Source organism: Aegilops tauschii, chromosome 2 (genome assembly GCF_002575655.3).
Source record: "Aegilops tauschii subsp. strangulata cultivar AL8/78 chromosome 2, Aet v6.0, whole genome shotgun sequence".
Classification (NCBI taxonomy): domain Eukaryota; kingdom Viridiplantae; phylum Streptophyta; class Magnoliopsida; order Poales; family Poaceae; genus Aegilops; species Aegilops tauschii.
Window position 1 is genome coordinate 209,043,473 of NC_053036.3, and position 71,006 is coordinate 209,114,478.

The 71,006-nt window shown below is 45.7% G+C and overlaps 3 protein-coding genes and 1 non-coding gene across 6 annotated transcripts; 3 read left to right on the top strand and 1 right to left on the bottom strand.

The window, feature by feature from the left end:
- Nucleotides 1-5,273: 5,273 nt before the first annotated feature.
- LOC109744394 (pre-mRNA-splicing factor ATP-dependent RNA helicase DEAH7) lies at nt 5,274-13,755 on the top strand. Its single transcript, XM_020303507.4, has 16 exons — nt 5,274-5,951; nt 6,541-6,717; nt 6,889-7,104; nt 7,259-7,329; nt 7,437-7,662; nt 7,751-7,930; nt 8,065-8,180; nt 8,287-8,384; nt 8,512-8,611; nt 9,053-9,230; nt 10,089-10,318; nt 10,400-10,579; nt 10,958-11,206; nt 11,478-11,539; nt 11,659-11,811; nt 11,898-13,755. The coding sequence occupies exons 1-16, from the start codon at nt 5,573-5,575 to the stop codon at nt 13,492-13,494; spliced, it is 4,212 nt and encodes a 1,403-aa protein (XP_020159096.1). The 5' UTR covers nt 5,274-5,572; the 3' UTR covers nt 13,495-13,755.
- A 1,131-nt stretch (nt 13,756-14,886) lies between these two features.
- Nucleotides 14,887-14,958, bottom strand: TRNAH-GUG (transfer RNA histidin (anticodon GUG)). Its single transcript has one exon. It is a non-coding gene; the product is annotated as a tRNA-His (tRNA).
- Nucleotides 14,959-15,021: 63 nt separating this feature from the next.
- On the top strand, nt 15,022-20,461 carry LOC109744395 (protein MAIN-LIKE 1). Its single transcript, XM_020303509.4, has 6 exons — nt 15,022-15,176; nt 17,948-18,037; nt 18,113-18,766; nt 18,903-19,064; nt 19,148-19,528; nt 19,614-20,461. The coding sequence occupies exons 2-6, from the start codon at nt 17,954-17,956 to the stop codon at nt 20,175-20,177; spliced, it is 1,845 nt and encodes a 614-aa protein (XP_020159098.1). The 5' UTR covers nt 15,022-15,176; nt 17,948-17,953; the 3' UTR covers nt 20,178-20,461.
- An 88-nt stretch (nt 20,462-20,549) lies between these two features.
- On the top strand, nt 20,550-25,531 carry LOC109744396 (protein MAIN-LIKE 1). Of its 3 annotated transcripts, none has more exons than XM_020303510.4 (6): nt 20,550-21,082; nt 22,393-22,446; nt 22,535-23,194; nt 24,064-24,225; nt 24,323-24,700; nt 24,784-25,442. In XM_020303510.4, the coding sequence occupies exons 2-6, from the start codon at nt 22,402-22,404 to the stop codon at nt 25,297-25,299; spliced, it is 1,761 nt and encodes a 586-aa protein (XP_020159099.1). In that variant the 5' UTR covers nt 20,550-21,082; nt 22,393-22,401; the 3' UTR covers nt 25,300-25,442. The 3 variants fall into 3 exon arrangements, with proteins under 3 accessions (XP_020159099.1, XP_020159100.1, XP_040254561.1); XM_020303511.4 differs by having other exon boundaries at nt 20,578-21,082; nt 22,396-22,446; nt 24,784-25,531; XM_040398627.3 differs by lacking the exon at nt 20,550-21,082 and adding an exon at nt 21,453-21,494.
- Nucleotides 25,532-71,006: the final 45,475 nt, after the last annotated feature.

Here is a 71,006-nt window from a genome sequence, read left to right on the forward strand (position 1 = left end):
GCTAGGCTTAGGGTTGGGTCTTGTCCATCACATCATTCTCCTAATGATGTGATCCCGTTATCAACGACATCCAATGTCCATGGTCAGGAAACCGTAACCATCTATTGATCAACGAGCTAGTCAACTAGAGGCTCACTAGGGACATGGTGTTGTCTATGTATCCACACATGTATCTGAGTTTCCTATCAATACAATTTTAGCATGGATAATAAACGATTATCATGAACAAGGAAATATAATAATAACTTAGGAGAAGCCCTACGTCGGTAGAACATCATCATCGTCACCACACCATTGTGCTGACGAAACTCTCCCTCAAAGCTCGGCTGGATCGGAGTTCGAGGGACGTCATCGAGTTGAACGTGTGCTGAACTCGGAGGTGATGTGCGTTCGGTACTTGATCGGTCGGATCATGAAGACGTACGACTACATCAACCGCGTTGTGCTAACGCTTCCGCTTTCGGTCTACGAGGGTACGTGGACACACTCTCCCCTCTCGTTGCTATGCATCACCATGATCTTGCGTGTGCGTAGGATTTTTTTTGAAATTACTACGTTCCCCAACACAAGTACCATTGGAGACACCTGTAGAGCACCTTTATAATCACCCAGTTACGTTGTGATGTTTGGTAGCACACAAAGTGTTCCTCCGGTAATCGGGAGTTGCATAATCTCATAGTCATAGGAACATGTATAAGTCATGAAGAAAGCAATAGCAGTAAACTAAACGATCAAGTGCTAAGCTAACAGAATGGGTCAAGTCAATCACATCATTTTCTAATGATGTGATCCCGTTAATCAAATGACAACTCATGTCTATGGCTAGGAAACTTAACCATCTTCGATTCAACGAGCTAGTCAAGTAGAGGCATACTAGTGACACTCTGTTTGTCTATGTATTCACACATGTATCAAGTTTCTGGTTAATACAATTCTAGCATGAATAATAAACATTTATCATGATATAAGGAAATAAATAATAACTTTATTATTGCATCTAGGGCATATTTCCTTCAGATAGAAGAGACTGTTAAATATGCATGCCGTAGGAGAGCTCCAAAATAATCCATAAATAAGTGTCCGGTTGTTTAAGTAGAAAGTTAAGATGTGGCACGATCAAAAGATCTTGTGGACATTTGCTACAACGGACAAAGTCCTCCTATTTAATTCTCGCCTTAAGTTGTTTCCAGGGAAGCTCAGATCTCGGTGGCAAGGACCCTACGAGATTGAAGAAGATTATAATCCTGGAGCCTTTCAGTTAAAAGGAGGAAAAGATGCCCCGTGGGTCGTAAATGGTCAATGCTCCAAGTTATACCTCACTGATGAACAGAAGTGAGAACGAGAGTTGTAAGAGGTAAGTTTATCAAAGAAGTTGAAACATACATAAGGAAAAGGCATGTATAGCAGAATAATATTATGTCTTCTAATAGATGTAAATATTAGCCTTATTTATGAGTTTAGTTTTTGTTGTGTTAGACCTGTTTGGCCTAGTGCTCAATCGTTATTTTTTTGTCTGGAGTTGGATATTCTCATTCTAAATTTTTAGGGAGGAAAATACCCTGAAGAAAAATTCCGGGAGGCCAACAGAATCAAAGACGATGCACCATATGACCGGCCATATTTGTATGAGTGCTCGTATGCGAAGGAGGCAAAAATGGCGGAGAGGTAAGAACGAATGACGACCTATTAGACGACAACCGCTTGTCACATGACCAGTCGTACGTTTCTTTGACGCCAGACGATGCGGCAACAGTGCCAAAGACGGGGTATCATGCGACCGCATATGCTTGTATGGGTCAACCATGATAACAGGTTTGAAAAAAAGGAGAGAAAAGAGGTTCAACAACAGGTCATACGAGTGCACCCGCTCGTATGGAAGGCCATCAAGTGATCTATTGGCGCGGTTTTTTGATTTCTTTCTAACTAACTCTCTTTGCCTAATCCCAAGATTATGAGGGTTCCAACCCATTATAAAGGGCTGAGTGTCACATCCCTTAGTCATAAACCAATCTAACCCTCAAGTTTCGTTTTTGCTTGCTACTTCCTCCTATAAATTTAGCCATAGATGAAGAACACAGTCGCCGCCATGAACAACAAGCCTTCTTCAACCTCCATCCGCATCATCCCTTTTCCTAACTTGGATGAAGTGGTGCCTGTCGAATGGAGGACTTGAGGAAAATGAGTCTCAAGGACGAACCACACTGCTACGTGTGAGCTGCGTTGGGCGTATGATCGCGCCCGCTCGTATGGGCGGTCATATGATGCGCCAACGCCGCTGCCTCGTCCACTACTTCCACCCTGTGATATCGGATCGATGAGAAGACGTTATAGAGAACAAAAACTTGTCCATAAGGCATAACGCTAGCCTCCAGAGATCATCCGAAGGAGGATTGGCAAGGAGGAGATCGCCATCTTCGCCACCAAACACAAAGGGGCTACAACATCATCACCATTGTCATCATCATCATCATCATCATCATCACCATTCATCATCTTCATCATCCACATCCATCTTGTTGTAACATCACGAACCCCTAATCGATTGTCTTGTGGGTTACTTGTGTGATTCATTCACTTTTACCATCACCACCCTTGTGATGTTTGTTGTCTCCATGTGTGAGTAGACCACTAGTTCTCGGGGATACAGATTAATCTTGGTATGTATAGGATCTAAATCATCATGTTGGATATGAGATCCTCTGTTGAATGCCTAGTTTAATAAATTTTGTGAATGTTGTGAAGGGGGCTCACTCAGCATTATCGCCAAAAAGTCACGAGGTGTATCACTATCGTTGTAAAGGTTAGGATGTGAGGGTAATTCGAGGTGATAGTAAAAGCCTCTGCTCATAGCCTTTGCAATTGATAGGGGATTTACGAAGAACCCTTTGAGACTCCGCGTCCACGAGTAACCCTTAATTACGTTAGCTATACCCCGCAGGGGGAGACTACGGTAGTGTCGTGCGTGGCACGAAGTCTACCTAGAGTAGAACGTGTACCGTATGTGACTCCTCCCAGCATAATCGTCAAGAGTGACTCAAGTATCCAGAACAGATTACGTCGATGCATGAGTTGCGCTAGAAACATACCAATGGGGATTCTGGACTTCTTGAGAACGCCTTACTCCTCTGTCATTTCCACTTGTTACTCGTGATGTTGTTTTCTATTTACTTTTATGTTATTACTTTCAGTTTGCTCTACACAAATATCACTATTTACTTCCGCCATCATTTTGTTTGTAGTCTACAATTACTTGCACCCACATATCCATAATTTACTACAAGAGGCAATGCTCAATTCCTATGCTCATTGTGGAAGCGATACTCTTACTTCGAAAAAGCTACCACTAAACCCTGTGCAGGCGATTAGCCACCGCACGCTCCCCATCGGCGTCCCGACACAACTTGATGTGCGGGGAAAGTTTGGCATGGAGCTTGTCGAAGCCGTCCCATGGGCTTCGCTCTCCGCCGCGGGAGCGGCGGCAGCGGCCGCGCGCCAGCTTGGACCGCCATGGATCGATGGCAGCCCGGCTGGAGTAGTTGCCCTCCGCGTCGTGCTGGGCGAGCTTGCACGGTGGCGACCCACCACGGCCGTCACGCCCGCGAGCAGCACCAGCCATGGAGGAGGAGAAAAAACAGCAGAACAAAGGCCGGATTTGTCTCGCGGGAGGCCGGGATGGCTAGCGCACGGCGGGCGATTTTGCAACGGAGTGGTAAGATTTGGTAACCCTAAATCCCGACCGGACCAGTAGATATAACGTCGAAGGGACGGTTTTGCGGGTAGCCTGTAAATTTTTTACGAGCCGGGCTAAGTTTAGTGGATCTATTTGGACCAAGGAAAACAAGATCCTGCAAAACAACCAGAGTTTTACGTCGAGGAATCCGCTGGAGATATGCTCCATACTCCTGAACTCCGATCAAAATATGTTTGCTGGGCTGGATGCTAGTCGTTCGGTTCGCGGGTGAGCAGAGATAGGGCTAGCCGGATGGTAGGAATATTGACTCTCCGCGAAAATCTCACGGACCTAGGCATCTCGGCATGCCCAATGCAAAGGCAACCGCGAAACGTTTTTTAAAGACCCTCTTGTTTGTTCACCTCCTCCAACCCTATCCCTCCCCCTTCCATCTCTGTTCTCTCATGTGGCGGCGGCGGCATAAATGGAAGCACAGCTACGGAGGTGATTGCGCGGCGGCATGGATCCCCCTTCCCTATCTTCTAATTGCAGTGCCCTCTCTCCTTCCTCTTCATTTGTTCACGCAGATGGTGGCGGATCTCTCCGGCCGGGCGTGCCGCGCGTGCTGCGTGCTGGGCGATGGGCGTGCGTGCCGGCCGGGCGTGTGGGCGTGCTTGCCTGGCGTGCCTGCTTGCCGGTCGAGCGTGTGTGCTGTACTGATGTGTGCGTGGTGCACTGATGTATGTGCTTCTTTGTGCAGGCTGCATCAGTTGGAGGAGAAAACGAAACAGTTTGTCTAATTCACATCTAACCCACAAAATATATAATGCAGTAACAAGAAACAAAAAAAAACTAGGACAAAAAAATAGGGTTTTTATCATTTATGCCATTGATTGTGTTTCACTACTCAGTTTTGCCACTAGGAATTTCAACTGCTCAAAAATGCCATCGCTTCGTTAGGCACATGCTCAAAAATGCCACTGGACACCATTATTGTCAGCTCAAATCCCGTTTGCCATGTCATAATGACCAAAATACCTATATAACAACATGTCAGCTCTCCCTCTATCTCACTACAATAAAGTGTGGGTCCCACTTGATCTCAATAGCATTCTTATTTTCTCTAAAATTATTCGCTTAATTACTCCTGACAAGTGGGATCCAAACTTATCATTGTGAGATAGAGAGAGCTGACATGTGGGTATAGGGGTATTTTCATCATATAACATGGTCAACGAGTTTGACCTGAAAATAACGATGTTTAATGGCATTTTTGAGCAAACAGCTAATGGAACGATGGCATTTTTGAGCAAGCAACTCATGAAACGATGGCATTTTTGAGTAGTAGCAATTTCTAATGGCAAAACTGAGTAGTGGGACACAACTAATGGCATAAATGATAAAAACCCAAAAAAATTAAACCACAAACTGAGTGAACATGAGTTTAGATGTGATATAACTATGTCATATCTAAATGTGTCCTAAACAGGTCCAAAACGGAATATGAAGTCAGGGTACCCCAAACCCAACCATGATTCATCAAAACCAAACAAAATAGACATGTTCGACCCATATACCGCCTTCAGATCAATCAGTCCCGAATCGACCCAGCCCGTCCCGTACCGCCTTCTCTGACTCTACATCTGATTCCCCAAACCGACCCCACTAACCCGCGCCTCCTCTCTTCTATCCCGCCGCCGCAGCTCCTCCATCGGCCAGCCGCCCCCAACGCCGGCGAGCGATACACTGCCGCCCTCCCGACGCGGCTACTGGCGCTACGCCCGCTCTCGAGCCAACGTCCCCGGTCCTCATCTCCGGCTCCGGCTCCAACGACGCCTCCCCACGAATTCAGTGGCGGCGCTGGGAATACCCAAGATTTTGGCCTATTTTTTTAATATACATATGTTATATGGCCCAGAAGTTAATGCAGCCAACCTAAGAGAGAGGAGCAAGCGCTGTCTAGTTACGCGCGCGGGCGAGCGAGCAGCCGTGCATCTCTCCCTCCTTTGTTTTCCGATTCCTAAACCTAGCGGCGGCGGCGATTCCAACTCCGGCCGGCCCTCTCCCTCCCCGTCCCCTCCTCCAGTCCGGCCGGCCCTCCCCCTCCGCCGGTCCGCCCCTCCCGGACTGCCCCGGACCGGCTCGGCCGCTCGGGGATCCAGCCTCCGGCCTCCCTGCTGCCGCTGCCTGCTGGCGCCCTCCACCTCCAGTCCTCTCCTCCACAGATGCACCGCTGACCCCTCCTCTACTGACCACGGCACAGCTCCAGTGCTCCACCAAGGTATTTTTTGCCCTCTGTTTATTTAAGAAATCTGAAGATTTGTTATAAATGCCGCCGCCTATGATTGCTATAAGCAGTAGAAGCCATTCACTGATTGTTTGTAAACTGAAATTGAACTAAATGGACATTGAAGTTTCAAGAAGAAGAATGTTTATCTGATGGATTTGATGATTAAGTAAAAAAAGAATGAACAATATTATATTGTCTACAAACTTCTTAAGTTGGTGCTCATTTTTCCGGTAGCCACTGCTAGTGTTGAGAGGGTATTTTCCTCGATGAAATATGTGAAGAATTCGCTAAGAAACAAAATGGATGATGAATATTTGAATAGTTGCTTGGTTACATTTGTTGAGAGAGAATTCTTCAAGCAAGTGAAAGATGAGGATGTCATCAATCTCTTCTAAAAAGGGGATCGTAAAGTCATATTGTAATTTCCTTTGCTATGTAATCTTCCTTAATTGTTAGAGATATTGCCACACTGATATTTTGCTACTTTTATCGATGTATGGTCATTAAGTCATTGATATTGCCATCTTATTGTACATTTGTTGTTCTATTTTATTGCTTTGGCCAAAATTTTTTTTGACAGGAATACCCAGTAGCAAATTCCTGGCTCCGCCACTGCCCATGATGAGTTCCGACGGGAGACTTGACCTTGACGCGACGACAAGCACCCTCGGGCCGGAGGATGACACGGCGCAGGGTCTGATACTGCCGACCAAGGATAAGGTCATGTACCGGCCTCCGCCAGGGAAATCCGCGCTAGGTATGATGCTTGGGCTTTACATCTTCTAATCTAGAGCTATCTGCTAGTCAAATTGGGCGCCACCTGCGATTTATAGACTTAATGAACTGATCCCACTTCGTGTTTTAACACGTGTAGCCATGCCAGGAGCTTAGAGATTTAGAGTGAGCTAATCGCTAGTCTGTCTTGCAGGTTTGGACCTGCTCGCACACAAGAAAAGAGAAAAGGAAGTTAACAATTCATTTAAGCGGCCTCCTGAGAAGGTAGTGACGGCTGCTTCTTCTATGGATGAAGATGAGAGGCCAGGATCTACAGAAAATGATGCAAGCAGCCTGTCCGGTGTTGACCGTGGCATCGTGGCTCGCCGTTATCGAGGAACCAATTCCAGTGAGAAAACATCGTCGAAAGGTGCCTCTTCTTCTCTTGATCCATTGACCATATATACAGCTCTGGCGTAAAATATCTACTGAGATATATACTCTTACTGTGTTATGGCTGTATGCCGACTATTCATTTTCATTGATGTAACTTAGTCAAACTAAAGCTTTATACTCTGTTTCAGAATCTACAGTCACTGATGAGAATGAAAGGGGTCTTACACCCAGACATCGAGATGAATCCCATCGGCAACAGGTCAGTAATAACAACATTCTCTCGCTTGGTTTAGGGCTTACTCTGTCAAGAGTTTTATTACTTTAGGGTTTTACTAAACTCAGCATTTATTTCCTTGTTGCTTACAGACCCCCGCCTCTAGGTACGAACCGGATGATGACAGAAGATCCCGTGACAAACGTGGTGAACGCGAGACATCTGCATCCATTGGTTATAGTAGCAGTGGAAGGCGAGGATACCGTGATGACAGGGAATCGAATAGTAGGCGTAATGAACGGAGCAGATCTACATCTATCGACTACACAAACAAAAGAAGTCGGGATGACTATAGCTCGAGAAGCTCAAGAACACCTGGTACTTTGTTGGTATAGTATTCTTTGTCATGTTTTGGTTCTTGACTGGCTTAACATGCAAGCTGACAGGAGTGTGGTTGCAATTACAGCAAGATCTGACTGGGACAGTGGCCGATGGGAATGGGAAGATACACCTCGCCGGGAGTACCGTGATGATCGTCCTGGCTCCCAAAGACATTATCCAACACGATCTCCTATGCTGGCTGCTGCATCTCCCGATGCACGTTTGGTGTCTCCTTGGCTAGGCGGGAATACACCCCGTTCCGCAGGTAAAGACAGTTCAGCTCTATCTTTTGTGATATTTAACTTTGTTTCTGTGAAAGTAAATATGTTACTTCATATCTCAGTGATCTGACTATAATTTACTCATACTCATATTATCTATGCTCTTTTAAATGTCCAGCATCCCCTTGGGATCATGTTTCTCCCTCGCCTGCTCCTGTGAGGGCTTCAGGTTCATCAAAAGGGTCTTCGTATTCAAGTTCCAGTGGAAGATCTCATCTGCTTACCTTTTCAAATGTAAGTCATGATTCTTTTCGGATCACTTTATAGGTTCATCTAAACTCTGATTTTGTTTCTTCGATCTGTGGTCATTATACCTATAATCATCACCCTCTTATTTCAGGATGCTGAAGCTGATAGAAGCCCCTCAGCTGCTGATAGGAATTATGATATTACCGAGGAAATGATGCAAGAGATGGATTATAATGCTGACCGTGCCTGGTACTTACCCTTTTAGAAATTCCTTATGTCCTAGTGTTTATAAATGAATATAGCAACTCAACATTCTTATATTGTCAGAAAACCAAAGTTTAGCTAGTCATTCTTCTAACCTTCACAAATTCTTCAGGTATGATTGTGAAGAACACAACACTGTGTTCGATGGTGATAATTATGCTGCAGATGATAGCTCCTACAAAAAGAAGGAAGCACAATTGCCTAAGAAATTGGTAATTTTTTTAAATGTTTAATCACACTTTGAAGTACTCCATTCTAACATTTACCAGCTCTATTCATAGGAGTAGAGTGGCACATATTATTGCAACCCCGTAGTAGAGAACTATGTCAGTGTGTATGGTAAATGACTGCATGTAGGGTCTAGTACTTTATCTTAGCACGAATTTGTTCTAGTAAAGTGTCATGTATTGTGGCTTCAGTTTTCCTGTAACCACCTGATATTATACTCACATACATGTCAAAATGCATTGTAAAAAGTCAAGTTGAGAGACATCGCGTTAGATATATGCTTCTATTTGCCCTGGTCATCTATTGTACTCCCTCCGATCCATAATAATGAACTAAAACCACGACACTTAATATGGTAGTTTGTCATTTACTTGTCGATTTAACATGTTACACTCTGGTTTTTTAACTATTTTTATTGCTTGCAGACTCGTAAAGATGGTAGTCTGATGACCCTTTCTCAGAGCAAGAAATTATCACAGATGACTGCTGATAATGCTCAGTGGGAGGACAGACAATTGTTGAGGTCTGGAGCTGTTAGAGGAACAGAGGTGCAGACAGAATTTGATGATGAGGACGAGCGTAAAGTAATACTTCTTGTTCATGGTATGTTCCTTCCCTGTCAGAAATTCATTTTGGCGATGTTCTGCTTGCAGCGTTAGTTGTGACTAAAGCAAGCATCACACCAAACCTTTTGTGAACAATCCCCTGTTTCTCTTGCATTAGAGTTTCAAGAATATTCCTTCTTGTGAAGTGATGGAAACATTAAATATGTTTGTAATGTATAAATTAACCAGCACAATGCTATTAGCTACTCCCTCCATTCACAAATATAAGATCTTTTGGATATCTCAGTATGGACTATACACAGACTGAAATGGGTGAACAAACACACTAAAGCGTGTCTATATACATCCGATTCACAAAAAAGTTAGAATATCTTATATTTGTGAACGGAGGGAGTATTTGTCTGATTTCCCATCTCCGTTTGCTGGTTTATGTGCTGGCTAAGTGCTCCCATCTCCATTCGCTGGTATATGTGCTGACTAAGTAGCTGGTGGACATGAGTGTTCAATGTGAACCTGCGATCTTTCTGATTATTCACTCTCAATAGCTTCTACTACCTCCATCCTAAATTATAAGACGCTTTGTTAGGCTATTTTATAGCCTACCAAACCATCTTATAATTTGGAACAGAGGAAGTATATGAAGACAGCAAGCATCATCAACCGCTCACATGTTTCCATCCTTTATATGTCAATTTGAAACATATATTTGTGATTCTTCTATGTTTTCTTTCTTTTACATAATACATAGTAGCTAGGTTTGAAGCGAATAGGACATGGCTTGGCCCTGGGCCCTGGAATGCCCTTGATGTTTTTTCTTGATAACAATTATTTCTGCTTGTTTACAGTACATTCATGCACTTGAACTAAAACCAGTTGATGGCTTAATTTTTGGCAGATACGAAACCTCCCTTCCTGGATGGGCGAGTTGTATACACAAAGCAAGCAGAGCCTGTTATGCCACTGAAGGATCCAACATCTGATATGGCTATCATTGCACGAAAGGGTTCTGTTTTGGTTAGGGAAATTCGTGAAAAGCAGAGCCAGAACAAGTCGCGGCAACGCTTCTGGGAGCTTGCTGGATCTAATCTTGGAAATATATTGGGTGTTGAGAAAACGTCTGAACAGGTAAACTATTGCCACATTTCCCTTGTATGTCTTAAAATGTTGTGACTTGTCCATATGTTCAACTCACTTTTGCAAAATCAGGTTGATGCAGATACTGCTGTTGTTGGTGATCAAGGGGAGATTGATTTCAAGGAGGAAGCAAAGTTTTCGCAACACTTGAAAGAAAAAGCAGAAGCTGTCAGTGATTTTGCAAAATCTAAATCTCTTTCTCAGCAAAGACAATATCTTCCCATATATACTGTTCGAGATGACCTGCTACAGGTTTGTACTTGGTTTTATAGACTTATTATGAGTGTTCTATTTGTTTAATGGTTTTTGTCTTACTTTCCTCTACTACAAGACACATCTCGAAGCTGTATGATTACTTCTATATACCGTGAATTGTGATATACGCAAAATCTAAAACGGTTGCAAATTTGGAATATGGTTGAGGGAAGACCATTAGATCACCTAGGAAGGACATATATACAAATTCCTACTGCTTCATTAAGATAGGAATAGTTTGGAATCTAGTTTCCTTTCAGAACACCACCTATATTTATGCACCATTCTGGACTTCTTTCTGTATCTTTCTGTATTTAGTTTCTCTGAAATGATTATTATGCTAATAACCAGTGTTATGCTGCTGCTATGGAGCAGGTTGTGCGTGAAAATCAAGTAGTTGTGGTCGTTGGTGAAACTGGTTCTGGGAAGACCACTCAACTTACTCAGTATCTGCATGAGGATGGATATACCACAACTGGTGTTGTTGGCTGTACTCAACCGAGACGTGTGGCTGCCATGAGTGTTGCCAAGCGGGTCAGTGAAGAAATGGAAACCGAACTGGGTGATAAAGTTGGATATGCTATCCGATTTGAGGACGTCACTTGTTCTAGCACTATAATAAAGGTACAATTCTGCTTGTGCTTTAGTTCACATCAACATGTGTTGTGTATATTTGTAGTGTTAGAAAAACTTGATTATAGAAAGGTTCAATTCATAGGCTGGTAACCTTGTTGTTGTGTTAGCCTTATGATTTCTCATTAGATATAATTGGCCACATTCCGAGAACTCTTTAGGTTAACATTCTTAAGTTCAACAATTAGTTTTGGTTGACTTTCAGTTGTCTAGCATGGAATTCCTAACACATATTATATTTCCCCTTCTGTTTGTTTTGCAGTATATGACAGATGGAGTGCTTCTTCGTGAAACCTTGAAAGATGCCGACCTTGATAAATATCGGTATTGCTGTTAACCTGCCAATGTTCTCTCATAGTGCTGATAAATCTTGTGATATGCATATACCTCAGTTTTGGAATATTGGTTGCTGTAGTAATGCTTTCCCCCCCTCTTTTATGTAGTGTTATCGTCATGGATGAAGCACACGAAAGATCCCTCAATACTGATGTTTTGTTTGGCATATTGAAGAAGGTTGTTGCACGCCGGCGGGATTTTAAGCTAATTGTCACATCTGCAACCCTAAATGCAGACAAATTCTCAAAGTTCTTTGGAGGGTAAGAGAACTTGTTATATCTTTTCACCATTATAAAGATTTGAATCCACTGTCTGCAAACCCTATAATTATCTTCTTTGTCTGCAGTGTGCCTGTATTTAACATTCCAGGCAGGACATTTCCAGTTAATATCTTGTTTAGCAAAACACCATGTGAAGATTATGTGGAAGCGGCAGTGAAGCAGGCCATGACAATTCACATAACGAGTGGCCCTGGCGACATCCTCATCTTCATGACCGGGCAGGAAGAGATCGAGGCTACTTGCTATGCTCTTGCTGAGCGCATGGAGCAGCTAATATCGTCATCCACGAAGAATGTACCCAAGCTCTCCATCTTGCCGATTTACTCGCAGTTGCCTGCTGACTTGCAGGCCAAGATCTTTCAAAAGGCAGAAGAGGGCACTCGCAAATGCATTGTTGCTACCAATATTGCTGAGACGTCCCTCACAGTGGATGGTATCTTCTATGTCATAGATACCGGGTATGGAAAGATGAAAGTATACAATCCACGGATGGGCATGGATGCCCTTCAGGTTTTTCCGTGTAGTCGAGCAGCTGCAGACCAGCGTGCAGGACGTGCTGGAAGAACTGGTCCTGGCACATGCTACAGGCTGTTCACAGAATCAGCTTACCAGAATGAGATGCTCCCTAACCCTGTGCCAGAGATTCAAAGGACTAACCTGGGAAACGTGGTTCTCTTACTGAAGTCCCTCAAAGTCGAAAACTTGCTTGATTTTGACTTCATGGACCCACCCCCCCAGGAGAATATCCTCAACTCCATGTACCAGCTCTGGGTGTTGGGCGCCTTGAACAATGTTGGTGGACTTACAGAAATAGGTTGGAAGATGGTGGAGTTCCCATTGGACCCAACTCTAGCAAAGATGCTTCTCATGGGGGAGAAGCTGGACTGCCTTGATGAAGTATTGACCGTTGTATCCATGCTCTCAGTACCCTCAGTTTTCTTCCGGCCAAAAGATCGAGCAGAGGAGAGCGATGCCGCAAGGGAAAAATTCTTTGTCCCAGAGTCTGACCACCTAACACTCCTGAATGTATACCTGCAGTGGAAGTCAAACCAATATCGAGGAGACTGGTGCAATGACCATTTCCTCCATGTTAAGGGTCTCCGTAAGGCTCGGGAAGTGAGATCTCAACTGCTAGACATACTGAAAGCCCTGAAGATCCCACTGACATCATGCCATATGGAATGGGACGTGGTGAGGAAAGCTATCTGCTCGGCGTACTTCCATAACTCAGCAAGGTTGAAGGGCATAGGAGAGTATGTCAACTGCCGGAACGGGATGCCGTGCCACCTGCATCCCAGCAGTGCTCTCTATGGTCTTGGGTACACCCCTGACTATGTGGTGTACCACGAGCTTGTCCTGACAACCAAGGAGTATATGCAGTGTGTGAGCGCAGTGGATCCGCAGTGGCTGGCGGAGCTGGGTCCTATGTTCTTCTCTGTGAAAGACACGGACACCTCCCTGCTGGACCACAAGAAGAGACAGAAGGAGGAGAAGACAGCCATGGAAGAGGAGATGGAGAAGCTGAGGCAGGAACAGGCGGAAGCAGCACTCTTGGAGAAGGAGAGGGAGCGGCGGAAGAGAGCCAAGCAGCAGCAGCAGATCTCTATGCCGGGTCTGAAGAAAGGTTCGACATATCTGAGGCCCAAGAAGATGGGTTTGTAGATAACAAAGCTGGAAGAAGCTTTTGCAGTGTATTGTGGTTTTTGTAGGCCGAGGGAAACTTGTACAATAGTTATATGTTGGTGATTCACTCGCGCCTGAAGGAATGTAGTAGTTCAAGCCTGCATTCTGCAGCATGTACAACACACATGAATGTAACATTTACATCACTTGAGGGAGGAGACGGCACTGTCAAGCACTTGTCACGATGGCAAAGCATTTTTCTTGGTGCTTGTTTGAATGTCAGTACTTTTTAAATTTTAATTCTTGGTTCTTGACTGACTTTTAGCTCAAATTTTAGATTGATTGATACGAAGTTCACCATCTTAATTACTCGGTTCTGAAGTGAACAATTCCTCTGGTGCATGTGCATCCGCTTGTTATGATTTCTCTGATGTTGTCGTCCACGCTATGAGCAACTGCAACATGAAACCAGCCTGCAAATAGTATAGTACGGCTTCATTTCAAAAGCGGTCTGGAGTTAGTTTTTGGCAAAAGCAATTTAGGAAACATGGTGTTGTTACTTGTTGGTTGTGAACCCGTCAAAAAAAAACTTGTGGGTTGTGAATGCCCAACCTATGCAGAATTTTCATTCTTGGTTCTTGACTGACTTTTAGCTCAAATTTTGTTGGTGATTCACTCGCGCCTGAAGGAATGTAGTAGTTCAAGCCTGCACTCTGCAGCATGTACAACACACATGAATGTAACATTTACATCACTTGAGGGAGGAGACGCCACTGTCAAGCACTTGTCACGATGGCAAAGCATTCTTCTTGGTGCTTGTTTGAATGTCAGTACTTCTTAAATTTAATTCTTGGTTCTTGACTGACTTTTTAGCTCAAATTTTAGATTGATTGACATGAAGTCCACCATCTTAATTACTCGGTTCTGAAGTGAACAATTCCTCTGGTGCATGTGCATCCGCTTGTTATGATTTCTCTGATGTTGTCGTCCACGCTATGAGCAACTGCAACATGAAACCAGCCTGCAAATAGTATAGTACGGCTTCATTTCAAAAGCGGTCTGGAGTTAGTTTTTGGCAAAAGCAATTTGGGAAACATGGTGTTGTTACTTGTTGGTTGTGAACCCGTCAAAAAAAAACTTGTGGGTTGTGAATGCCCTACCACTGCAGAATTGATGCCAGGACAGTTAAGACTGTTGTCTGTAGCCGCAAGATCTGGTACTTCTTCAGAGACTTGTGCAAGCAGAGACACTGTGCACAAACTGTACTTAAGATTTAAGAGATACAACGGGTTCCTGCATAGCAAATTGTACTGTGAGGATTTAATAGATAAACGAGTTTGTGCATAGCAAAAAACATGAAAAAATTGTACTGTGAGGATTTAAGGGATAAACGAGTTTGTGCATAGCAAAAAACATGAAAAAAAGAAAATGTGTGGCTGCTGGGATTCGAGCCCAGGTCTCCACGGCCACAACGTGGAATTCTCACCACTAAACTACAGCCACATTGTTGCAGACGGAAGGCTAAAATTGCTTATAACAAGAGGAAGGTGCTGCTCGCTCGATGAGCTTTTCTCCTCGTGGGCCCCGCCTGCTCCATTCTCCACTTTCCCGACTCGGCTTCCGCCTCCGCCCAAGCCCCAGGGAAGGGAAGGAGGTGCCCTAACAGCCTCCAGAGGCGGAGGCGAGCGGCGCGTCACCTACCGCCCCTCGCCGGCGAGCAGGTACCCTCCGACTCCTCGTCATTCTCAACCCTCCCTATCACTATCGGGCTGGGCTAGACGGAGCCCTCGTTCTTAGATCCATCGATGTCACTTCTCCGTAATCTCATCCTCGGGTGTTCGTGGTAAGGGGGCTTCGTGAATCGTGACCGGAATGCTATGCAAAAAAGTAGGCAGCGTAGGTTTAATGCATTGTGTAGTTGTTCCATGCATGCGTGTTCCCTGGTGGCAACTGAACTGATTGCGCCGCCTGACTTACCATTTGCCAAAGTAGTGGTGATTGCTGCGTTCGCCGCGGGTCCGCCTTGCGGTTTGTCCGAATCATTGAGCGTGTGGTGGTGATAACAAGAGTGGCGTGTCGGTTTGGTTGGTTCTTCCGCTGACTTACCTGATTCTTGTGACTTCCCATGGTAGACGCATGGACTGTTCTGCATTCTGTCGGTGCATTGCAAAAGAACTCATTTTAGTGGTTAAGTGCTTTTCTTTTCCAGAGTTGCCATTGTACTTGGATTAACAAGGCACTGATGGATGGAAAAAATATCATGCAGTTTTCCGCATACCGATAGATATTATGGATATTGCTTCATTTTCCCATTCGTTCCAATCGCGACCCAGCTTTGAAAAGGATTAATCTTACATCTTACGATACATAAAAGGTCAACTGTGATGGAATAAGTTGAATTTGGTTCTGAGATTCCAGTTCATCGACAAACAATTACATGGCGGGATGGAGCCCAAGGGGCGAGAGAGCTGAGGTTCATCTCGTGGATTGAATAATGCTGATATCTGCTAGCGCCTTGGAGGATAGCGTTCTATGTTTAGGGCAAGATCTGCATGTATGGACCTAACTTCAAGTTAACCAAGTTCTGTTCTTAGTCAAATTAAATATGGCAGTCAACGCCTACGGAGCCTTTACTCCCCTAGTTCAATATGAGAAGAGTACATAATAAAAATCATGCAGCCGCATTTAATTTAATTTCGAGGACAAGATTGTACTAACTTCTAAAGTGTAATAATTCTGGATCAGTCTTAAATCTTAATTATGATAAATTTTCTTTTGGATGGGTGAATCTTGCTGTCTTGCATGTGTTCCATCTCTAGCTATTGCGATGATTAACGCACAGCACAGTCACCCTGCATGATTTGCTGACCCGGCAGGTTTTCACGGCACTTATTTATTGTAAGGCTTTTCTAGGAAAAACTTATATTTGACAAAACAGAATCAGTCTGTTTATTGTTTGCCATGTTGTGCCCATTTGCTGGATCTGCCGTGAGAACATTGAAAACTCATGCTATATCGCCTCATTAAAAGCTGGATCTACCTAGGGGGCGGGTGATAACGTACACACACCAGCAAAGGTTCCATTTTCCGTTTCTCCTTTTGTCACGTGGTTAGACTTAATATTGCATGAAATAGATTGTAATTAGGTCACTTACCCGGTTTCATCGGGATCATGTCCCGCACCTCGAGCTGCCACCCTGAAGAACAATAACCCCCTTGGAGCCTTAGGGGGTGTTTGTTTCCAGGGACTTTTTGGTGTAGGGACTAGAAAAAGTCCCTCTTAGAGACTTTTTAACCAAACAGGAGGGACTACTAGGGACTAAAAGTTGCTTTTTGGGACTAAATGAAGAAGAGTCTTTTTTGGGACTTTTCCAACAATGCCCCTCCCAGCACCCATTGCCCCGCCGCCCCATGGTGTTGTTTGGTTGTTATTTTTCTGTATACCAGGGGTAACATGGTCTTTTACATGTCATTTAATAACCTCTAGGGAGGGACTAGGGACTTTTTAGTCCCTGGAAACAAACAGGGGGGGGGGGGACTTTTTAGGGACTAGGGACTTTTTAGTTGAGACTAGAAAAAGTCCTAGGACTTGTGAACCAAACAGGGCCTTACTCTTACAGATGCCGTGATTCTCGTCTCACGACCCTTTTCCTTGGCCTGGTCAAGCAACATATTGGAAGCAATACACTAAAGATGTGTCCTGCTCATCTCCACAGCTGGTTACTTAAGGAAAAAACATTATTATTACTCAGACTTACCTCACTTTTATTTCTACAAAAAAAACAGTTACATGGCGGGATCATCTTTAGTGTCCTGCTCATCTCCTCAGCTGGTTACTTAAGGAAAAAACATTATTATTACTCAGACTTACCTCACTTTTATTTCTACCAAAAAACAGTAAAAACAAATTCTACACCTACCACTGTTTAGATTTTATAGAACAAATAGTGGCCATGGATGGACCTTTTGTGCATGTGTATGTGTATGTAATGCACTTTACTTGTGCTTCCCACTATCCATGAATCATCCTACCAGTGGGAGTGGTGGGTAGTCGGCAAATTATAGGGCAGGAAAATGTTCAAAACATACTTTAACTAAAAAATGTATTTCCCATAGACGTTCTCTATCTGAAATTCTGAATTATTGTGTGTTTGACTATATTTATGTTGCACAAGCATCCCTTAACTTATCAGACCCTGTGCGTTATTTTACTGCTCAAAATATTCCGTTAGAAATGGTGTGTATTTGAATCTAGTGATTGCTGGCCATCACTTTCAGCAGTTATAAGAAATGGTGTCGCTTTCTTGTCATTATTCGGGAACATGCACTTTAGTGTATTGCTTCCAATATGTTGTTTCCTTTTTAGTTTTTTTACACATCATTTGTATCAACTGGATCTGCACAAATAACAACATCCCTGTTCAGTCTACCTTTTTGCTTAACAATAGTGGACGTGGAACATTTACCTTCATTTTCTTACCGTGTTTTCCAGGATAAGATGAACCCCTCAGCTCATGATCAGACAACACAGCAACAAAAACCAAATGGCCGAAGAGCAGTTGGTAGCTCGCAAACCTGGACAGTACGTGGCTCTTTCCTCCATTTCATTCGGTCGCCGTGAGCAAAAATATGTACTGACAAGCTCTATTTTGTACAGCGTTATGGTGTTCTGCTACCAAGCCAGCAGACACGGAAGCTAAAAGAATGGGTTCTAACTGATGAACAACAACAAGTAGTCAATGCTAGTGGTCTTGGACATCTTGCTCTTACGACAGGATTTACCATTGACCGTTCCTTGCTTACAGCCTTCTGTGAGAGATGGAACAACGAAACAAATACTGCACATTTCATGGGATTTGAAATGGCACCGTCTCTCCGTGACGTATCATATATTCTAGGAATCCCAGTGACTGGTCATGTGGTGACGGCAGAACCCATTGGTGATGAAGCCGTGAATCGCATGTGCTTGCATTACTTAGGAGAGAGCCCTGGAAGCGGAGAGCAACTATGTGGATTGATCAGATTAACCTGGTTGTACAGGAAATTCCATCAACTGCCAGAAAACCCCACCATCAATGACATTGCATTCAGCACCCGAGCGTACCTTCTATATTTGGTTGGCTCCACCTTATTTCCCGACACAATGAGGGGATTTGTATCCCCAAGATATCTACCACTTTTGGGGGATTTCAGGAAGATACATGAATATGCTTGGGGGGCTGCAGCCCTTGCTCATTTGTACAGAGGATTGTCTGTCGCAGTAACACCAAATGCTACTACCCAGTTTCTTGGCAGTGCAACTTTGCTCATGGTATTGTTTCTTGTGTATTTCTATTGTTATATGTCTAGCTTTGTGCCATCTTGTTCAATAATTAGAGATTTCCCTTGTTATCTCTAGTTTTGTGCCATCTTGTTCACTAATTAGAGATTCCCCTTGTTCATACTAGGCTTGGATTTATGAGTATATTCCTTTGACTCAACCCCAACAAAAGAATCAGAACACGTTGCTGCCCCGGGCATGCCGATGGAACTTTGGAGGAACAACACGTGGGCAGAGAAAGAAAGTTATGGAATGGAGAAAGGATTTCGAGCAGCTTCAGTTGTCCGATGCAAGTGCAAATTGCCTATTTTATAAATTTATTCCCACAAATGAACTGCTGTTGAATTAATTTTATCTTAATCATTTCTTCAGGTCAACTGGAATCCTTACAAGGACATAAATCCAGCGATTGTTCCAGGATATTGCATCGCAGCAGATAACATTTGCCACTCTCGGACATGGCTAATCAGCTTTAACATAAAAGAGGTGTATGTACCTGACCGGTTCAATAGGCAGTTTGGGAGGGAACAAGGTCGCCTCTATCAGGTGCCAATGTGGGCAAGAAGAACTTGGAGTAAGGGGAAAGACTGGAGGGTTGAGTATGCTCGTGAGATTGAGGACTTCCATCAGTTGGTTGGCTGTCGTTTTATCCCTTGTACGGAAGCTAATATAAACTCCCTCCCGAGTGAGTCTATAGCTGGACAGACTACTACCAGATGCAGCCGGAATGCATCTCAAAACTTCTCTATGATGGTAAGGCCCCAATAGGAATCTCTTTCTTTGTAGATTTTTAGCATATGAGGTGATCCTTGATGTGATCATTGGTTGTGGGCTGTAGGTTGAAGATTTGAAGAATGATCTCCCGGTAATTGATCGTTATCTGGAGGGACAGGTACTCCCTGAAGAGGTTGCAAGCTTCCTAGAGAGGGTGAGCACGATGATCAAAACTTACTCCCCACCACAGAGCAATGAAAGGAAAGATGAAGCAGCTCAGAGCAAGAATGTCAGAGCAAAGAATCCAAGAAAGAGGGCGAGGAAACCTTCGCTCTCTGAAGATCCTTCAAGCCCTCAGGACTGCGGGGTAGACCGGTATGCAGGTGCGCTGGTGCCTTATCAGGCTGGCAAGTGTGACAGGGTGTTGGATGGCACCGTGCCTCTGCTAAACAGAGGGGAAGCGTTGAAGGAAAATGAGGTGATGGATCCCTGGCAAATGTCGCATTTGACAGCAGAGTCGTCTGGAGACTCGAGCTTGCCGGAATCAAGGAGCCGGAGGCGTGAGGAATCCGGAACCCCGAGGAGCAACCAGGGGGTCCGAAGGAGTGGAAGGATGTGCGTGCAGCTCAAGATGTTCAAGCACAGGGACGGGGTTGGGGCCGAGGAGACCAACCCGATCTTCCTCTGATAAGGAAGGGACTGACGCTGCCCGCCGTTTGGTCTTGGGCATTGTACAAAGTAGTGGACCTGTCGTCGCGCTGCCGCAGACAGTTTACTGTTTTATGTAGCGTTTGTAGGCCTTTGGTCGTGGTGACCGGTGAGTGAAAAGCTGGCCTTTGGCATGCGTGTGTGCACACATGAGTCCTGTAGGCCGTAGCGCAAGGTGGATGCCGCAACCTTTGTGGCGTATGCACCGGATCGGATGTGCTATCTATCCTCTCCAGTTGATCTGCGGCACTTGCGTTTTGGTGATGCTGTGCTTTGTGGCCCTCTGTGTTTTCTTTGCGCCGTAGATATGCGCAAGTGCTGGCCATGACAGAATGCCAGGATAGGATGTTGCGGTGGTCTCTCAGAATTTCATGTTGGGAACACGCCCAATCTTGAATTTTGAGAGGAAATGTTGCAGCCATGGCAGGGTGGTGAGAATGTAGGGAAATTACCATGTCCTTCGTCCCGGATGGCTTTGGCATGGTCGCTTCTCGCTAGATCTACCCCTACTCCTACTCATCAACGAGAAACTACAATCTGAAGGAGAAACTGGCGAGGCAGCCGTGAGTGGGCGAGGGACGCGGTTGGTTGTCAAGTAGGGCTGGTAGCACCATTCAGGAATTGCCATAAATTGGACTGCTCTACATTAAAACAGAGAGCGAGCTTGCAATGCATGCTGTCCTGGGTGCCACGTTTTGGCTTCACGGGCGTCCACTGGACCCGCATGTCAGCGCGAGCCTTTCCTTTCCCAAAGGAGCCAGAGTCAGGCCAGTCATAATTATATGACCGCCAAGAGCAGAGCAGAGCAGTCCGTTCGTCGCCCAAAACCCGCTGCTCTTGGCCATTCCATTCGACACTTCCTTCGTCTTCCTGCGATTCACCCTGGTTTGCTCTCTCTCTCTCTCTCTCTCTCTCTCTCTCTCTCTCGATTGTATGTGTGCGCGTTTCAGTTCAGTTTCTTTTTCCGTCTAGGATCATCCCCCTTTTATTTTGAATAAAAGGGGTCGTCTAAGATCATCCTCTGCTCGTGGTTGACTCGACTCAACTAGAATTCCTAATTCTCGTCGTAGATCTCTCCTTCACCAGCCGCCATTCACTGCTCTTGATTAGGGTTTTGGGGGTTTTGGCCCTTTTTTCCCCCTCAAGCTTGCGTGTTGCCATGGTGGTGGGGTTTGAAGCCAGAGGACACGCTTGTCCAGCATCTTCGCTCTACAAGGGGAAAGGTTCTCTCTCTATCTAGAGAGAGAAAAAAAAGCTTTACAAGGCGAAATCCGTAATGGCCAGATGCGTTTCTCTGGTATTTTGTGACACCGGTTTCTCATCTTATTTTGCTGTCGTGCACTAAATGGCTGGATCATCTTCTTGATCTGGCGCAGGTATCAACTTAGGGCTTGCTTCTCTTCCTCCGGTGTATAGTCAATTTAAAGGAGTACTGAATTTCTTACGCTAGTTGCATAATAGTGCATCTTTGTGTTTACTTCAACTATGTCCCTCTTTCCAACTCACTTTTCAAAAAAAAAAAAAAAAACTATGGCTGGTTGGTTAGTAATAGTATGCTCCTTTTCTTTTTACCTGGGGCGTCTGTCGCCTGCCAACCGGTCTGATTCTTATTCTTGTGCCAATGTAGGCAAGGCATATCACTGTGAACACACCATCATGAATAATTTTGCTAACGCCGTATTTCAAGGACTTGACTCATTGCAGTCGTTTATGCTTTTATGGAATTCTGGTTTCCATGCCGTTGTCTTGTCTCACATTCTTGTTGATTATAATCTGTATTTGCTTGCCCTTTTACCATTCAAACTCCCAACAATTGGTTTTGATAATTAAATGCAATTTAAAGGCCAAACCATTGAAAATCTGAAATCTACATCCTTCCCAACTTCCTGTTACCGCACATCATCTATGCTCTGTTCAGACCTTCCATTAATTTTTTATTCTAACAATAGATTCTGTCTCTGGTTCTTATTTTGCATACACTTATTACATAACTCTTCACTCTGCCCCCCTTACTAAACATTTACTCTAGTTTTGTCGTTGTTGATGTTTTCTCTTTTGGACTTTGTGGTTGTTTTATGGCCTGTAAGCTTTTATCCTCCCATAATATAACACATGCAGCCCTCGTGCATGGTTTGAACTTTTTTCTTACCGTGTTTTGTTCCATTTGAAATAACTATGGTGTTTTATCTATGCAGCAGAACTAAATGGAATCCTCGGAGGCGGTACCAACTGACAAAGGTCGCAATCAGGTAGTTATCTTCATAAACCAAGTGACACCAATTTGCCAAACCTTCCTTTGGTTCCTGCATGTATAACATGTGGTGCGTAATCATGCAGGAAGCTCGTGAACTATCAGTGTGCCAGACGACGGAGGAGCTCAAGACATGGAATCTGAACGAACGGCAGCAACAGTTAGTCGACGCCAGTGGGCTCGGCAATCTGAAATACATGGGAGATCTGGCCATCAACCGCACTGTGCTCAGGGTATTTTGCGAGGTTTGGAGCAAAGAAACGAACACAGCAAGATTCCATGACTTTGAAATGGCACCATCACTCAGGGACACTGCCTACATATTGGGAATTCCGATCATAGGCCGTGCGGTGACCACCGGGGCTGTGCTCAACATGTCGTCAGAAGAGCTGCTCCTCCAATACCTTGGCCGAGTTCCTGGTTCAAAGGACTGCAGGGGTAGCCGTGTGAAGCTCTCTTGGTTACACTCCAAGTTTAGTCAGCTCTCGGAGCATCCTACTGATAAAGAAATTGCGTGCAAAACAAGAGCATATCTCTTGTACTTGATTGGAGCAACTCTGTTTTCAGACAAAGACAAGGGCTATGTCTCTCCAAAGTACTTACCACTCTTGTCGGACTTTGACAAGGTACGAGAGTACGCGTGGGGCACTGCTGCTCTTGCTCATCTTTACAAGGCTCTCTCTATGTTAGCGTCTTCTCACTCTATTGCCAGAAAAAGACTATTCGGCAGCGCCACTCTGCTCATGGTATGTGAACTCTCATTTATCAGGGGCAAATCTTACTTCGGTTATTTTCTTCCAGTCTATTTAACTTCGCAAACCCTTCTTCTTTGTTGAATAAAATTTCTGCATTAGGTTTGAGAAACAGTGATAATGTTACTGTAGACTAATTTATTTTCAAACAACGGGCACTAGCACCCATGGCATTTTGATTAATAGATAGACAGCAAGCCTCGCCAGCGGGTGTACTGAGCGTGCACCCCCACTGAGCGATGTTCGGTTCTCTAATGTTACTGCAAACAGAAAATAACTATATATGCATGCACAGTGGAATAAGAGCTGAAAAGGCACAAATGAGATGTTACATTCATACAATTGAAAAAAGGAATTTGATGTTAGGAAATAATGAAATGCCTTTTGTCCTTCATATATAGACTCTTTGCAAATAAAGTTGTTCTGGCCTTCTGGGTTCTCGCTCTACTGTTACATTGTGAAAAAAGATTCCAATGTATTTTTTTGAGCTCTTAGCATTATGAAGAAATACTATAATATGTTTTTGAGAATATCAATGATGCTACATTCACAGAGAAATATGAACACGAAAAGGAAAATGTGACTAATCACATGTATTTGATATACAGAACATCTATAAAGTTTTCGCCATTGGATGTTGTCTAAGAATTTACAAAGCTGCTCATGGTTGACACTTGACACTTCTTAAAACGAGAAATAATTTCAACAGGAGAATGACAATTGGTAAAAAAAACATTGGACGATTGGAAAGAATACAATGTTTCCTTTTTCCTGAGTATCTTTTTAAAATCAAGTTGTTCTAAGTTGTGACACTGCTCCAGTATGGAAGTGTTCTAATGTATCTTTTGAGTTTCTGTTCAAAGGGGTGGATATATGAATATATTCCAGCGATGCGCCCTGATATGGAGGATGATCCAGCACTTGTCGTCCCACGAGTATGCAGGTGGGCCGGGCATGCAATCTCCCAACCAGCAAAGGAAGCTTCAGATATCAGAAAAGCTTTCAGTCAGCTTCGAGTTTCAGATGTGAGTTTACATTTCGGTAATTCGTAGCCATACTTTATCCTTTGTTATGCATTATTACTTGGCATTTGCATTTGATAATGCAAGCATTTTATCTTAGGTGAACTGGGAACCTTACAAGGGCATGGATCCTGCATCTATTCCCAATATGTGCTCGGCACCCGATAGCGTCTGCTTCTCCAGAACATGGCTGATCAACTTTAACGTGAGGGAAGTATATCTCCCAGATCGATTTGCTCGTCAGTTTGGTCAAGAACAGCATCCGGTCGGCGATGTTGGTGGGTTCCAGCGACATCAGTGGAACGCGTCAGTGGATTGGAGCCTCGAGTATGCATCAGAGATCAAACATTTCGAGCAGTTGATCAATGCTACTCGTCCTGATCATACAGCAGTTGCTGCCACTTGTAAAACGACTGAGGATGTTTTTACGCCAGCGAGCACGGCACGAGAATTTCCTGGTCTCAATTTGCTTGCAGTGGTAAACTCTGGTCCATAAAGGTAATGCTTATGATGGCAAGCTTTGTCCAGAGTCTAAGTGACCTGTCATTCATATAATTGTAGGTGGAGAGCATCAAGAAGGAGCTCCCAACCATCACGCGGTTTCTCGAGCAACGGTCACTTCCCGTCGAGGTAGCCACGTCGTTTGCTCGGATCCATGAACTACTGGAGGATTCTCACTTGAAGGAAGGAAATGCCGCAGTGGATGCTGGGGGCGATGGGACCTCTGAGTTGACTGCACCGCACCCTCCTGCCATTCCACCGTGTGAAGAAGCGATCATCGGCACAGCGGATCCACATGGGCCTGTGCCTGATGAAGCGGCGCAGAACGGCAGCGATCATCCTGTGCCGGAATGCTGTGACAAGCCGACAGGGGAGGAGGAGGAGAAGGGGGAAGACGGCAAGGCGGGGGAAGAGGAGGCATCGGAAGGGAGCGAGGACAGTGAGGAGGACGGAGGCCATAATAAGGGGCGGAAGCGACCGCCGCTTCGGAGGAGCAATCGAAGCTGCGTGCAGGCCAAGAGGTTCAAGAACCGGGGAGGGAAAGGGTCCCAAGCCTCTGACCCCATCGTGCTGTGACAGCTGCATTCATCTGTTCACTCGGTACCATAATATAAGAACGATTTTGACACTACTTATTATGGGACAGGGGGAGTACCATTTTATTGCCGGATATTACACTGCATGTTGCTCTCTTCTAGTTAATTTTCTGTGATTTGTTACTCTGATGTAGTTTTCTGTGATTTGTTACGCTTAGATTTATGCCGGGACGTGGACGGCTAGATGCCCACACGGGCCATTTCCCCTCTTAGCCACTTGCAAGAACTAGTGAGATTTGCTTTGGCATTGCCGTTTGTTGCTTGGTTTACTAGGAAGAGTCATCGGTAGCTGAATAATGTGAGCGAAATGAGCTATTGGTCATTAACTTCTTTTTCGAGGCATACCGTATTTTTATAAAAAGAAGCAATCATTGTTCGGTAGGATGCAAATTGTTTAGTATATGTGTTATGTGCATATTGTGTATTGAGCCCGCCTCCTAGTTTTTTGTATAGTTGAGGTCCATGACCCACCTTTATACATCATATATACGTGCCTATGCACGAAGAGCAATACATCGTGCAATCACACAATCTCAAACATGATATCAGTTTCTTAGGTCTTTTTCTCGCTTCCGCCGTGCCGCCGCCGCGCGTCTCATCGCGCCGCCGCCGCCGCCACCCCGCCGCTGCCGTCTGCGCATCTCCCGCGCCGGCCGCCGCCGCTTCCTCTCCCTGCGCCTCTCCCGCGCCGGCCGCCGCCGCTTCCTCGCATCGCCAGCCCCGCCCGATCGCTAGCCGCAGCGCCTCGCCTCGCTAGCTGCATCGCCCGCCTGCTTGCATCGCCCGCCTGCCCGCCTGCTTGCGCCGCGCGCCTTGCTAGCCCCGCATACGCGCCTTGCGTCACGCGCCAAAGCCTCTTCGTCTACCACGCCGCCAGCCCCGCGTACGCGCCTCGCCAACCGCGCGTATAGCCGCCGCTGCCAGCCCTTGCGTCGCGCGCCGCCAGCCCCGCGTGCGCGCCTTGCGTCGCGCGCCAAAGCCGCTTCGCCTACCACGCCGCGAGCCCGTGTACGCGCCTCGCCAACCGCACGTATAGCCGCTGCTGCCGCGCGTACCGCCCGCCTAGCCGCGGCGTATCGCCCGAAGCCGCTGCCAGTCCCAACCCGAGTCGTCCGAGCCGCCCCGTCCCGTCCTTGCTATGTCATCGCCGAGCTCGCTCTACGCAGCGATGGCGTCCACCGGCCCGTCCGCTGCCGCCTCTGCCGTCTCGCCGCTGGCATCCTACGGCGCGGCCCCGCCGCCGTACGGGGCGGCCGCTACCTACGGCATGTCCAGCGTCGCCCCGCCAGCCCGTCCCGACTTGTCGCCCGGCTCGGCTCCGCTGCTCCCGCTGGCGTACGTCGCTGCCCCACCGCCGGCGCTCTCCGGCCAGTCCATCGTCGCCCCGCCGCTGGCACCGACTCTGCCCGTCGACCCCTTGTTGTTGCGTGGGGCGTTCAACGCGCCCGTGCACGGGGCTCCCGGGTACTGGTGGGGGTCGTCAGCAGGCCAACAGGTTTTTCCGGCGGGCCATCCGGCCTACCCGGCACCGTAGTCGCAGCCAGGGCTGCTTCCCATACCGTCTGGAGAGTACCCACCGCCGCTGCCGAGCGGTGGCTACGGCCTTCCCATGGTGTCTCTGTCCCCCTCGCCGGCCCTGCCGCCGGCGCCCTGGGACCCAGTGCTCATTCCCGCACTGCATGCCGCTCCTACGCCGCACAACTACACCGGAGGTGATGATCGGTACATGGACACCGGGGCTACGGCTCACATGTTTGCTCATCCTGGTAATCTTGCCTCCTTCACTCCCGTCACCACCGACCGCCGCATCATTGTCGGCGACGGTTCCACACTCCCTATCACACATGTCGGACACACTTCTTTTCCTTCTAATTCCATGCCTACTACTTTGTCTAACATACCTGTGTCACCTCATCTTATTAAGAACCTTGTTTTCGTTCGTCGCTTAACTCGTGAAAATCCTGTTACTGTTGAATTTGACGAGCTTGGGTTTTGTGTCAAGGACGCTCGAACCAGGATGGTACTTCACCGATGTGACAGCCTCGACGAGCTCTATCCGGTGCATTCGCCGTCCACCTCCACCACCGCACCGGTTGCTCTCTCCGCCGACGTCGATCTCTGGCACGCTTGTTTGGGTCATCCCAACCCCATCACACTTCGTCATATTCTTAAGAGTTTCAGTTTTAGTTGCCATAAGATAGAGGATCACACCTGTCATGCCTATCGTGTCGGCAAACACGTTCGCCTCCCGTTTAATAACTCCACCACCATAGCTTCTTTTCCTTTTCAGTTGATTCATAACGATGTGTGGACCTCTCCGGTTCCTAGTAATTCGGGCTATTTATATTATCTGGTTATTCTTGATGATTATTCTCATTATGTGTGGACTTTTCCTTTGCGCAGAAAGTCGGATGTACTCTCCACTTTGACGGATTTTTACTCCTATGTCAGCACGCAGTTTGGGCGTCCCATCCTTAATCTTCAGACTGACAATGGAAAAGAGTTCGACAACCTTGCTTTCCACACTTTTCTGTCGCACCACGACATAGTTTTTCGTTTCACATGCCCGTATACTTCCCAGCAGAACGGTCGAGCCGAACGCGTCCTTCGCACTCGGAACGACTGTGTTCGCATGCTCCTGTTCCATGCTAACGTGCCGCCTCGTTTCTGGCTGGACGCACTCGCTACTGCTCCTCTTCTCCTTAATCTTCGCCCTTGCCGCCCACGGTGGAACTATGCACCTCACCATCTTCTCTTCGGTACGCCCCCATCTTATGATGGCTTGCGTATTTTCGGGTGCCTTTGCTATCCTAGCACTGCCGACTCCGCTCCTCACAAACTCGCACCTCGTTCTGTCGCTTGCATCTTCATCGGCCACCCCTCCAACTCCAAGGGATATTGGTGCTACGATCCCGTCTCCCACCGTGTGTTCACTTCCCGGCACGTTTACTTTGATGAGCATGTGTTTCCGTTTCACCAGGTACCCCCGGCTGTTCCTCCCGCTACCGGTGACGCGGGCTCCTCGACGCCTCTCTCAGGGCGCTCACGCGCCTCTCTTGTCCCGCCCCTGTCTTTGAGGTGCCCCCCCCCCCCGCATGCGGCGCCTCCTCCAGCCGCGGCGCTGGCGCCCCCGGCGCTCCCGACGTTGATGCCCGCGCCCCCCGGCGCCTGCGGCCCCCTCGGCGCCCCCGGCCCCCTCCGCGCCCCCGACCCCCTCGGCGCCCCCGGCGCCTGTGGCCGGTCCGGTCACCCGCGCCCGTACAGGCGTTTTTCGCCCGAGCTCACGCTACGCCTTGGATGACTACGTCCATGCGGCGTCCTCCTCTGAGCCGTTGCCGTTGCCGTCCTTCGTTCGAGCCACTCTTCGTGACCCGCTCTGGATGGCTGCGATGCAAGAGGAGTTTGACGCCCTGTTGCGCAACCGGACGTGGCAGCTTGTTCCCCGTCCCCGGCACGCCAACGTGATTACTGGGAAGTGGGTCTTTAAACACAAGCTCCGTCCTGATGGTACCCTTGATCTCTACAAAGCGCGCTGGGTCGTTCGTGGCTTCCGATAGGGTGCTGGCATCAACTTCACCGACACCTTTGCTCCGGTCGTCAAGCCCGGCATGAGACGCACGGTTCTCCACCTTGCGATCTCCCGTGCTTGGCCGGTGTACCAGATGGACGTCTCCAACGCCTTCCTCCATGGTCACCTCGAGGAGAAGGTCTTCTGCCAGCAGCCCACCGGGTTTGTTGACCCGACGCTTCCCGACCACGTGTGCCTGCTTTCGCGGTCCTTGTACGGACTCAAGCGGCTCCGCGCGCTTGGTACCAGCGCATCGCGACGTTTCTCCACCAGCTTGGGTTCTGCTCTACCCGCTCAGATGCCTCGCTCTTCGTCTATCATCAGGGCTCTGACATGGCCTACTTGCTGCTCTATGTCGACGACATCATCCTGACGGCATGTACGGCCGGTCTCCTCAGTCAGCTCACGGCTGGTCCTTTGCACTACTTCCTTGGTGTCGAGGTGGTGCGCCGTCCGGATGGCTTCTTCCTTCATCAGCGGAAGTACGCTCATGAGCTCCTGGAGCGCGCTGGCATGCTTAACTGCAAGCCTGCCACTACGCCTGTTGATACGAAGGCCAAACTTTCTGCCACGGATTGTTCTCCTGCTTCGGATGCTGCTTTCTATCGGTCTATCGTTGGTGCTCTCCAGTACCTCACTCTGACTCGACCGGAGATCCAGTATGCCGTGCAACAGGTGTGTCTTCATATGCATGCTCCTCGAGACTTTCACCGGGCTGCCGTCAAGCGGATTCTCCGCTATATCTGTGGCACTATGGATCTCGGCGTCACGCTTCACGCCTCCGCCGACACCGCCCTCACCGCCTACACCGATGCAGTCTGGGCGGGCTGCCCTGACACTCGTCGGTCCACTTCGGGCTATTGTGTCTACCTTGGACCCTCACTTATCTCGTAGTCGTCCAAGCGGCAGCCTACGGTCTCTCGTTCCAGTGCTGAGGCTGAGTATCGTGCGGTGGCCAATGATACGTCTCCAACGTATCTATAATTTTTGATTGTTCCATGCTATTATATTATCTGTTTTGGATGTTTAATGGGCTTTATTATACACTTTTATATTATTTTTGGGACTAACCTATTAACCAAAGGCCCAGTGCAAATTGCTGTTTTTTTGCCTATTTCAGTGTTTCGCAAAAGGAATATCAAACGGAATACAAACGGAATGAAACCTTCGGGAGAGTGATTTTTGGAACAAATGCAATCTAGGAGACTTGGAGTGGACGTCAAGAAAGAAACGAGGAGGCCACGAGGTAGGAGGGCGCGCCCAGGGGGGTAGGCGCGCCCCCACCCTCGTGGGCCCCTCGTGGCTCCCCTGACTGACTTCTTTCGCCTATATATACTCATATACCCCGAAAACATCCGAGAGCACCACGAAACCCTATTTCCACCGCCGCAACCTTCTGTACCCGTGAGATCCCATCTTGGGGCCTTTTCCGGCGCTCCGCCGGAGGGGGAATCGATCACGGAGGGCTTCTACATCAACACTATAGCCTCTCCGATGATGTGTGAGTAGTTTACCACATACCTTCGGGTCCATAGTTATTAGCTAGATGGCTTCTTCTCTCTCTTTGGATCTCAATACAAAGTTCTCCTCGATCTTCTTGAGATCTATTCCATGTAATTCTTTTTGCGGTGTGTTTGTCGAGATCCGATGAATTGTGGGTTTATGATCAAGATTATCTATGAACAATATTTGAATCTCCTCTGAATTCTTTTATGTATGATTTGTTATCTTTGCAAGTCTCTTCGAATTATCAGTTTGGTTTGGCCTACTAGATTGATCTTTCTTGCAATGGGAGAAGTGCTTAGCTTTGGGTTCAATCTTGCGGTGTCCTTTCCCAGTGACAACAGGGGCAACAAGGCACATATTGTATTGTTGCCATCGAGGATAAAAAGATGGGATTTATATCATATTGCTTGAGTTTATCCCTCTACATCATGTCATCTTGCCTAATGTGTTACTCTGTTCTTATGAACTTAATACTCTAGATGCATGCTGGATAGCGGTCGATGTGTGGAGTAATAGTAGTAGATGCAGAATCGTTTCGGTCTACTTGTCGCGGACGTGATGCCTATATACATGATCATGCCTAGATATTCTCATAACTATGCACTTTTCTATCAATTGCTCGACAGTAATTTGTTCACCCACCGTAATACTTATGCTATCTTGAGAGAAGCCACTAGTGAAACCTATGGCCCCTGGGTCTATTTTCCATCATATAAGTTTCCAATCTATTTTACTTTGCAATCTTTACTTTCAATCTATATCATAAAAAATACCAAAAATATTTATCTTATTATCTCTATCAGATCTCACTTTTGCAAGTGGCCGTGAAGGGATTGACAACCCCTTTATTGCGTTGGTTGCAAGGCTCTTATTTGTTTGTGTAGGTACGAGGCGACTTGCATGTAGTCTCCTACTGGATTGATACCTTGGTTCTCAACAACTGAGGGAAATACTTACGCTACTTTGCTGCATCACCCTTTCCTCTTCAAGGGAAAACCAACGCAGTGCTCAAGAGGTAGCAAGAAGGATTTCTGGCGCCGTTGCCGGGGAGATCTACGCCAAGTCAAGTCAAGTCATACCAAGTACCCATCACAAACTCTTATCCCTCGCATTACATTATTCGCCATTTGCCTCTCGTTTTCCTCTCCCCCACTTCACCCTTGCCGTTTTATTCGCCCTCTTTTTCCGTCCGCCTCTCTTTCGCTTGCTTCTTGTGTGCTTGTGTGTTGGATTGTTTGTCACGATGGCTCAAGATAATACTAAATTGTGTGATTTTTCCAATACCAACAACAATGATTTTCTTAGCACTCCGATTGCTCCTATTACCGATGCTGAATCTTGTGAAATTAATGCTGCCTTGCTGAATCTTGTCATGAAAGATCAATTCTCTTGCCTTCCTAGTGAAGATGCCGCTACACATCTAAACAACTTTGTTGATTTGTGTGATATGCAAAAGAAGAAAGATGTGGATAATGATATTGTTAAATTGAAGCTATTTCCGTTTTCGCTTAGAGATCGTGCTAAAACTTGGTTTTCATCTTTGCCTAAAAATAGTATTGATTCTTGGAATAAGTGCAAAGATGCTTTTATCTCTAAGTATTTTCCTCCCGCTAAGATCATCTCTCTTAGAAACGATATTATGAATTTTAAGCAACTTGATCATGAACATGTTGCGCAAGCTTGGGAGAGGATGAAATTAATGATACGTAATTGCCCTACACATGGTTTGAATTTATGGATGATTATACAAAAAAATTATGCCGGATTGAATTTTGCTTCTAGAAATCTTTTAGATTCGGCCGCGGGAGGCACTTTTATGGAAATCACTTTAGGAGAAGCTACTAAACTCCTAGATAATATTATGGTTAATTATTCTCAATGGCACACCGAAAGATCTACTAGTAAAAAGGTTCATGCGATAGAAGAGATTAATGTTTTGAGTGGAAAGATGGATGAACTTATGAAATTGTTTGCTAATAAGAGCACTTCTTCTGATCCTAATGATATGCCTTTGTCGGCTTTGGTTGAGAATAATAATGAATCTATGGATGTGAATTTTGTTGGTAGGAACAATTTTGGTAACAACGCTGGTAGAGGAAACTTTAATCCTAGGCCGTTTCCTAGTAATTCCTCTAATAATTATGGTAATTCCTACAACAAATCTTATGGAAATTTTAATAAGATGCCCTCTGATTTTGATACTAGTGTTAAAGAATTTATGATTTCTCAAAAGAATTTCAATGCTTTGCTTGAAGAAAAATTGCCTAAGATTGATGAGTTGGCTAGGAACGTGGATAGAATTTCTCTTCATGTTGATTCTTTGAAACTTAGATCTATTCCACCTAAGCATGATATCAATGGGTCTCTCAAATCTATGAGAATTTCTATTGATGAGTGCAAGGAAAGAACCGCTAGGATGCGTGCTAAGAAACATTGCTTTGTAAAAGCGTGTTCTTCTAGTTTTCATGATAATAGGGATGAAGATCTAAAAGTGATTGATGTGTCTCCTATTAAATATTTGTTTTGCAATATGAATCTTGATAATGATGGGACTGGAGATGAGTCAACTTTACTTAAAAGGTGTCCAAATGATTCGGAGTTTTTAGATCTTGATGCAAAAATTGGTAAAAGTGGGATTGAAGAGGTCAAAACTTTACATAGCAATGAACCCACAATTTTGGATTTCAAGGAATTAATTATGATAATTGTTCTTTAATAGATTGTATTTCCTTGTTGCAATCCGTATTAAATTCTCCTCATGCTTATAGTCAAAATAAAGCTTTTACCAAACATATCGTTGATGCTTTAATGCAATCTTATGAAGAAAAGCTTGAACTAGAAGTTTCTATCCCTAGAAAACTTTATGATGAGTGGGAACCTACTATTAAAATTAAGATTAAAGATCATGAATGCTATGCTTTGTGTGATTTGGGTGCTAGTGTTTCTGTTGAGCATATAACCCTTAGAGTCACCTGCCAGGAGGGGCCGGGTTACTCATACTGGTCATCACGCGAAGCCCAGTACCGAGCTTGAAGACGGCGGGTTAATGATGGGCCTAAGACCCGCCGATGGATTAAGGCCCGTAGTGATAAACCGCCGTATGGCAAGACTTGTAGTGTAAGGCAAGAATAGTTGAGAGCCCGAGCCGGACACTCTTATGAGCCGGCCGGGACTCTGAGAGCCGCTGGGCGTCAACCTCTCTATATAAAGGGACGACCCGGCGGCGGTTTAGGGACAAGTAAGATCTCGTCGAGAGCCAGGCATAGCAATCAAGCTCCCTGGTCATCGAAACCATAATCAATACCACCTCAACTGGACGTAGGCTTTTACCTTCACCGTAAGGGGCCGAACCAGTATAACCCCCGTGTTCCTTGTCCCGTTTAACCCCTTTAAGCTTCCTACTACGATGGCTCCACGACTAAGTCCTAGCTCGAGGACATCTGCCGTGACAATTCCACGACAGTTGGCGCCCACCGTGGGGCCAGCGCACGGTGGATTTGAGCTCTTGAAGGGCAGCTTCGAAGGGCTCAAGGGATACGCTGTGGGCCGGATGACCAAGAGTCGTCGCGGCAAGCTCTACATCGACGATGCAAATTGGGCCCCCGACGCCGGCTCAATTGAGTACGGGTACCGGGTCCCCTTGGCGGAATTCATGTCTTCATTGGCAAGATTGGTGAGCCGGGCCCTGAGCCGGATCTCTGCGCTGGTCTCATCGAGACGGCTCAGCGTGCACGACCCGCCTGGGCTCTACCTTCCTTGAAGCATGCTTTTGTGGGATGTGTTCATGGAGGACTCTCTGAAGGGTCTGGATCTGGTGATGAGACGGCCGCCGGCTCTGACGGCGAGTCGTCTACGGACGAGTCAAACTCGTTGTATCAACTTCAAGATGGCAGGCTCAGGGGTTGTTCCGATGGCGACAGCATTCCGGACCCCTTTGAACTGCCGAGCCGGGTTGGAATCTTCATGGCCGGCGCGCAACTTGTTCAAAACCCCGCCTCCGGGTCAGGAAGCCCGGTGCCTTCGCCGGCTCAGGTGCTGATGGATCTTACAGATAAGATGACGGTCCTGTTGACCGCTACGGTAGCTCCGGCGGATCAAATTCAGCATGACGCGGAGGTGGCACAGTTAAAGTTGGATCTAGCAAAGGCCAAGGAGGATCTGGCGGCGGAGGGGATCAGGATGGCTGCAGAGAGGGCGGCTCTCGACGCCCAGACTCAGCTGATTCAGGCACAGTCCTTCCGGCTCACGATGGATCAAAACGCATCCAATGAGGTCATGAGAAGGAGGCATCAAAAGGCCCAATCTCGACTCCCTCCGGTTTACGATCCTCGAAATCTCTTCAACACGCAGGGTGCAGGGTCTAGTAACCCGCCAGAGATCATAGTGCCCGAGGCTGGGACACCTATTCAGCCCCAAGTGATGGGGCCTTCCCGAGTGAACCCTGCCCCGCCTCAGTACGTGCCAATACCACCGGGTCATTATGCCAACCCGCTGGAAAACATGGTCGCCGCGGCGGCACGGCTGGCGGCTCTCCCAATTGATGGCGACTCTCCAACAGCGGTCAAAACCCGCCGGGTCAGGGAGCTCCTTCAGACAGCTCTGGCGCAGCAAGAGGCGTACTCTTACAGCCGGGACAGGATCCATTCAACCCCTCGTCCAGGCCGGAGCCCAAGTTATAGCAGACACATGGTCTCAGCGACCGGCTCAAGTAATGTCCGACACCATGACTTGCCACCTGGCCATGGCCCGGCTCATAACGGAGCCTTTCACGCAACAGACCAAGACAGAGCACGGCAAGAGGCGGAGCAGGTGCCTCAGTTGACGGCTTACCAGACACCCCCGGCTTATCCGACGGCTTCCGTCGACGTGGGTATCCCTACGAGGACTGGAGGTGTCCCTTGTTTAGTGCCGGCTCTCCGCAATGAACGTCTACCCAAGGACTTCAAAGGGCCTAGGAAGGTGCCTAATTACACGGCTGATTTACAACCCAGAGCCTGGATCGAGAGTTACGAGATGGCCATGGAATTGCTGGAGGTCAGTGAAGCGACAATGGCCAAGTACTTCACCATTATGTTAGATGGGACGGCCCGCACTTGGTTAAAAGGGCTACCACCGAATTCCATCGGGTCTTGGGCTGAGCTGAAAGCCCGGTTCATCCAAAACTTCAAAGATACCTGTAGGCAGTCTATGTCAATTGTGGATTTGACTAACTGTAAACAGCAGGAGGGTGAGTCTACGACACATTGGGTTCGCCGGGTCAAAGAGATAATACATTCATCTGATAAGATGGATGCCGGCTCTGCAGTCTTAATGTTGGAGCAGAATTGTCGCTTCCTGCCCCTGAAGATGAAACTTGGGCGGCTCAAACGCGACTGCAATGATATGGGTACGCTGATGGCGGCTCTCGTCAAGTACGCCGACTCTAATAGTACCAAGGACCCCGCTTCAGATGATGAAAGGACAGGAAAGGGAATGAAGAACGGCAATGGCAAGGGTCCTCAGCATAACCCGACAAGCCAAGGAGGTAACAAGCGTAAGGCTGATGGCAGCATGGAGTTTGTGGCCAATGCCAGCTCACAGGGTAACAACCAGCGGCGTAAAGGGAGGCCACCTCCCCGAGCTGGCGGGTCAGGCCCGATGCTCGAACAGTTGTTGAATGAGCCTTGTCCGAGGCATGGCTCTAGGGAGAAGCCAGCTACTCATCTATGGAAAGATTGCGCAATCATGAAGGCCTTTAAGAATTCCAGTGCCTTTAATGGCAACAATGGCCCGGGTGGCAGCTCAGGCGCTGGTGGTTTTCATGGCCCGGGCGGCGGCTCAAATCCTAATCCTCAGAATGGTCAAGGGGGCTTTAATCAGCAGTCCGGCCAGGGTCATCAACAGCAGCAGGGGGGTTACCAAACCAATCCAAAGCAGCTTAACGGTGGACAGTATCACGTGTTTACCACCAGTCTGTGTAAGCGAGATCAGAAGCTTCATAAGAGGGCTGTGAATGCTGTTGAGCCGACGGTTCCACGCTATTTAAGATGGTCTGAGCAGCCTATTGTGTGGAGTAGGGAGGATCACCCTCCCCGGGTTGATAATCCGGGTCACTTGGCCCTGGTGGTGGCTCCCCAGGTGGGAGTATATAAGTTCACTAAGGTGCTCATGGATGGAGGCAGCAGCATCAACATCCTCTATTATGAGACCTTCTGTCGTGTGGGGTTGATTGATAAGAACCTCAGCCAGTCCAATACTGTTTTCCATGGCGTGGTGCCTGGTAAGTCGGCTTATCCAGTTGGTAAGATTGAATTGGAAGTGGCCTTTGGAGATGAGTACAACTACAGGGTGGAAAAATTGACCTTTGAGGCGGTCAAGATAAGAAGTCCGTATCATGCCATATTTGGGCGGCCGGCTTACGCCAAGTTCATGGCACGGCCATGTTACATATACCTACAGCTCAAGATGCCAGGTCACAATGGGACCATTACGGTTCATGGTAGACGAAAGGTAGCCTTGGAATGTGAGGAAGGTGACGCGGCTTATGCAGAATCTGTTTGTGCAACTGAGGAGCTGAAGTTTTACAAGGATAATGTTGACCCAACAGATATGACATCTCTGAAAAAGCCGACCACGGAGCATGAGCCGACAATGAAATTTAAGTCAGATGATGAGACTAAACTTGTTGATTTCGTTCCAGGTGACTCATCTCAGCAGTTTAGCATCAGTGCCAATTTGGATCCAAAATAGGAAAGCGCGCTCATCGAGTTCATCCGTGAGAACAGGGACGTCTTTGCATGGAAACCTTCTGACATGCCAGGTGTACCTAGAGAACTCGCTGAGCACACTCTCAATATTGATCCGAAATTTAAACCGGTCAGGCAATTCCTTCGGCGGTTTAATGAAGAGAGGCGGAAGGCCATTGGTGAGGAGGTGGCCCGGCTCTTGGCGGCCGGGTTTATTGTCGAAGTCTTTCATCCAGAATGGTTAGCTAACCCGGTGCTCGTGCTCAAGAAGAATGGCACCTAGCGGATGTGTGTGGACTACACGGACTTAAACAAGGCGTGTCCGGCTGATCCTTTTGCCCTTCCCCGTATTGATCAAATCATTGATGCTACGGCGGGTTGCGAGCGCTTAAGTTTCTTGGATGCTTATTCTGGATACCATCAGATTAAAATGGCAGTTAAGGACCAGGAGAAGACGGCCTTCATCACTCCCTTTGGAGCCTTCTGTTATGTGTCTATGCCTTTTGGACTCAAGAGTGCACAGGCGACTTACCAGCGTTGTGTGCAGAATTGTCTTCATAACCAGATTGGGTGCAATGTTCACGCCTATGTGGATGATATCGTGGTTAAGTCCAGGGAGAAGGAGACCCTGATAGATGACCTTAGAGAAACTTTTGATAATCTCCGGGTTTACAAGATGATGCTTAACCCGGCCAAGTGTGTTTTTGGTGTTCCTGCAGGCAAGCTCTTGGGTTTCCTGGTTTCTAATAGAGGCATTGAAGCTAACCCAGAAAAAAATCAAGGCAATCACCTCTCTGGCTAAGCCGGCGTGTATAAACGACGTCCAGCGCCTGGCGGGTCGTATCGCTGCTTTAAGCCGGTTTATAAGCCGTTTGGATGAGAAGGCCATGCCGCTGTACCAGTTGATGAAGAAAACTGATGACTTTATCTGGAATGATGCTGCCAATGCTGCTTTTGAGGATTTGAAGAGACAGTTGGCCGAGCCCCCAGTCCTCGCTGCTCCGGTTGCAAGGAGCCCTTATTACTGTATGTAGCTGCTAACACACGAGCCGTCAGTGTGGCTGTGGTGGTGGAGCGCAAGGAAGAGGGTAAGGAATATCCGGTTCAGCGGCCGGTTTATTACGTCAGTGAAGTGCTCATCGAGTCCAAACAGCGGTATCCACATTGGCAGAAGCTTGTTTATGGTGTGTTCATGGCAAGCCGGAAGCTTAAGCACTATTTTCAAGGTCACCCCATTACGGTGGTTAGTTCTGCTCCCCTTGGAGATATCATCCAAAACAGGGAAGCCACAGGGAGAGTGGCTAAGTGGGCTATAGAACTTGGGCCTCATGGTCTGAAATACGTACCACGCACTGCTGTTAAATCTCAAGCTTTGGTGGATTTCATCAACAATTGGACAGAACTACAGGTGCCTGAAGAAAAGCCGGATAATACATATTGGACTATTCACTTTGATGGGTCTAGGCAATTGGAAGGTTCGGGGGCTGGAGTTGTATTGGCTTCCCCTAAAGGTGACAAGTTTCATTATGTGCTACGGTTGATGTTTCCTTGTACTAACAATGCGGCTGAGTACGAGGCCTTGCTCCATGGACTTCGGATGGCCAAGGAGATGAGCTTGAGCCGAGTAAGGTGCTTCGGCGACTCAGATCTAGTGGCTCAACAAGTATCAGGCAAGTGGGATTCCAAGGACCCTCTCATGGCGGCTTATCGCCGTGAAGTTGATACCATTGCTGGACACTTTCAGGGTTACCAAGTAGAGCACATCGATCGCAGGAAGAACGAGGCGGCTGATGCATTAAGCCGGCTGGGCTCTCAGCGAAAACCGGTGCCACCTAATACTTTCTTGGACATCTTGCATAACCCTTCTGTTAAGGTACCTACAGAGGAAGACTTGGCTGTCCCTGACCCGGAGGCACAGTTGGTGGCGGCTCTCCACATCACCCCGGACTGGACGGTGCCATACTTGGCTTACATGACCCGGGGAGATTTGCCTGAGGATGAAACTTTGGCCAGACAAATAACTCGGCGGTCTAAGTCAATGGTTGTTATCAATGGTGAGCTGCATCGCCGCAGTGTTACGGGAGCGTTCCAGCGTTGTGTCTCCCCTGAGGAAGGTCAAGAAATCTTGCGTGAGATTCACGAAGGGGATTGTGGTCATCATGCCGGCTCAAAATCCCTTGTGGCCAAGGCTTTTCGTCATGGTTTTTATTGGCTGACGGCTCATGCTGATGCGGAGGACTTGGTCAGTAAATGTGATGGTTGGCAGAGGTTCTCGCGACGGGCTCATGTGCCGGCTCAGGAGCTGAGGATGATACCAATCACTTGGCCATTTGCGGTCTCGGGGCTTGATATGGTTGGGCCTTTTAAAAGGTCCAAGGATAAGAAGACTCACCTTTTGGTGGCAGTTGACAAGTTCACAAAGTGGGTTGAGGCAGAGCCCATTAACAAGTGTGACGCAGCCACGGCGGTTCAGTTCATGAAAAGGGTGATTTTTCGCTTTGGTTTTCCACACAGCATTATAACTGATAATGGGACTAATCTATCTAAAGGCGCCATGGAGGAGTTTTGTCAACGTGAGCATATTCGACTTGACGTTTCCTCAGTGGCTCACCCTCAATCCAATGGTCAAGCTGAGAGGGCTAATCAGGAGATTTTGAAGGGTATCAAGCCCCGACTTTTGGTCCCTTTGCAACGGACGCCGGGTTGTTGGGTGGAGGAGTTACCCTCCGTGTTATGGAGCATCAATACTACTCCTAAAAGGTCTACGGGTTACACGCCTTTCTTCATGGTTTATGGAGCGAAAGCAGTCCTCCCCAGTGACATCCGTCATGACTCGCCTCGAGTGGCAGCTTATGTTGAGGCGGATAATGAACAGGCGCGCCAAGATGCTCTTGACTTGTTGGACGAACAGCGTGACATGGCAGCAGCTCGCTCAGCGATTTACCAACAAGACCTGCGCCGTTATCACAGTCGCCGGGTTAAGTCCCGGGTCTTCCAGGAAGGTGATCTGGTGCTCCGGCTCATCCAAGATCAAACAGATGCACACAAGCTATCCCCGCCTTGGGAAGGGCCCTTTGTGGTGAGCAAGAACTTGCACAACGGGTCATACTACCTTATTGACGTTCGGGAGCATAAAGATTCACGCAAGTCGGAGGAAGAGACCCGTCGGCCGTGGAACATAGCTCAGCTTTGGCCTTATTACACTTGAGCCACCAGCTCTCATAATGTACATATTTCTATAGCCATGTATATATTATGTTAAATAATAAAGCAGGACCTCTGTCCTTTTCTCCTCCAAAGGTAAAAGTGTTGTTTCCATTACACCATCACATGGTCACTTGGAGGTGGATCCGGCTTATGATCGTATTCGAATCTAGCCGTACGCAATATAATCACCTGGGGGCTTCCTGTTCAAACATAGGTCATATTCGAACCAAAGAGAACATAGCTGTCGATACCCACTTGATTGGCAAAGTGCCGAGCTCATTGGGGAGTTTTCTTTGATCATAGCTCAACCCCCTTTGGGAACCGACGTGGATCGTATTCGAATCAGCATCGTTAAACAACTCTTAAGGTCATTTGGGGGCTTCCTGTTCAAACATGGGTCGTATTCGAACCAAAGAGAACATAGCTGTCGGTACCCTCTTGATTGGCATCGCCAAAGCCACTGGGGGCTATATGATCGCATTCGAATCTTAGCTTAACCCCTTTGGGACGGTTCTCTGGTCGTATTCGAACCGGAAGCCCTTAAGTTTTTGATTTTCTGACTTACAACAAGTTCTGTTGGTCACATCAGCAGTATGCAAGGGCGGCTTTTCCTTTGCCGACTTAATTTTGATTCACAATGTTGATAACATATAGTAAGTATTCTTGACGCTGGTAAACCGGAGTTGAGGTCTTCATCTCATCATTCGGGTTACATAAGCCGGAACCCTACTTGAAGGCCCGTAAGTATGCCATTATGGTTACATCAAAGAGGTAATGGAGGGCCAGTCTTTGAGGATTGTTAATTCCTATTCCGGGTTATGTATGTAAGGTCTATGGTTCTCAGTGCGGTAAGCCGCCTCGAGACTTGTGACTTGTTTTTCTATGCAGGATGGTTAAAGACAGCTATTCGAGCTTAAGAACAGTAAATGATCAATTATGACCCGGAGGAATATAAGGAAGCAACTTTAACGGAGCTAAGCATTCAACATGTGCACGATGGCACGACGAGATTAACATGTTTGTCCTACTCTATTACAAGACTCCCCGAGTCCAAAAGGTGAGGCATTGCTCTAAGGTGCAACCATAAGCCGTCTAAAGATCAAGGTGCTTGTGGAGTCGAAGCTTCCGGCTCATCCCTCTCCGCTCCTCCGGCTGTTCCCATGACCTGGAAGGTTGACGATTTCCAGTCAATGCTGCTCAAAGCTTCAAATTGAGCCTCCTCGTCAATTAACCCGGCCGGGTCAATTTCTGGGGCAAAGGTGTGCTTACGAGTCGGCGGGACCAAGCTGATGGCTTCATAACGCGGAGTGGGGATCCTCTGATTCTCTGCGTCGTAGCCCGGCTGGTACTTGGTAAGGTCGGTGTCATTCCCAATCAGGGTGGCCACCGGGCGCATGATCTTCACACAGGCAACAAAGTCTTTTTGGTCGAAGGGGGTGCCATCTTCCTTCAGGCTGGGGTATCCAAGTGCGATGTTAGCCGAGTCTAGCTCTGGAAGGAAAGCCTTGGCCCGGCTCAGAGCAGCTATGGCTCCGGCTCTTGCAGAGGCCCGTCGCAGCTCTTGGAAACGCTGAGGAAGAACGACAAGCCGATGAAGTACGTCCGCCAGGTGAGTTGGAACCTCATTGGACAGGGCCACAACGGCCAAGGCGCGCTGTGACCCGGTGTAGAGTTGCTCCACCAAAGTGTACACGGCCTTCAGCTTGGTCAGCACATTTTGATTGAGGTTGGCGCTTCTGGGACCTGTTTTACAACGTCAGGTAAGCCGCTAGCAATGATGGGACTTATGAGACATAGAGAATGTAAACTTGTTGAAAGTCTGCAGAATGACTTACCAAAGATTGCGGCGACCATCTGTGACACATGGCGCTTTAAGCCGGAGAGTTCGGCGGTTCGCTCCGTCGGAGCCGCCTCCGCCTGTTCGGCCCGGCTGACCAGAGCAGCCTTCTCTTCGGCCCAAGTCTTCCTTTCGGTTTCAAACTTCTTCTTCAGCTTCTCTTGAGCAGCAACACTGGACTCAAATTTAGCGTTGACCTTCCGGGTCTCAGTTTCCTGAGTCTTCAGGCGGTTCTTCAGCTCAGAGATATCAGCTTCAAATTTCTTGCAAGCAGCCTGTACAATTTCCGGGTTATAGTATGAATAATTATTATACAACTTTAAAGTCCCAAGCACTTTCCAAGCAAAGCCACTTGGCACTTGGGGGCTAATGTATGCTGAAAGGTTCTATCTACAAATTGCCGGTTCATGGAAGTAAGCCGGAAGTTAAGTCTACGACATATTATATCATAAGTAGTAGACTTGGGGGCTAGTATGGTAAAGATGACTATGCAGTAAGCAAGAGAGTGGTACCTCAGACTTCTGCTGTATCTGCTTCACCATGTCAATCTCCAGGTCCCGGCTGTTGTGCACCTGATTGACATAGCCGGAGATGATATCTCCAATGCTCAAGTTAGCGTAGTTGGTGATGTCCAGCTTGGCCCTGCGGCGCTCTAGCAACTCTTCCTTGGCAGAGCACTTAGCCAGCGCAGTGGGTCTCCCCGGCTCGACAAACTCCGTCCGGGTGATTACCACGTCCGGGTCATCAGCCGGCTGAGCCGGGCTGGAGATGTCCGGGTTGGTAGAAGTCTCTATGACTGGCTCGTCGGTTGGAGCGGTGGCTTCAGGAGCAGAGGCAGCTGGCGGCTCTTGAGCTGAAACCTTCGGCTCAGTCAAGACCGGCTCTTCGACCGGTTTATTCTTTTTCGCCCTCTTGCTGAGCTTTGCCTGGGCACTAAAAGGACAAAAGGTTAGTACAAAAGCATGAGTAAAGATAAGCACAACACAAGATTATCATCGTTACCCGGGTGCGGTCTTGAAAGCCGGCAGGTTAGATTGCATAGAGTCACCAGAGGAAGGTGAAGTTTCCTGATAATTTGAATCAGAAGAATTGAGCGGTTGACGAGTAACGCCCACCAAAGGATGAAAAGGATATAAGTTGGAGATAACCTCGGTCCGGCGCTTCCTTGATGCTTCAGGTAAGCCGGAGGAGAGGTCTGCATCCTTGTTGGTCCGGGTGTGCCGCCGGCTCTCATGAATCTGTTGCTTCAAAAGAAATTGAGGATCTTGATAAGCTAAAGGATGTGAAAATCTTACTTTCCGGGTTACTCTTCGGACTTTCAGCCTTGGCAAGGGCTCCGAGTCGGAGGAAAGTGTCGTTACCTCTTCAGTCACCGGGTTACTTGCTCCGGTGTCATCCTGCTGATGATCAGTATCAATAAGGTGGATAGGAATAAACAAGAAACAAAACAAGAGCCTACAGATTCAGGGGTTACCTCTGACTCGGAGCTGTCACTTAGCTGAAGCAGCTCTGAGGCAGTAGGCCTGCTTCCCTTCTTGCGGGGAGCGGCTCTCCTGGCGGCTTTCTTAGCCTTCCTGGCTTTTTTGGCCGCTTCATGGTCATATTTGACCTTCCAGAACTTGTCATTAGCCTGAAACATGCAGCAAAGATTTCTTAAAGTTCACATGGAAACTATTAAAAAGAGAAAACCAAGGTGTTCAAGTCAGTGGCTTACCGCCGGAGCCGGGTTAGCTTGGCAGAAGGGGTTCAGGCCGGTTCTCCCACAGTCGGCTAAGCTCTCATTCAGGAGAGACTTGGTCATGTCGTCCATAACGTCCTCAGGAAGATCGTTGGGGCTGTGCCGCAGAGGGTCATCCTTCCGGCCCGTGTAAGCACACATTAAGCCGGGGCGGCGGCTCAAGGGGATCACCCGCCAAGAGATCCAAACCCGGACCAGATCAATGCCGTTGAGGCCGTTACCCAGGAGAGCCTTGATCTTATTGATGGTGGGGATCAGAGGTTGACGCTCAGCTTGGGAGAGTTTGTCTGGCAAAGGGTGATTTGGCTCCAGACGCAGGGCACGAAATCCGGGCAGAGGGCTCTCGTCAGCCGGAGAAGTGTCCTGGCAATAAAACCACGTCTGGTTCCAGTCCTTTGGATGGCTTGGCGGTTCAGCATAAGGAAAGAGGCAGTCTCTCCGGCGTTGAATGGAGATTCCACCAAGTTCCAGGCTCAGCCCGTTGGCACACTCATTCTGGCGGTTCAGATAAAATAGCTCTCTAAAGAGGAGCAGGCTGGGCTCTTCTCCAAGATAGACTTCGCAGAATACTTGGAAGTTGCATATATTTGACACGGAATTGGGTCCTATGTCTTGCGGCCGTAGATCAAAGAAGTTCAGAACCTCTCTAAAGAATTTTGAGCCGGGCGGTGCGAAGCCCCGGCTCATGTGATCAGCAAATATCACCACCTCACCATCTCTTGGTTGAGGTCTTTCCTCCGACGGGTCAGGGGCACGATAAGACATGATTTCCTTCTTGGGCAAGTAACCCGTCTTTACGAAATCAGCTAGAGTGTCGTCGGTGACATTGGATCTCATCCAGTTGCACGTGATGGGTGCCTTGGGAGCTTTGGGAGGCATTGTGAAAGATGAAGCCTATGACAAAAGGAAAATGTCCGGTTCAATTATAAGCCGGCAGACGTCTACAGTTTAATACTCAAATGGCGGCTTATGAGAGGGGCCTAATGACATATGGTTAAGTGCATCGGGTTATATAAGCCGCTGCAGGTATCATGAGCAATTCAAGTTGTATACAGCTTTATCATAATTGAGCCGGAAATTTTACAGTGCGTGACTTCTTTTAAGCCGGAAATGTGAGCCGCCATAGCTCAGCAGATGCAATTTTTGACTAAGTGTGGTGAAAACAAGTTTCACAGATCGCAGTAATTATTTTGGATCAAACGGTTGGCTAAAAGGAAAAAATTTCTAGACCTAGAACAGACACAGAAAAAGTTCAAGGGTTTGAACGGAGCCTTTATGCAATGAAAGGGGATCTATGTACATTGGGAACGGGCGTGAAACAGCTACCGCAGCAGTTCTGTACAGTCTAAAGATCAAGAAAAGGTGGTAATAATGGAATCTATCAAGGGCTCGTGATGAACGGCGACGAACACGGGAAGAACAACAAAGAACCCTAATGCGGATCTATTTTATGGAGTTGCAAGGGCTTACGGGTGCTGGAGAGTTGCGGAGGTCACCGCCGTTTCTCTGGTCACGCCAGGTTGATGCAGCGGCCTGAGTCGGTGAAGACGAGGAGACCCGCGGCGGCGGCGGCGGTGGAGCCCGAGCGGCAGTACAGTGGCGAGAGGAGGAAGACGATGGAGGCGACGAGTAATTGGAGCCTCATGGGCTGGGCTATTTATAAGGTGAGGCTCATAAGTGGGCGCGAGAAACGAGGAGGCCGCGGCGTGATTATCTCACCACAAAACGCCTCGATTTTCGGGATGGCCTTTAAAGATAAGATCCGTTGAGGATATGGTGGGATAAAAAATGGACTTAATGAAAGATGACGTCATGGCGGGTTACCAGGAATCCAGAGGATGACGTCACGGCGGGTTATAACCTTCGCACGACCATAAGCCGGAAGATCTTTTCTCTCAAAAGAATTGAAGATTGACATGAACCGGTTCAAATCAATCTGGGGCCTAATGTTGAGGATATAACCCTTAGAGTCACCTGCCAGGAGGGGCCGGGTTACTCATAATGGTCATCACGCGAAGCCCAGTACCGAGCTTGAAGACGGCGGGTCAATGATGGGCCTAAAACCCGGCGATGGATTAAGGCCCGTAGTGATAAACCGCCGTATGGCAAGACTTGTAGTGTAAGGCAAGAATAGTTGAGAGCCCGAGCCGGACACTCTTATGAGCCGGCCGGGACTCTGAGAGCCGCTGGGCGTCAACCTCTCTATATAAAGGGAGGACCCGGCGGCGGTTTAGGGACAAGTAAGATCTCGTCGAGAGCCAGGCATAGCAATCAAGCTCCCTGGTCATCAAAACCATAATCAATACCACCTCAACTGGACGTAGGCTTTTACCTTCACCGTAAGGGGCCGAACCAGTATAACCCCCGTGTTCCTTGTCCCGTTTAACCCCTTTAAGCTTCCTACTGCGATGGCTCCACGACTAAGTCCTAGCTCGAGGACATCTGCCGTGACAATTCCATGACAGTTTCCATGATTCCCAAAACTTTGTGTGATGTGTTTGGTTTTCGTGAATTTGATGATTGTTCCTTAAACTTGCATCTTGCGGATTCCACCATTAAGAAACCTATGGGACGAATTAATGATGTTCTTATTGTTGCAAATAGGAATTATGTGCCCGTAGATTTCATTGTTCTTGACATAGATTGCAATCCTACATGTCCTATTATTCTTGGTAGACCTTTCCTTAGAACGATTGGTGCAATTATTGATATGAAAGAAGGAAATATTAGATTCCAATTTTCGTTAAGGAAAGGCATGAAACACTTTCCTAGAAAGAAGATTAAATTACCTTATGAATCTATTATGAGAGCCACTTACGGATTGCATACCTGTAACGCCCCGGATCCGATGCGCCAGGTGCCATCCAGTTATTCGTCGTTGTTGCCTTGTCATTTGTTGCGTGTTGCATTTTGCCATGTCATTATCTGCATTTCATCTGCATGTTTTCAAAACTTGCATCCGGTCCTTTTCCCCGTTGTCCGTTTCACGATCCGACACTCTCCCTTGCGCCCGTCGCCCCTCTCAGACCTTGTTTCGTGAGCGGGAGAAAAACATTCTCGGAATGGCCCGAGATTTGCCGAGTGGCCTTGGTATAGCACCGACAGACCGCCCGTCAAATTTCGTTCCATTTGGAGGTCGTTTGATGCCCCAACGGTTAACCGTGTAACCCTGAAACCCCCTTCTCTTTGCAGCCCAGCACCTCTTCACACAGCCCACTAGCCCATCCAAACCCCCTCCATGCTCTCGGTCGTTCGATCACGATCGTGTGGGCGAAAACCGCACCTCATTTGGACTCTCCTAGCTCCCTCTACCTATAAATATGCCTTCTCCCCCGAAATTCTCGGTCTAACCCTAGCCTCCACCTACCTCCGCGGCCGGACATGTCCGCCTCCGCGCCGGACGCGTCCTCCGCCGCCTCCTCGCCCAATCCCGGCGCGCCACGTGTTCCCGCCAGCTCCCCGCCGCCGCCGCGGCCCGAGGGAGCCCAGATCGGGCCCGCCCTGGGCCAGATCGGGCCCGCCGCCGCCCGGGAATCGCGCCGCCGCCTGGATCCCGCTCGCCTCCCCGCCGCCGCGCCAACCCTCGCCGCCGACCGCGCCCAACGCCCGCACCCTCCACCGCCGGAGCTGCTCCAGCCCCGCCGCCGAGGATCCCGAGGGTCATCTTTATTTTAACCCCCCGCCAGTGCTTCTCTAAGTGTTGGTCCAAACCGAGCTGCCTGCGGGGCCACCTCGGGGAAACTCGAAGTCTGGTTTTACTCATAGCTAGTATCATCCGGTGTTGCCCTGAGAACGAGATATGTGCAGCTCCTATCGGGATTGTCGGCACATTGGGCGGCTTTGCTGGTCTTGTTTTACCATTGTCGAAATGTCTTGTAAACCAGGATTCCGAGACTGATCGGGTCTTCCCGGGAGAGGGAATATCCTTCGTTGACCGTGAGAGCTTATAATGGGCTAAGTTGGGACACCCCTACAGGGTATTATATTTCGAAAGCCATGCCCGCGGTTATGAGGCAGATGGAAATTTGTTAATGTCCGGTTGTAGAGAACTTGACACTTGACTTAAATGAAATGCATCAACCGCGTGTGTAGCCGTGATGGTCTCTTCTCGGCGGAGTCCGGGAAGTGAACACGGTTTATGGGTTATGTTTGACGTAAGTAGGAGTTCAGGATCACTTATTGATCATTGCTAGTTTCACGGCCGTTCCGTTGCTCCTCTTCTCGCTCTTATTTGCGTATGTTAGCCACCATACTTGCTTAGTCGCTGCTGCAACCTCACCACTTCACCCCTTCTTTACCCTTTAAGCTTTGCTAGTACTGACACCCATGGTAATGGGATTGCTGAGTCCTCGTGGCTCACAGATTACTACAACACCAGTTGCAGGTACAGGTTTTGCGATGATCATGACGCGAGAGCGATGTTGCTTGTTTTGGACTTCTTCTTCTGCTTCTTCTTCGATCAGGGGATAGGTTCCAGGTCGGCAGCCTGGGCTAGCAGGGTGGATGTCGTTTGAGCTTCTGTTTGTGTTTCACCCGTAGTCGGATGTTGATCTTATGTATGATGTATTGATGCACTCTTGTGGCATTGTATGCCTCTTGTATGTATCCCCATCTATTATGTAATGTTGATGTAATGATATCCACCTTGCAAAAGTGTTCCAATATGCGGGTCTATCCTTGGTGGGACCTTCGAGTTCCTCTCGGATAGGGTCGCATATTGGGCGTGACAATACCAAAGATGATAATACCTAGATCTATCCTTGCCTTTATGCCTAGCTAGGGGCGTTAAACGATAGCGCTTGTTGGGAGGCAACCCAATTTTATTTTTGTTTCTTGCTTTTTAGTTCTGTTTAGTAATAAATAATTCATCTAGCCTCTATTTATATGTGGTTTTATGTTTTAAATTAGTGTTTGTGCCAAGTAGAACCTTTGGGAAGACTTGGGTGAAGTCTTTATGATCTTGGTGTAAAAAACAGAAACTTTAGCGCTCACGAGATTAGCTGCCATTTTTTACCGGAGAGCGCTTTTAGGTTGATTCTTTTTGCAGATGATTAATAGATAAATTCCTCACTTCCACCAATTTATTTAAGAATTTTTGGAGTTCCATAAGTATACGTTTGATACAGATTACTACAGACTGTTCTGTTTTTGACAGATTCTGTTTTTCGTGTGTTGTTTGCTTATTTAGATGAATCTATGGCTAGTATCGGGGGGTATGAACCATAGAGAAGTTGGAATACAGTAGGTTTAACACCAATATAAATAAATAATGAGTTCATTACAGTACCTTGAAGTGGTGGTTTCTTTTCTTTCACTAACGGAGCTCATGAGATTTTCTGTTGAGTTTTCTGTTGTGAAGTTTTCAAGTTTTGGGTAAAGATTTGATGCATTTTGGAATAAGGAGTGGCAAGAGCCTAAGCTTGGGGATACCCAAGGAACCCCAAGGTAAAATTCATGGACAACCAAAAGCCTAAGCTTGGGGATGCCCCGGAAGGCATCCCCTCTTTTGTCTTCGTCCATCGGTAACTTTACTTGATGCTATATTTTTATTCACCACATGATATGTGTTTTGCTTGGAGCGTCTTGTATGATTTGAGTCTTTGCTTTTTAGTTTACCACAATCATACTTGCTGTACACACCTTTTGGGAGAGACACACATGAATCGGAATTTATTAGAATACTCTATGTGCTTCACTTATATCTCTTAGAGCACGGTGGTGGTTTCGTTTTATAGAAATTATTGATCTCTCATTCTTCACTTATATTATTTTGAGAGTCCTTTAGAACAGCATGGTAATTTAATTTGGCTATAAAATTAGTCCTAATATGACAGGCATCCAATATTGGTATAATAAAAACTTTCATAAAAAGTGCATTGAATACTATGAGAAGTTTGATACTTGATGATTGTTTTGAGATATGAAGATGGTAATATTAGAGTCGTGCTAGTTGAGTAGTTGTGAATTTGAGAAATACTTGTGTTGAAGTTTGCAAGTCCCGTAGCATGCACGTATGGTAACCGTTGTGTAACAAATTTGATGCATGAGGTGTTCTTTGATTGTCATCCTTATGAGTGGCGGTCGGGGACGAGCGATGGTCTTTTCCTACCAATCTATCCCCCTAGGAGCATGCGCGTAATGCTTGGTTTTTGATGACTTGTAGATTTTTGCAATAAGTATGTGAGTTCTTTATGACTAATGTTGAGTCCATGGATTATATGCACTCTCACCTTTCCATCATTTCTAGCCTCTTCGGTACCGTGCATTGCCCTTTCTCACCTTGAGAGTTGGTGCAAACTTCGCCGGTGCATCCAAACCCCGTGATATGATACGCTCTATCACACATAAACCTCCTTATATCTTCCTCAAAACAGCCACCATACCTACCTATTATGGCATTTCCATAGCCATTCCGAGATATATTGCCATGCAACTTTCCACCGTTTCGTTGTCATATTGCCCTGCATGATCATGTAGTTGACATCGTATTTGTGGCAAAGCCACCATGCATAATTTATCATACATGTCACTCTTGATTCATTGCCCATCCCGGTACACCGTCGGAGGCATTCATATACAGTCATATTTTGTTCTAGTATCAAGTTGTAATCATTGAGTTGTAAATAAATAGAAGTGTGATGATCATCATTAATAGAGCATTGTCCCAAAAAAAAGAGAAGAAGAAGAAAGGCCAAAAAAAGGCCCCCCCAAAAAAGAGAAAAGAAATAAAAGGGACAATGCTACTATCCTTTTTCCACACTTGTGCTTCAAAGTAGCACCATGATCTTTATGATAGAGACTCTCTTGTTTTGTCACTTTCATATACTAGTGGGAATTTTTCATTATAGAACTTGGCTTGTATATTCCAACAATGGGATTCCTCAAATGCCCTAGGTCTTCGTGAGCAAGCAAGTTGGATGGACACCCACTTAGTTTTTTTGTTGAGCTTTCATACATTTATAGGTCTAGTGCATCCGTTGCATGGCAATCCCTACTCCTTGCATTGACCTCAATTGATGGGCATCTCCCTAGCCCGTTGATTAGCCGCGTCAATGTGAGACTTTCTCCTTTTTTGTCTTCTCCACATAACCCCCATCATTATATTCTATTCCACCCATAGTGCTATATCCATGGCTCACGCTCATGTATTGTGTGAAAGTTGAAAAAAGTTTGAGATTACTAAAGTATGAAACAATTGCTTGGCTTGTCATCAGGGTTGTGCATGATGAGAGCATTTTGTGTGACGAAAATGGAGCATGACCAAACTATATGAGTTTCTAGGGATGAACTTTCTTTGGCCATGTTATTTTGAGAAGACATAATTGCTTAGTTAGAATGCTTGAAGTATTATTATTTTTATGTCAACATTAAACTTTTATCTTGAATCTTTCGGATCTGAACATTCATGCCACAATAAAGAAAATTACATTGAAAAATATGCTAGGTAGCATTCCACATCAAAAATTCTGTTTTTATCATTTACCTACTCGAGGACGAGCAGGAATTAAGCTTGGGGAAGCTTGATACGTCTCCAACGTATCTATAATTTTTGATTGTTCCATGCTATTATATTATCTGTTTTGGATGTTTAATGGGCTTTATTATACACTTTTATATTTTTTGGGACTAACCTATTAACCAAAGGCTCAGTGCAAATTGCTGTTTTTTGCCTATTTCAGTGTTTCGCAGAAAAGGAATATCAAACGGAATCCAAACGGAATGAAACCTTCGGGAGAGTGATTTTTGGAACAAACACAATCTAGGAGACTTGGAGTGGACGTCAAGAAAGAAATAAGGAGGCCACGAGGCAGGAGGGCACACCCAGGGGGGGTAGGCACGCCCCCACCCTTGTGGGCCCCTCGTGGCTCCCATGACCGACTTCTTTCGCCTATATATACTCATATACTCCGAAAACATCCGAGAGCACCACAAAACCCTATTTCCACCGCCACAACCTTATGTACCCGTGAGATCCCATCTTGGGGCCTTTTCCGGCGCTCTGCCGGAGGAGGAATCGATCACGGAGGGCTTCTACATCAACACCATAGCCTCTCCGATGATGTGTGAGTAGTTTACCATAGACCTTCGGGTCCATAGTTATTAGCTAGATGGCTTCTTCTCTCTCTTTGGATCTCAATACAAAGTTCTCCTCGATCTTCTTGGAGATCTATTCGATGTAATTCTTTTTGCGGTGTGTTTGTCGAGATCTGATGAATTGTGGGTTTATGATCAAGATTATCTATGAACAATATTTGAATCTCCTCTGAATTCTTTTATGTATGATTTGTTATCTTTGCAAGTCTCTTCGAATTATCAGTTTGGTTTGGCCTACTAGATTGATCTTTCTTGCAATGGGAGAAGTGCTTAGCTTTGGGTTCAATCTTGTGGTGTCCTTTCCCAGTGACAGCAGGGGCAACAAGGCACGTATTGTATTGTTGCCATCGAGGATAAAAAGATGGGATTGATATCATATTGCTTGAGTTTATCCCTCTACATCATGTCATCTTGCCTAATGCGTTACTCTGTTCTTATGAACTTAATACTCTAGATGTATGCTGGATAGCGGTCGATGTGTGGAGTAATAGTAGTAGATGCAGAATCGTTTTGGTCTACTTGTCGCGGACGTGATGCCTATATACATGATCATGCCTAGATATTCTCATAACTACACACTTTTCTATCAATTGCTCGACAGTGATTTGTTCACCCACCGTAATACTTATGCTATCTTGAGAGAAGCCACTAGTGAAACCTATGGCCCCCGGGTCTATTTTCCATCATATAAGTTTCCAATCTATTTTACTTTGCAATCTTTACTTTCAATCTATGTCATAAAAAATACCAAAAATATTTATCTTATTATCTCTACCAGATCTCACTTTTGCAAGTGGCCGTGAAGGGATTGACAACCCTTTATCGCGTTGGTTGCAAGGCTCTTATTTGTTTGTGTAGGTACGAGGCGACTTGCGTGTAGTCTCCTACTGGATTGATACCTTGGTTCTCAACAACTGAGGGAAATACTTACGCTACTTTGCTGCATCACCCTTTCCTCTTCAAGGGAAAACCAACGCAGTGCTCAAGAGGTAGCAGCCAACACCGTCGCCGAGTGTTCGTGGCTTCGTCAGCTGCTTCAGGAGCTCTCTTGTCCTGTTGACCATGCCACAGTGGTCTACTTCGACAACGTCTCGGCGATCTACCTCTCTGCTAACCCGGTGCATCATCGACGGATCAAGCATATTGATTTGGGTATTCATTTTGTTCGGGAATAGGTGGCCCTTGGCCATATTCATGTTTTACACGTTCCTACTTCCCAACAATTTGCCGATATCATGACCAAGGGCTTGCCTACGGCGTCCTTTGAGGAGTTCCGGTCTAGTCTTTGCATCAGCCGCGGTGCCGCTTCGACTGCGGGGGGGGGGGGGGTGTTGAGTATATGTGTTATGCGCATATTGTGTATTGGGCCCGCCTCCTAGTTCCTTGTATAGTTGAGGTCCGTGGCCCACCTTTGTACATCATATATATGTGCCTATGCACGAAGAGCAATACATCGTGCAATCACAATCTCATACACAAACATCGCAACGGTTACACCAACACCAAGCAAAAAATAAAAGGCCTACTCTCTCATGAATCTAGTTAACCCGCTACTCCAACTCCGGCAAATTTCCATATTTTGATCTCTTCCCAAATTTGCTACACCAAACTAGTGGGTGTTCTAACTTTCTCAACTCGATTGAACACTCTTGCGTACCTTTGCTTCTAGAGATGCCAAGCGGTTGCAATGATGAATGAGTCAAAACCCCTCTCGTCCATCTCGCAAAAGTTTGCACGAGTCCTCTCCCACCATTCCATGAAGGAGTCATCTTCCTCCGGAATGTGTATGTTAACCCGCAAGCTGTCAAAACAGCCATGCCACACCTGCCTCGCGTAAACACGTTGTGCCAATATATGTATGGTCCACGGTGTCCTCCTCCTGAAGGCAAGTGTAACAAGCAGAAGGAGCATCCCGAAGTCCATGCCTTCCCTTCGATCCGACGTCCACAACCGGTAATGAGAGGCCAACCTGAAAGGGCAGGCTATCTCGTAGAGGGTGGGGTGAATGGGAGATTTTTAGAAATTCGTCAAACTCTGAAGAATTTGACGAAGACCAGAGTGAAGAAATAGAAACACAAGGGAAACTAAGTCATCACAAAATCAGAATACATCCAATCAGGATACGTAAGAGTGAAGAACATGCAATCATACAATCATGAAGAATATGAACTGAGGAAATGAAAGATAGCGTGACGAAATTCTTCAGTTCAAATTCGTCAGAGCATAGATCACAAATTCTTCAGCAACGGAATAATGTAAAAGAGGGTGAGGAATTTGAAACCGGGTTGGCTCGGTGAAGACAATGCAATTTGGTAGAGCATTTCCAGTTGCTGCATCAACTGTACGTTTGGTTGAGGCGGCTGAGCCGCAACTCAGAGGACACACACTCCACACCGTATTCCTCTTGAGCTAAGGCCCGCAGACCTCACCCAATCACTCATGGCAAGTCTTCAAGGTAGACTTCCAATACCTTCACAGACTTGTTCACCCACCATAATGACTCTTGCTGTACTCAGAAGTTGACGCCTAACTGTCTGGAAGAATGTCAGTCTTCAAAGGTAACAGGCGTCAGATCACATAGATCAATCTCTTCAGTGATGCTCAATCACTTTGGCTCTGGGTTTTTCCTCACTTAGGATTCTCTCAAAGTCGTCAGAGGATGGGTTGCTCTCAAATGATAAGTGTGAAGTTCTCTCGGAGCAGCCAACCAACAAGTGGTTGTGGGGGGTGGCTATTTATAGCCAGGGGCAAACCGGCATGAATTGTCATAAATACCCTTCCCTAATTAGACCGTTGTTAGGATAAGGATCCACTCGACAACTGGCACGCGGCGCAACAATGGTCAGAATTTGGGGCACTCAATTTCCTCACTTTTAGGCAAATCGCACTAGCGAACTCCTAACTCCTCAGCGTGACCAATTTCGTCAGCGACCAGATGAACTTCATCACTGTCGCTAGCAAATGTGTCAGCTGTACTGGAGATTTCCAAAGGCTTCGCTCGAAGCGGCTTTTGTGTATGGGTTTGAGTAGGTTTGAGCATCACTTTGGAAATGTGAAATATGTTTCACCTAGACCCCCTTTAATAGTACGGTTTTTCCTATGACTCAAAGAAGAAGAAAAGAAACTATTGAAACAAGGTCTTCAAGCTTCAAAGTCTTCACATCAATTTCTTCAAAGGCCGTACCAATTTCATCTTCAAATTCTTCACTTGAAGAAATTCATTTTTAGGGGTCGTCTTCCATGTGTTAAACCAGATCTTCTAGGACTTTGTCTCCTGTGTATACTCAGAAAAACATTAGTTCCTCAACATATTTGTCTTCAATACTCCAAAACCACTAAGGGGGCACTTGATGCACTTACAATCTCCCCCTTTTTGGTGATTGATGATAAATTGGTTAGGTTTTAACGGAAGTAAAAATAATTGAAGTATAAGTACAGAGTTTGAAGAAGTTGGTTAGAAGATATTGAGGAACTCCCCCTGAAGATGTGCATATGAGGAATTTGCTTTGGATTGCAAATGCACATGTCAGGTTGAAGTTGTGGAGATCTCCCCCTATATCTTGGAATCCAATCATGCATGATCATAAGATATTTGAAGAATATGAATGCATGATGAAAATTGGCGTCTGGCGAAATTGTGCATGCATGAGAAGATATATTTAAGGTCGAGGTATGCACATCAAATGAAGCAAAAGAGTCAGATGACCAACAATTATTAATTTACAACTCATCATAGAGCAAAACCAATAAAGTTCAAGAGTTGTAACTTAAGCAAAAACAACCCATATAACGACCCACTTGAAGACTAACTCAAACTTCTCCCCCTTTGTCATAAAATGACCAAAAAGTGAGGCATTTGGGGACTAGCGCCCCTGAAGAAAAGCATCCTGGAGAGGTCGAGGGAGCGCCAGCATTGTTGGGGTCGCGCGATGCAGAAGGACCAGCAACAGTGTCTTCTACGGCTTCATCTTCGTCGGTGGAGCGCGATGAAGACTCGGAGCTCGGCATCAGAGGAGGAACTTGAGTTTTCTTGAACTTCTTCCTAGGCAGTTCAGCCTAGTCAAAGTTCATTTGAAAGTCTTCAGCAGCAAGTTCTTCAGCTGATTTGAGATGTGATAGTGTGGCCCATGATCTGTCAAATATCGCATGAAGATAGTAGCGGTTTTTGTGCACTGTGAAATGCGTTACTGTCATGTTGGCTTGAACAACAGCTAACTGACGCGTAACCCAGCGATTATGCGTGTCAAGTTTCTGATGAAGACTTATAAGTAGCTCATGATCAGTCATGACAAGTGGCGCTTCTGGTGAAGAGGGTGGTCTTGAAGCTTTAGCTGCAGTATCTTGGCTTGCAGATTCATCAGCAATGGAGCTGGAAATAGGTTGACGGAATTGTCCATCAAGGGGGTGGATTCCTTCATTAATAACGTTCTTGCCTTTGCCAGGTACTAGGACAGCGTGCTTTGAAGTATTTCAACTTCAGGCAAATAACTCAAGTGATTCTGACGATCAGCCTTGTAGTGGATTGAAGACCGGGATCTGATGAATCTCATAATCCATGGTGCGTATGGCTTCAATTCAATAGGAGACTGAGTACAGTGACCAAAGTCCTTAGGAAGAAATCATGAATATTGATGGGAGTTCCATGAATGATGTGAAACACCAGGTTCTTCATAACTCCTACAACTTCTTCAGTGTTGGAATTGTGGCCTTTGATCGGACCGAGGGTCTTTGCTAGAATGCGATAGACAGTCTTCAGCACATATAGAAAATCCTTCATTAGGAAGGTTGTCCTTGGAGCATTTGCTTCAACCACTAGCTTCATCATTACTTGCATCAGATGATTTGGCAGCTCAAGTTCTTCATAAATTTTCTTTGCTCCTTCTTGGGGTGGATCAACTGGAAGAGCATGAAGTAATTCATCAATCGGTGCCTTGAAGTGAGTGTCTTCACTCATCCAGTCCAGAGCCCAAGTTGTAGTGTCATTTGCATTGCCAGAAAAGTGTACATTTGCATAGAATTGAAGATGAGTCCTTCATTCCAGTCACAAACGTCAGTGCAGAAATTCAGTAGACCGGCATCATGAAGGACAGCCAAGACTGGCCGAAAGCATGGAATTGACTCCATATCCACATGAGGAATATGGCGATGCGGGAATACTTTCTTCTTGTCAAAAAGCAATGAGGCATACCAATTCATCCGTGTCCTTGTCCAGAATCTCAAACGCCTGAGTTTGGCCGAGTCATAGGGTGACTCGCCAATGAAGAAATTCTTCTTTTCGAAGAATTTGGTGCTATCAAACTTTGGCCGCTTGAGGCCTTTGCCAATCTTGGGCATCACGGGAACTGGTTGAATATTCTGCCGTTTAGTTTTGACATCATGTGATAGCCTGGCTTAATAGGGATGATAGACTACTCATATCAATAAGGAATCCCTTCTCTTTCGGAAGCCCATTCGGACAGATCTCCAAAGTTAAGCATGCTCAGCTTGGAGTAATTTCAGGATGGGTGACCGACTGGGAAGTTGCTCCTGGGTGCGCACGAGTGAGGACAAAGTGCGCAAAAAAGACTAGTATTGATCTATGGGGCCAGTCTAGATCCCGCCAAGAGTAACGACCACCGGCGGGGTGTGTTCGGGGCGTTACAAGTTGGTATTAGAGCCGAACCTCACGGATGTTTGCGGATAGGTGCGCGGTCATGTTGTGCATGATGTTTGTGCCCCGTTGTGGCACACTGCATGGCACATGTGCCAGACTGGATGCACAGACGTATGTGCCAAGAGGGAACGTTCCTGTGGCCCGACGAGGATGTCAGTTCCTCTGAGTGGGGGTGTATGTGATAGCCCGGCTTAATAGGGATGATAGACTACTCATATCAATAAGGAATTCCTTCTTTTTCGGAAGCCCATTCGGACATAACTCCAAAGTTAAGCGTGCTCAGTTTGGAGTAATTTCAGGATGGGTGACCGACCGGGAAGTTGCTCCTGGGTGCGCACGAGTGAGGACAAAGTGCGCAGAAAAGACTAGTATTGATCTGTGGGGCCAATCTAGATCCTGCCAGGAGTAACGACCACCGACGGGTGTGTCCGGGGCATTACACATCAAGCACTGGTCGTGGGGACCTGGTTGAATCATTAGGATCTGTCACGGCGAGAGCTCGAGCAACTTCCTCAGCCGTGGCAGTTGGAACTGTATCAGTGTCTGTTGAGGGGATTGAGTCTGCACGTGGAGGAGATGTATTGATGACATCAACATCAGGGTCATCGTAAGAAATATCATCAGCTGCTGCAGATGGAACTTCTTCAGGAATACTTTGAAGCAATGGTTGTTATTCTTCAGAGCCAGGGTGTATTTCTTCAGTGCGCGTAGGCGACTGAGGTCTCGGGTGAGGGGAGTGGTGAGGGGCGAATTTGGGTGAGCTACTTCATGGATTCGAGGAGTGATCTCTCCATCAATATCCACTTCCTCTTCATTTTCTTCACCCGTTGATTCTTGTGGAGGAGTGTGTACAAGTTCATGAGGCATTGATACATCAGTGTCAACCTCAATCTCTGCATCCATTTGCTCTGTGGTAGCAGCAGAATGGGTATCTTCTTCTTCTTCTTCAGCCCGAGGGATTTGATAATCCACCCCATATGGGACCATTTGAAGATTTTCAAGATTGCGAGCAGGGGGTGCTGATGAGATTGGAACTGCATCAATAGGAATGACAATTGAAGACAATGTTGCCGTCTTCAATTTATTCAGGGATTCGGGCACAGGAGGAGTTGATGCCTTTCTCTTCTTAGTTTCTCTCTCAACAGCTTTGGTCTTCTTCACTTCTGATGTAGAAGGAAGGGTGATAAGCTTCAAGGATGGAGTCGTTGCTGGAGCTGCTGTTGAGGAACTGGTTGCAGTAGTTTCATCAGGCGTGACTGATGCAGTCACCCTGACAGGTTCTTCAAGCACGACACTTGCAGTCACCCTGGGGATTTCTTCCGAAGCAAAATTAATAGTTGCTCTTTCACTTTCTTCTGGCACAACTTTTTCAGTTGCCCTGGTAGTCTGTTGAGGAGATGGAGGCGCAGTCTCACTGGCCTGCGGTTCAGTGGTTGGAGCTAAAGAATTGGATGGTGGTGCCATGCCAAACTTGGCAGCTTCTCTCTTGATGGTGGTGCCATGCTAAACACCTCTTGATGACTTGAATCTACCACCTTGGTTGAGGCAGTGATGAATCATTCTTTCAGGCCACAACAATGTTGGGCTTGTCTCTCATATTCTTCAAATAGCTGATGAATTTCAGCTTGCAATTGCAACAACAACAACTACTGAGGGGTTATAGTCATCATCTTTCTCATTAGTTCCTTCTCCTTCTGAATTTGCTGTTTCTTCACAAGTTTTGCCTGAGCTATCTTGTGCTTCTCATTCAAGATGAATGTGGAAATCATGTGGCTTGGTCCGGGAGGCAGATTCAAGTCATCAAGAGGTGTTTCTGGGTTGGTGCACCAGATTTCAATAAAGTCTAGGAGCTGCTTAGGATCTAGCAGCATAGGAATTGAAGAGTTCTTGGCTATTGCAGCTTGCTCATGTTTCCTTCTGAGGAACTCAACAAGTTCATCCTCATCTGCTAGCCCATGTTCATCAACCTGAGGCACTACAGCCTTGCTCTTGGGACTTGGCCTAGTTCCACGACCAGTGACTTTCTGCTTCAGCTTGGGCATTGAGGAAGTAGGTTGCCCAATGGCTGAGGCACTTAATGTTGAAATGGATGCTATTTGTAAGCCCTCGGTGCGCTGGCAAGATGCGAGCACGACCGGTGTTGATGCTCTTGCTGCAGCCATTGGGGAACTTGATGCAGGAGGAGGCACTGGAGACTTTGAGATCTTAGGTGCTGAAGCCTTTGAAGTTTGGGCTTGGCCACTGAATGTTGGAAATATGCCCTAGAGGTAATAATAAAGTGGTTATTATTATATTTACTTAATCACGATAACGGTTTATTATTCATGCTATAATTGTATTGATCGAAAACTTAAATACATGTGTGAATACATAAGCAAATACCAAGTCCCTATTAAGCCTATACTAGACTAGCTCGTTGATCAAAAGATGGTTAAGGTTTCCTAACCATAGACATGAGTTGTCATCTGATAATGGGATCACATCATTAGGAGAATGATGTGATGGACAAGACCCATTCGTTAGCACAACATATGTTCGTTCAGTTTTTGCTACTGCTTTCTTAATGTCAAATACATGTTCCTTCGACCATGAGATCATGCAACTCTCGGATACCGGAGGAATACCTTCTGTGCTATCAAACGTCACTTCGTAACTGGGTGATCATAAAGGTGCTCTACAGGTATCTCCGAAGGTGTCTGTTGAGTTGGTGCGAATCGAGATTGGGATTTGTCACTCCGTATGGCGGAGAGGTATCTCTAGGCCCTCTCGGTAATACAACATCACAAGAAGCTTGCAAGCAAAGTGACTAAGGAGTTTGTTACAAGATGATGTATTACAGAATGATGAAAGAGACTTGTCGGTAACGAGATTGAACGAGGTATGGAGATACCGACAGTCGAATCTCGGGCAAGTAACATACCAACGGACAAAGGGAACTGCCTATGTTGTCATAAAGGTTCGACCGATAAAGATCTTTGTAGAATATGTAGGAACCAATATGGGCATCCAGGTCCCGCTATTGGTTATTGACCGGAGAGCATCTCGGTCATGTCTACATCATTCTCGAACCCGTAGGTCCGCACGCTTAACGTTCGTTGATGATATAGTGCTATATGAGTTATGTATGTTGGTGAACGAATGTTGTTCGGAGTCGCGGATGAGATCACATACATGACGAGGAGCTCCGGAATGGTTCAGAGGTAAAGATTGATATATAGGATGGTAGTATTTGGTCTCTAGAAGAGTTTCAGAATGCACTGGATAATTATCGGATCACCGGAAGGGGTTCCGGAAGGCCACGGGGAGCTATTGGGCTTAACGGGACAAGAAGAGGGGAGCACACCAGCTCACAGAGGGGCTGGCGCGCCCACCTCCTGGCCGCCGGCCCTGGGAAGGAAAGATGAGGGGTTGGCCCCCTCCTGCCTTTCTCCACGAAAGGGAGAAGGAAGGGGAGGCGCCATAAGGCAGTTGATACGTCCATTTTGCATCATGCTTTTATATCGATATTTATTGCATTATGGGCTGTTATTACACATTATGTCACAATACTTATGCCTATTCTCTCTTATTTTACAAGGTTTATATAAAGAGGGAGAATGCCGACAGCTGGAATTCTGGGCTAGAAAAGGAGCAAATATTAGAGACCTATTCTGCACAACTCCAAAAGTCTTGAAACTCCACGGAAGTTATTTTTGGAAATAATAAAAGATACTGAGCGAAGAAAATACCAGAGGGGGCCCACACCTTGGGCACGAGGGTGGGGGGCGCGCCCCCTACCTCGTGGGCCCCCTGGTGGCCCTCCGGTGCCTATCTTCTGCTATATGAAGTCATTCGTTCGAGAAAAAAATCATAAGCAAGCTTTCGGGACGAGACTCCACCGGCACGAGGCGGAAACTTGGCGGAACCAACCTAGGGCTCTGGCGGAGCTGTTCTGCCGGGGACACTTCCCTCCGGGAGGGGGAAATCATCGCCATCGTCATCACCAACGCTCCTCTCATCGGGAGGGGGCCAATCTCCATCAACATCTTCACCAACACCATCTCCTCTCAAACCCTAGTTTATCTCTTGTATCCAATCTTTGTCTCATAGCCTGGGATTGATACATGTAGTTGATGCTAGTTGGTTTACTTGGTGGAAGATCATATGTTCAGATCCATTATGCATATTAATACCCCTCTGATTATGAACATGAATATGCTTTGTGAGTAGTTACGTCTGTTCCTGAGGACATGGGAGAAGTCTTGCTATTAGTAGTCATGTGAATTTGGTATTAGTTCGATATTTTGATGAGATGTATGTTGTCTCTCCTATAGTGGTGTCATGTGAACATCGACTACATGACACTCCACCATTGTTTGGGCCTAGAGGAAGGCATTGGGAAGTAATAAGTAGATGATGGGTTGCTAGAGTGACAGAAGCTTAAACCCTAGTTTATGCGTTGCTTCGTAAGGGGCTGATTTGGATCCATATGTTTCATGCTATGGTTAGGTTTACCTTAATACTTCTTTTGTAGTTGCAGATGCTTGCAATAGGAGTTAATCATAAGTGGGATGTTTGTCCAAGTAAGGACAACACCCAAGCACCGGTCCACCCACATATCAAATTATCAAAGTACCGAACGCGAATCATATGAACGTGATGAAAACTAGCTTGACGATAATTCCCATGTGTCCTCGGGAGCGCTTTTCTCTATATAAGAGTTTTTCCAGGCTTGTCCTTTGCTACAAAAAGGATTGGGCCACCTTGCTGCACCTTATTTACTTTCATTACTTGTTACCCGTTACAAATTATCTTATCACAAAACTATTTGTTACCTATAATTTCAGTGCTTGCAGAGAATACCTTGCTGAAAACCGCTTGTCATTTTCTTCTGCTCCTCGTTGGGTTCAACACTCTTACTTATTGAAAGGACTACGATAGATCCCCTACACTTGTGGGTCATCAAGACTCTTTTCTGGCGCCGTTGCCGGGGAGTGAAGCGCCTTTGGTAGGTGGAATTTGGTAAGGAAAAATTTATATAGTGTGCTGAAATTTACTGTCACTTGTTACTATGGAAAGTAATCCTTTGAGGGGCTTGTTCAGGGTATCTTCACCTCGACCAGTAGAGCAAAGAGTTGCTCCTCAACCTACTGAAAATGAAAATGTTTACTTTGAAATTCCTTCGGGTATGATAGAGAAACTGCTAGCTAATCCGTTTGCTGGAGATGGAACATTGCATCCCGATTTACACTTAATCTATGTGGATGAAGTTTGTGGATTATTTAAGCTTGCAGGTATGCCCGATGATGTTATCAAGAAGAAGGTCTTCCCTTCATATTTAAAGGTAGATGCATTGACATGGTATAGGCTATGTGATGATATAGGATCATGGGACTACAAACGGTTGAAATTGGAATTTCATCAGAAGTTTTATCCTATGCATCTTGTTCACCGTGATCGTAATTATATATATAATGTTTGGCCTCGTGAAGGAGAAAGCATCGCTCAAGCTTGGGGGAGGCTTAAGTCAATGTTATATTCATGCCCCAATCATGAGCTCTCAAGAGAAATGATTATTCAAAAATTTTATGCTCGACTTTCTGACAATAATCGCTCCATGCTCGATACTTCTTGTACTGGTTCTTTTATGATGAAGACTATTGAATTCAAATGGGATTTATTGGAAAGAATTAAATGCAACTCTGAAGATTGGGATCTCGACGAAGGTAAGGAGTCAGGTATAACACCTAAGTTTGATTGTGTTAAATCTTTTATGGATACTGATGTTTTCAGTAAATTTAGCACTAAATATGGACTTGACCCTGAGATAGTAGCTTCTTTTTGTGAATCTTTTGCTGCTCATGTTGATCTCCCTAAGGAGAAGTGGTTTAAATATCATCCTCCCATAGAAGTAAAAGTAGTTGAACCTATTAAAGTTGAAGAAAAGACTATCACTTATAATGATCCTATTGTTCCTACTGCTTATGTTGAGAAACCACCTTTCCCTGTTAGATTAAAGGATCATGCTAAAGCTTCAACTGTAGTCAACAAAAGTAATATTAGGACACATAAACCTCCTGAGCAAGTTAGAGTTGAACCTAATATTTCTATGGTTAAAGACCTCTTGGCTGATAATATCGATGGGCATGTTATTTATTTCTGTGATGAGACTGCTAGAATTGCTAAACCTGGTGCTAAAGATAAACATAGACCTGTGGTAGGCATGCCTGTTATTTCTGTTAAAATAGGAGATCATTGTTATCATGGCTTATGTGATATGGGTGCTAGTGCTAGTGCAATACCTATTTCTTTATATCAAGAAATATGCATGATATTGCACCTGCTGAGTTAGAAGAAATTGATGTCACCATTAAGCTTGCCAATAGAGATACAATTTCACCAATTGGGGTTGTTAGAGATGTTGAAGTCTTGTGTGGGAAAGTTAAATATCCTGCTGATTTCCTTGTTCTTGGTTCCCCTCAAGATAGCTTTTGTCCCATTATATTTGGTAGACCCTTCTTGAATACTGTTAATGCTAAGATAGATTGCAAGAAGAATGTTGTCACTATTGGTTTGGATGATATGTCTCATGAGTTTAATTTTTCTAAATTTCGTAGACAACCTCGTGATGAGGAATTGCCTAGTAAAGATGAAACTATTGGTCTTGCTTCTATTGCCGTACCTCCTAGTGATCCTTTAGAAAAATATTTGCTAGACCATGAAAATGATATGTTTATTAATGAAAGAAGGGAAATAGATGAAGTATTCTTTAAACAGGGACCTATTCTGAAACACAACTTGCCCGTTGAAATCATAGGGGATCCTCCTCTACCCAAGGGTGATCCCGTGTTTGAGCTTAAACCGTTGCCTGATATTCTTAAATATGCTTATCTTGATGAAAAGAAGATATATCCTGTTATTATTAGTGCTAACCTTTCAGAGAAGGAGGAAGAAAAATTATTGAAAACTCTGAAGAAGCACCGTGCTACTACTGGATATACTCTTGATGATCTTAAGGGCATTAGTCCCACTCTATGCCAACACAAAATAAATTTGGAGAAAGACGCCAAACCAGTTATTGATCACCAATGACGGCTGAATCCTAAGATGAAAGAAGTGGTAAGAAAGGAAATACTAAAGCTCCTTGTGGCAGGTATAATTTATCCCGTTGCTGATAGTCAGTGGGTAAGTCCTGTCCATTGTGTCCCTAAGAAGGGAGGTATTACTGTCATTCCTAATGATAAAGATGAATTGATTCCGCAAAGAATTATTACAGGTTATAAGATGGTAATTGATTTCCGCAAATTAAATAAGGCTACTAAAAAAGATCATTACCCCTTACCTTTTATTGATCAAATGCTAGAAAGATTATCCAAACATACACATTTTTGCTTTCTAGATGGTTACTCTGCTTTCTCTCAAATACCGGTGTCAGCTGATGATCAAGCAAAGACCACTTTTACTTGCCCTTTCGGTACTTTTGCTTATAGATGTATGCCTTTTGGTCTATGTAATGCACCTGCTACCTTTCAAAGATGCATGATGGCTATATTTTCTGACTTTTGTGAAAAGATATGTGAGGTTTTCATGGACGATTTCTCCGTTTATGGATCCTCTTTTGATGATTGCTTGAGCAACCTTGATCGAGTTTTGCAGAGATGTGAAGAAACTAATCTTGTCTTGAATTGGGAGAAGTGCCACTTTATGGTTAATGAAGGCATTGTTTTGGGGCATAAAATTTCTGAAAGAGGTATTGAAGTTGATAAAGCTAAAGTTGATGCTATTGAAAAGATGCCGTGTCCTAAGGACATCTAAGGTATAAGAAGTTTCCTTGGTCATGCCGGTTTTTATAGGAGGTTCATTAAGGACTTCTCAAAAATTTCTCGGCCTCTAACTAATCTCTTACAAAAAGATATACCTTTCATTTTTGATGATGATTGTGTAGAGGCATTTGAAATACTTAAGAAAGCATTAATCTCTGCACCTATCGTTCAACCACCTGATTGGAATTTACCTTTTGAAATTATGTGTGATGCTAGCGATTATGCTGTAGGTGCTGTTCTAGGGCAAAGAGTTGATAAGAAATTAAATGTTATTCAATATGCTAGTAAAACTCTAGACAATGCCCAGAGAAATTATGCCACTACTGAAAAAGAATTCTAAGCAGTTGTATTTGCTTGTGATAAGTTCAGACCTTATATTGTTGATTCTAAAGTAACTATTCACACTGATCATGCCGCTATTAAATATCTTATGGAAAAGAAAGATGCTAAACCTAGACTTATTAGATGGGTTCTCTTGCTACAAGAATTTGATTTACATATTATTGATAGAAAGGGAGCTAAGAACCCCGTTGCAGATAACTTGTCTAGGTTAGAAAATGTTCTTGATGACCCACTACCTATTGATGATAGCTTTCCCGATGAACAATTAAATGTCATAAATGCTTCTCGTACTGCTCCATGGTATGCTGATTATGCTAATTATATTCTTGCTAAATTTATACCACCTAGTTTCACATACCAGTAAAAGAAAAAGTTTTTCTATGATTTAAGACATTACTTCTGGGACGACCCATATCTTTATAAAGAAGGAGTAGATGGTGTTATTAGGTATCGTGTACCCGAGCATGAACAGGAACAGATCCTACGCAAGTGTCACTCCGAGGCTTATGGAGGGCACCACGCTGGAGATAGAACTGCACATAAGGTATTGCAATCCGGTTTTTATTGGCCTACTCTCTTCAAGGATGCTCGTAAGTTTGTCTTATCTTGTGATGAATGTCAAAGAATTGGTAACATTAGTAGACGTCAAGAAATGCCTATGAATTATTCACTTGTTATTGAACCATTTGACGTTTGGGGCTTCGATTATATGGGACCTTTTCCTTCCTCTAATGGGTATACACATATTTTAGTTGCTGTTGATTATGTTACTAAGTGGGTAGAAGCTATTCCAACTAGTAGTGCTGATCATAACACCTCTATTAAGATGCTTAAAGAAGTTAATTTTTCCGAGATTTGGAGTCCCTAGATATTTAATGACTGATGGTGGTTCACATTTTATTCATGGTGCTGTTCATAAAATGCTTGCTAAGTATGATGTTAATCATAGAATTGCATCTCCTTATAACCCACAGTCTAGTGGTCAAGTAGAATTGAGTAATAGAGAGCTCAAATTAATTTTGCAAAAGACTTTTAATAGATCCAGAAAGAATTGGTCCAAGAAACTTGATGATGCATTATGGGCCTATAGAACTCCATATAAAAATCCTATGGGTATGTCTCCGTATAAAATGGTTTATGGAAAAGCATGTCACTTACCTCTCGAACTAGAACATAAGGCATATTGGGCTATTAAAGAGCTCAATTATGATTTTAAACTTGCCGGTGAGAAGAGGTTATTTGACATTAGCTCACTTGATGAATGGAGAACCCAAGCCTATGAGAATGCCAAATTGTTTAAGGAAAAAGTTAAAAGATGGCATGACAAAAGGATACAAAAGCGTGAGTTTAATGTAGGTGATTATGTATTGTTATACAACTCTCATTTAAGATTTTTTGCAGGAAAACTTCTCTCTAAATGGGAAGGTCCTTACGTTATCGAGGAGGTCTATCGTTCTGGTGCCATAAAAATCAATAACTTCGAAGGCACAAATCCGAAGGTGGTGAACGGTCAAAGAATCAAACATTATATCTCAGGTAACCCTATAAATGTTGAAACTAATGTTATTGAAACCATAACACCGGAGGAATACATAAGAGACACTTTCCAGAACATTTCAGACCCCGAAAAGGAATAGGTATGTGGTACGGTAAGTAAACCAACTCCAAAACAGTTCTAATGGCAAATTTTCTCCGTTTTGGAATATTTAGAAAAATAGGAAAATAAGAAGCAGTCCGGGAAGGACACGAGGCTTCCATGAGGGTGGGAGGCGCGCCCTACCCCCTGGGCGTGCCCACCTACCTCGTGGGCACCTCGTGTGCTCTCCGAACTCCGTTTTCTTGCACGATACTTCTTTCGGTTGGTAAAAAATCATTATATAATCTCCCGAAGGTTTTGACTCCTGTATCACGCAAATATCCTCTGTTTTCGTTTCGGGCTGTTTTTCTGACAGATCTAGATCACCAGGACATCTCCAAGCGCCCCCAAGGACAAGTTCTTCGAGAAGGTCATCAACCCCTACCTCACGGAGGTGCTGCAACACCCTCAAACCATTGAGATGTGTGATGGGTTGCTGCACATCCGCGATGTTGAGGGACCAAGGAGGACAGGAAGCGTGGAGACGAGACTCGAAGCAATGGAGCAACAAGTTTTCAAATGCCAGGGGATGGTGGAACGCGGACTCAACGCCAACCATATGATGATCGCGGAGTTCACCAACAACCACAAGCTGGATGCCAAGAACATTGGGTAGACCATCTTCAAGCTTCATGAGAAGATCGAGCACCTCCAAGCCCAAATCTATGACCTGCAAAACCAAAACTATGAGTACGAATATAGATTCAATAGGATGAGTTTGGCTGCAGATTTGAGGATTCCGGAGACTCGATCATCCTTCTATGATGGTGAGCCTATGCCTTGGAAGATAGACGACAAGCCTACATCATCAACAACTCCATCACCTTCGCCAACAAAAGAGATATAATCACATGGGTATGGGCACTCCCCTTGGCAACTGCCAAGCTTGGGGGAGGTGCCCCGGTATCGTATCACCATCACACTCCTATCTTTACCGTTTTCTTAGTTCGATCCTTTTGGTAATATCTTGATCTAGTAGAATAAAATTTTAGTATGATTTAGTTTTGAGTTTTTGCCTTATGATCCTTCTATGTAATCGAGTCCGTGAGCTATATATAATAAAGATTAGTGTTGAGTCAAGGGCTTGATTATTTTGCTATGATCTAGAGGGAATAAAAGAAAGAAAGAATAAAAAGAAATAAAAAGAGATCATATTGATCTTATGGAGAGTAATGACTTCACATTTAAAGAGTATGATGATTAAAAGTTGTTGAGAGTTGACAAACATAGTTTTGGTCATCGTTGCAATTAATAGGAAGTAATAAAGAAAGAGAGGTTTCACATATAAATATACTATCTTGGAAATCTTTTATGATTGTGAGCACTCATTAAAATATGACATGCTAAAGAGTTGATGTTGGACAAGGAAGACAACGTAATGAGTTATGTTTTCTTATATCTGAGATAAAGTATATTGTCATGGATCATCCAACATGTTGAGTTTGCCTTTCTCCCTCATGCTAGCCAATTCTTTGCACCAAGTAGAAATACTACTTGTGCTTCCAAATACCCTTAAAACCAGTTTTGCCATGAGAGTCCACCATATCTACCTATGGATTGAGTAAGATCCTTCAAGTAAGTTGTCATCGGTGTAAGCAATAAAAATTGCTCTCTAAATATGTATGACTTATTAGTGTGGGAGAAAATAAGCTTTATACGATCTTGTGATGTGGAAGAAATAAAAGCGACGGACTGCATAATAAAGGTCCATATCACAAGTGGCAATATAAAGTGACGTTCTTTCGCATTAAGATTTTGTGCATCCAACCTTGAAAGCGCATGACAACCTCTGCTTCCCTCTGCGAAGGGCCTATCTTTTACTTTTATCTTCTACCTTATGCAAGAGTCATGGTGATCTTCACCTTTCTTTTTAAAATTTTATCCTTTGGCAAGCACATTGTGTTGGAAAGATCCTGATATATATATATATATCTAATTGGATGTAAGTTAGCATGAACTATTATTGTTGACATTACCCTTGAGGTAAAAGGTTGGGAGGCGAAACTATAAGCCCCTATCTTTCTCTGTGTCCGATTAAAACTACGTAACCACAAGTATTGTGTGAGTTTTAGCAATTGTGAAAGTCTAAATGATAGTTGAGTATGTGGACTTTCTGAAAAGCTCTTATATTGACTCTTTCTGATGTTATGATAAATTGCAATTGCTTCAATGACTGAGGTTATAGTTTGTTAGTTCTCAATGAAGTTTCTGATTCACACTTGACATTGTGGATAGATTGTTACTTTATCATCAGAAATAATATGACAATATCCATATATGATGCTATTATAAGAATGATCATGATGCCCTCATGTCCGTATTTTATTTTATCGACACCTCTATCTCTAAACATGTGGACATATTTATCGTTATCGGCTTCCGCTTGAGGACAAGCGAGGTCTAAGCTTGGGGGAGTTGATACGTCCATTTTGCATCATGCCTTTATATCGATATTTATTGCATTATGGGCTGTTATTACACATTATGTCACAATACTTATGCCTATTCTCTCTTATTTTACAAGGTTTATATAAAGAGGGAGAATGCCGGCAGCTGGAATTCTGGGCTGGAAAAGGAGCAAATATTAGAGACCTATTCTGCACAACTCCAAAATTCCTAAAACTCCACGGAAGTTATTTTTGGAAATAATAAAAAATACTGAGCGAAGAGAATACCAGAGGGGGCCCACACCCTGGCCACGAGGGTGGGGGGCGCGCCCTACCCCCTGGGCGCGCTCCCTGCCTCGTGGCCCCCCTGGTGGCCCTCCGGTGCCTATCTTCTGCTATATGAAGTCATTCGTCCGAGAAAAAATCATAAGCAAGCTTTCGGGACGAGACTCCGCCGCCACGAGGCGGAACCTTGGCGGAACCAATCTAGGGCTCTGGCGGAGCTGTTCTACCAGGGACACTTCCCTCCGGGAGGGGGAAATCATCGCTATCATCATCACCAACGCTCCTCTCATCGGGAGGGGGCCAATCTCCATCAACATCTTCACCAGCACCATCTCCTCTCAAACCCTAGTTTATCTCTTGTATCCAATCTTTGTCTCATAGCCTGGGATTGATACCTGTAGGTTGCTAGTAGTGTTGATTACTCCTTGTAGTTGATGCTAGTTGGTTTACTTGGTGGAAGATCATATGTTCAGATCCATTATGCATATTAATACCCCTCTGATTATGAACATGAATATGCTTTGTGAGTAGTTACGTTTGTTCCCGAGGACATGGGAGAAGTCTTGCTATTAGTAGTCATGTGAATTTGGTATTCGTTCGATATTGTGATGAGATGTATGTTGTCTCTCCTCTAGTGGTGTCATGTGAACATCGACTACATGCCACTCCACCATTGTTTGGGCCTAGAGGAAGGCATTGGGAAGTAATAAGTAGATGATGGGTTGCTAGAGTGACAGAAGCTTAAACCCTAGTTTATGCGTTGCTTCGTAAGGGGCTGATTTGGATCCATATGTTTCATGCTATGGTTAGTCTACCTTAATACTTCTTTTGTAGTTGTGGATGCTTGCAATAGGAGTTAATCATAAGTGGGATGTTTGTCCAAGTAAGGACAGCACCCAAGCACCGG

Excerpts from the sequence above, each read along its gene's own strand:
- LOC109744394 (XM_020303507.4), top strand. The coding sequence starts at position 5,573 with ATGTTATATGGCCCAGAAGTTAATGCAGCCAACCTAAGAGAGAGGAGC. Across the intron at positions 10,580-10,957 it reads TTCGAGATGACCTGCTACAG|GTTGTGCGTGAAAATCAAGT; the intron begins GTTTGTACTTGG and ends GCTATGGAGCAG. Across the intron at positions 11,540-11,658 it reads GCCGACCTTGATAAATATCG|TGTTATCGTCATGGATGAAG; the intron begins GTATTGCTGTTA and ends TCTTTTATGTAG.
- LOC109744396 (XM_020303510.4), top strand. The coding sequence starts at position 22,402 with ATGGAATCCTCGGAGGCGGTACCAACTGACAAAGGTCGCAATCAG. Across the intron at positions 23,195-24,063 it reads GCAGCGCCACTCTGCTCATG|GGGTGGATATATGAATATAT; the intron begins GTATGTGAACTC and ends TTCTGTTCAAAG. Across the intron at positions 24,226-24,322 it reads GTCAGCTTCGAGTTTCAGAT|GTGAACTGGGAACCTTACAA; the intron begins GTGAGTTTACAT and ends ATTTTATCTTAG.
- LOC109744395 (XM_020303509.4), top strand. The coding sequence starts at position 17,954 with ATGAACCCCTCAGCTCATGATCAGACAACACAGCAACAAAAACCAAAT. Across the intron at positions 19,065-19,147 it reads AGCAGCTTCAGTTGTCCGAT|GTCAACTGGAATCCTTACAA; the intron begins GCAAGTGCAAAT and ends TCATTTCTTCAG. Across the intron at positions 19,529-19,613 it reads CTCAAAACTTCTCTATGATG|GTTGAAGATTTGAAGAATGA; the intron begins GTAAGGCCCCAA and ends TGTGGGCTGTAG.